Raw genomic sequence first — 58,050 nt, 5'->3', positions numbered from 1 at the left:
TGTAAAGGCGCGGGCCTCTGTTCCGGCTGCGCATCAGGTCGTCGTGGGATAGGTTGCAACGGGGGTTGTTGGGGTCTTGGTTGTGGGAGTCCCCGCGGTCTCGGAGGAGGAAGACCCGGCGGCCTCTGTGGCGGGCATTGCGGTCTTGGAGCCGGAGGGCCCTGAGGACGTGGAGGGGGACCCCATGGCCTGAAAGGCGGAGGACCTTGCGGTGCTGGACCCCATGGAAGGGGCTGAAGAGGTGGCTGCCCTTGCGGCTGTGGAGGCTGAAGAGGTGGCTGCTATTGCGGATGCAGAGGTTGTTGCCCTGGGAGGATTGGCGGCTCCTGCGGTTGGAGGGGAGGTTGCTCCAGCGGCCCTTCTCCTCCATCATCTCCCAGAGGCCCCAGTGGCCCTTCCGGGATCTCATCTGGTGGGCCTTGAGGTTGATCAGGCGGTGGCATCATTGGCTCCTGCTGATCATCAGCCGGTAAAAGCGGTTGTTCATCCTGAGGGGGTACCTGGTCCGCTGCTGGACGTAATCCAGGTAAGATCCTCTGGAGGGCTGCCACCCCTCGGCCAATCGAAACTCTTGTGCTCTCTCCAGCTTCTTGCGAAGGCCCCTCTCCTGGGCCTCCTACCACCAATACTGACAGCAAGTGAACTGCATGTGCTAAACTCTCCTCCATGCTGCTGATTCTTTCTTCCAATCGTTGTACATGTCTTGGGGCTGAGGTATCGACATCCTCCTCAGGTAATTCCTGGAGCTGTTCAGCTGTTTGTGTAGTTTCTATATATTCTGGATAGGAAGCGGTTGCTCGGGGCCACGGTCGAATCTCTCCCATTCCGGTGGCCCCGGTACCTTCTCCTTCCTCCGATATGCCCACCAGAATTCCTTTCGTTAGTCCCGTTATTGCCGAAATTCCAGCATCCACCGATAAGGTTCGGCTTTGTAATTGCTGCCAACTTTGATCACTCGACTCGCGTTGCCCCGTCCACGGGGTGACTTCCGCGTAGTCCCAACTCATCAGATCGCGGCGGGAAGTTTCCCACACCTGGGTACTTTCAGAACCTCTTAAGTCCCATTCTATTTGGTCGGATTCTCTATTCCAGTAATATCACAGCTGACTACTGGATTTCTCTAGAGACGCGCCGACAACTCTCTTCCCATCCATTTGCGATCTGGAAAACACCGTACTCGCTCTTCTCTCCCTCGTTTCTCTCAGCCTCGAACCCCACTGCCTCAGCGTAGGTAGCGATATAATGGGTTCCGCCACCGCCCTTGGTCGAGCTCCTGCTCTGTCCAGCACGAGGGTATACACCGTTGTACGGCTTGACTCCGTTCCCCCCCAAACGGGTTGATATGTGGGTTCCAGTCCTTCCGAGTTAGGAGCATAAGGATCAAACAAAGGGTCCCTGTTGGATGCGGCCTTGGTATCAGTCTCCTCCGGCTTAGGCATTGGAACAGGTGTGATTCGTAACAAAATGTCAGACAGTGGCTTACTAAAAGTTGCAATCCAGACTATCTCTTGCAATTAGACATGAGTCCATTGGTTCCAAAAGATTTACTGAATATAAACAACCATTATAGTCCACTATCCAAGATGCAATATCTTGGCTGGTACACAAGTATTGTTACGAATGACAGGCAAACGTTAAGGTACAGAATAGCATACCCCTGCAGGCCCCATCCTCCCCCCACAGTTCTCAAAACAAACGGCTTGAGGCTGAGAAAGTGAAAGTTTCCCAAGGCTGGAAAGGTTGTAGTCATAACATTCCTCTTCTGTAAGATAACTGTTACTGAACTGCTTGCCACCTGCAAAAGAAGCACTTAAAATACTGACAAGATTAAAATGGAGTCTCTTTGGTTTGAACACACATGAAACATAGTCAGAACCTGACATACAGCCCGGAAAATCCACAACAACCATCTGAAGGACCGCTTAGTGATCCGGGAAAGTCAACATGGTTTTTTCCCCAACAAATCTTGTCAGACCAACCTGGTTTCCTTCTTTGATTGAGTGACGAGCTTACTGGATCGTGGGAACTCTGTCGACGTGATTTACCTGGATTTCAGTAAAGCTTTTGATAAGGTTCCCCATGACATTCTAATGGGTAAACTGGAAGACAGTGGACTAGACTATAGGACAGTTCAGTGGATAGGGAACTTGTTAGAGGATCGCACCCAAAGAGTGGTGGTCAATGGCATTTGATCAGATTGGAGGGAGGTGTCCAGTGGGGTGCCACAGAGCTCAATTTTGGGCCTGGTACTTTTCAATATTTTTATTAATGATCTGGATGAAGGGGTAAACGGGCAACTCATTAAATTTGTTGATGATATCAAATTGGAAGGAGTAGCAAACACCCAAGAAGATAGAGTTCAAATTCAACAAGACCTGAATACTCTGGAGAAGTGGGTGGTTGTTAACAAGATGCAAATCAACATAGATAAGTGCATGGTATTACATCTGGGCCACAAAATGTGAAGCATAAATGCAGGCTGGGGGATACACTTCTGGGTAGTAGTGTATGCGAAAGAGATCTTGGAGTATGAGTGGACTGTAAACTAAATATGAGAAGTCAGTGTGATGCGGCGGCAAAAAAGGCAAACTCAGTCTTGGGTTGTATCAAAAGGGCCATTGCACTGAAATCACAGGAAGTCATAGTCCCTCTCTATACTGCCTTGGTCAGGCCGCACCTTCAAGAAGAGGCTGGATGAATATTTGTCAGGGATGCTTTAGGCTCATCCTGCATTGGGCAGGGGGTTGGACTAGATTTGTATGGCCCCTTCCAACTCTGTGATTCTGTGATACTCTACCTTTATCTAAAAAGGAGGATGCAGAGTCACTTATATCATTCCCTTCCACTTTTAGTTTCACAACAACCCTGTGAGGTAGGTCAGGCTGAGTGTATGTGGCTGGCCCAAGGCCACCCAGTGGAAAAGCAGAGATTTCTGGGTCTCCAAGATCCTGATCTGAAACTCTAACCACTACACCACACCAGCTATTGTGGTGTTGCAGTTGTTGACCACCAGCAAGCCACTGGGCCTAGATGTGCCATACAAATTGTGTGGTACCCGAGCAGTTGCAGCCTGGCCTGGCCTAGATGAGTCTTCCTTCAAAGGCCAAAAGGTCCTTGTCCCTTCCTCCTGCCTTTCACTGACAAAAACCAAGGCTTGAAGGTTGACAGTACTTTTGCAGTTGCCTAATGGCAGCTACTGAGGGCATTTGTGTCTTAATGCTATAGGTGCTGCTTCTATCATTTTGCAGGGTTTAAAAAAAACATTTTTTTCACATTTTTCTGTAAACCTAGGGCTTTTCTCAGGTTTGCTGAAAGATGTCTTGTCGGTCCATGGCCCGTCTCTGGATTTCAGTATCCACAGATGAGGTCATATTGAGAATTAGATATATTGATGATGATAACAAGCAATTATAGATTTTTTGAAATACCTGTTTGGTGGAGGGGAGTAAATAATGGCTATGGGGGTCTAAAGCAAGGGGTTCAATCTCCACTTAAAAGAATTAGATGATGTAGGTGATGGAAAAAACTTTCACCATAGATCTTGAAGAACTGCTGCCAGTTAGAGGAGATAGCACTGACCTTGATAGGCCAATGCCTGACTCAGCAGAAGGCAGCTTGGTGTGTTCATGTGACCCTCGCATCTGATGCTTTGGTAGCACAGAAAAGCAGCTTCTTGTGAAGGTCAGATAATTAGAGCTGGGCTGGATCAATTTAGATTAGCTCTGACTGTGTTCAGCCGTCCTTTTCCCCTACTCACTGTATAGTACAGTCAGAACAAGGCAAGAGTGCATATAGGACAAATAAACTGCCAATTGGCAGGTAGGTATTCGTTCCATGTTTATTTGTACACTCTCAAATGCGGATTTAGGGGTAAAAGAGTGATGAAACTGGATTAGCCATTATTTCCCAAGAAGAGTAATTTGGTTTTATGGAGATGTGAAGTATAGGAAGATGCTTAGATACAATGTATTTCAACCACATTTTTAAAGTAGCCATAAACACACCTGTATGTTTGTGGCAAATAGATGGGCAGTCTTATATTTCCCTAATTCAGATATTCTTGGGGCTTCATTTCTGATTGTGCCAGCTAAGGCTTTTTCCTGGAATTTCTTTTAGCACCGAGGTTCGCCCTCACATTGGTTGGAGAAATAATCTCTCTTCCTCACCACTGGAAAACCATAATCTATTAGGGACACATGTGAGACTGAGGACGAGGATTTCTTCGATCGGAGGTTAAGAATTCCAGACACATTCCAGCACTGCTCCTGTGTTCCTCGTTTTAGAAATCATTTCTGCCGTAAGGAGCGACCATGCTTCTGTTTTGCCACAAATGTATGTGCTGGGAAAGCCAATTGTAACACTGCATGAAGTATTTCCTCATGTCAGCCCTAAATATACTATAAATCAGTTTAACTAGATGGTCTAGTTCAGAAGGTGGCCAATTAATGTCGTAGCCAAAAATTCATGCAAGATTACCCCTTCCATGAAAAGAAGCAGCAAATTAATGGCCTTCATATTGCCGGGACTGAATTCTGTGGTCCTGAATCTCCGTATTGTTCATGACTCTATAAAAATTCTATCCCATCTTCCCAGTCATTTGTCACAGGGACTAAGTCTGTGTTTTTATGCGCCAGCACCAATTCCCGGATGTTTTCAGAGGATGTTAATGAACAGAGTCTCCAATTTTCCAGTAAATAGCCAGATAAGGCCTTACGCATCTTACAGCATTTATGAGATTGTCTTCTGAGCCTCTCAAGCTGAAGAAAGCGTCTTTGTTTGGGAAAGAGCCAGTTTTGGAGTGCTGCTTTTACAAGGCTACTGCATACCAGGCAAAGCGGCAGAACAATATTCAGACTGCTGGCTGAAATTATGCCTTTCAGCCGGTGGACACTGGCCCTCTTGTTTTCGAAAGGAGGGCTTTCTAGAAGCGAACCTCTCAGCTGGTGAGCAAAGAGGAAGTCGGAGCTTGGGCAAGCCGTCTGTCAGTCTAAAAAAAGAGAGGCCTCTCCTACAGCTGTTCCTTTCTGAATAGCATTTTCTATTCTGTACATCTACCCAGATAGGAGATATACACTTCCTTTGCAAACAAGCCCATTGACCTCAGTTTTTTCAGTTCCAGTGCTATGCAGCTCAAGGAAAGGCCCTGGCCTTTTGGCTTTTCCTCAATAGAGCAAAACTTCCTGCCTGCTGTACTCCAGGCAAGACTATCAAGGTTTGGTCTTTAAGATGCTACTGGACCCAGACCTTACTCTTCGACTGCAGGCCAACACAGCTACCCACCTGGACCTGGCAAAGTTACCCATGATGACTGATAGTTTCTGTTCTGAACGTGGAACAGGCTGAGGAATGAGCTAAGTCCTTACTTGGGGTTGTACTAGATGATCCTGGAGGTCCCTTCCAACCCTATGATTCTATGATTCACACCGGGAGGCTGGGCTTCTTTAAGGGGGTGCAGTACATGCTGTTGCTCTAGGGTTGCCAGCCTCTAGGTAGTGGCTGGAGATCTCCCGGAATTACAACTGGTCTCCAGGCCACAGAGATCAGTTCACCTGGAGAAAATGGCTACTTTGGGGGGGGGTGTAGCCTCTACGGAATTATGCCATGCCAAGGTCCTTTTGCTCCCCAAACCCCACTTTCTCCAGGTTTCACCCCTCAGATCTCCAGCTTGGAGCTGGCAACCCTATGTTGCTCCCAGCCTGACTTTTCCATGAAGGGCTTTTTTTTCCTGTGGTCAGTCTAGAAGCTGGTATAGACCAATCACAGCATGTAGGTAACTTGCTCTTGTTGATCGAGATTCACTCAGCTTATTTGGAGAATCCGAATGACATTTCAGCCACTGCAACCCAGCATACTCTATTTTTCTATCTTTTACTAGACCTGATTTGTGGCAACTTTTGTCAGCCCACATGGATGTCTGGAAGAGCATTGAAGCAAAATGTTATTAAGGCTTCTGAGGGCTCCTGTCCTTTTAAATGTTCCTCAAGCTTTAAAGCAGGCTCCATTATAACATAAGTAATTTACTCGCAGGTCACTTCTGCAGATTTCCTGAATGGCTCCTTAATCAGTTCTCATTCCTGGTAGAATGAATCATCTTTCATTTCTGCTTTTCTATTTACCATGGAATGACCATTCCAATATTTTCTTTTTAACAATCATAATGAAATTTGGCAGGGGGGAGAAGAATAATAGTGGCCAACCAATTTGGTTGCAAAGGGAGAAACAATAATTAATACTTCTTCACCTTGTCTTCTGCTTCCATTCAGGAATGCTATGCATTTTGCAATATAACTTAATGAGACAGACATTTTTCTGTAACTGCTTCTGGCACATTATGGTTGTGATTGTGTGAGCTTATCTATCAACGATGGATGGATGGGATTTTGGTGGGACAGCCTAAAGTTGTTGGATTTTATTGACTGGTTTAATTACTCTGCACCATATTGTGCATTTTTACAGAAAATCGGTAGAAATATTTTAAAGTCTCTTCTAGCTGTGTCATTCCTTGAAATATACTATACTAGCAAGAAAGCCTGTTGTGAGAAAAAATACAATGGGATCTAGGAAACTGGGGCTGGGGGTGGGGCTGTCAGTCGGGGCGGGGGGGGGGGTCATGGGTTGGAAGGCAGAGGGGGCATGGAAGGGCTGGCAGGCAGGGTGGTATGGAAGGGCTGGCTGGCAGAGGGAGCATAGAAGGGCTGGCAGGCAGGGTGGCATGGAAGGGCTGGCAGGCAGATGGGGCATAGAAGGGCTGGCAGGCAGAGGGGGCATGGAGGGGCTGGCAGAGGGGGCATGGGAGGGCTGGCGGGCAGAGGGGACATGGAAGGGTTGGCAGGCAGATGGGGCATAGAAGGGGTGGCAGAGGGGGCATGGAAGGGCTGGCAGGCAGAGGGGGCATGGAGGGGCTGGCAGGCAGAGGGGGCATGGGAGGGCTGGCGGGCAGAGGGGACATGGATCGGCAGGCGGATGAAACATAGAAGGGGTGGCAGAGGGGGCATGGAAGGGCTGGCAGGCAGAGGGGGCATGGAGGGGCTGGCAGGCAGAGGGGGCATGGGAGGGCTGGCGGGCAGAGGGGACATGGATCGGCAGGCGGATGAAACATAGAAGGGGTGGCAGAGGGGGCATGGAAGGGCTGCAGGCAGAGGGGGCATGGGAGGGCTGCAGGCAGAGAAGGCATGGGAGGGCTGGCAGGCAGAGGGGCTGGGGAAGGCTGGCATGAGGGCTCACCTTCCTTCCACTTTCCCTAGCTCAAAAGGGGCTTCGGAGGACAGAGGGCAGCTTTCCTTCCCTCTCGGTCCCCAGCTCGAGCAGGGCTTGGAAGGGTAGCGGGCGGCTCACCCTTCCCTCTCTGTCCCCAGCTCAAGCGGGGCTTGGAAGGGCAGCGGGGGGCTCTCCCTTCCCTCTCCATCCCCGCTCGAGCGGGGCTTGGGAGGATTGGCAGGTAGAGGGGCAAGGGGGGGGGGTCTGGGGAGGGCTGAAATGCAAGGGGCGACGCGCCTGTAGCCCTCTCAGCCCCACTGGAGTCGGCAGGGCTCAGAGGGCAGCGGGCGGTTCGCCCCCCACCCCCGGTCCCCACGGAGAGCAGCGTGCCCAGTTCCAGTGGGGCTCAGAGAGCAGCGGGCGCTTTGCCGTCCCTCCCGTCCCCCGGCTCCACAGAGGCGCCCGGCTCCAGCGGGGCCCAGAGGGTAGCAGGCGCTTTGGCCCCTGCCCCCGCCCCACCGGCGCTTGCAGGCACGCCGCTCTCCTCCTCCTCCGCCCGCTGGGCGGAGCCTGGGCAATGGGCCGAGGGACGAAGCGCCCACCACCCTGAGAGTCCCCCCAGAGCTGAGCCGCGTTGCTCCTGTCGCCCCAGCTCCGCGGAGAGCGGTGTGGACTGACTCTGGCAGGGCTGACGGGCCAGCAGGCGCTTCGCCTCAGCCCCGTCGCCCCGGCTCTGCGAAAGCGGCGCAGCTTGCCTGGGGGGGGTGGGGGTGGGCAGAGGGCGGTGGGCACTTCGCCTCCCCCCGGGGCTTTCAGGCGCGCCCTCCTTCCCGTGCCGCTTGCTGCTGCTGCCCGCTGCCAACCTCTTCCTCCTCCAACCTGGCTAAACCACGTGTCATTCCACGGGGCCTATTTATTCTGGTGTACCTTGCACATGCGCGCCAGCATAAATGTGCGTCGTCAGAAAGACGCTAAGGGAATTTTATATTATATTATTAGAAACAAAGCCCTTTGTGCAAATAAATACAATGGGCTCTAGAAAACTGGGTCTGGAGAGGGCTGGTGGGCGGGGGGGGGGGTCTGGGGAGGGATGGCAGGTGGAGAGGCGAGGGGGATTTGAGGAGGGCTGAGAGGCAGGAGGGGTCTGGGGAGGATTGGCAGGTAGAGGGGCGAAAGGGGGTCTAGGGAGGGTTCAGAGGCAAGAGGGGTCTGGGGTGGATTGGCAAGTGGAGGGGCTAGAGGGGGTCTAGGGAGGGCTCAGAGGCAGGTCTGGGGAGGATTGGCAGGTGGAGGAGCAGAGAGCAGTGCGGCCTGGCTCCGGCGCTTTGCCCCTGCCCTGTCGCCCCGGCTCTGCCAAAGCAGCACGTCTTGCCTGGGGGGGGGGGGGTCAGAGGGCGGCGGGCACTTTGTCCCCGCCCTTCCCGCGCCGCTGCTGCCGCCCACTGCCGCTGCTGCTGCCCTCCTCCTCCTCAGCTACGAAGCCCAGCGGCAGCAGGCCAGGCCAACTCGCCCGGTCCTCCACCACTAGCGTTGCCCTCCGGAGGCATCATTCCTTATCCTGGTACGCCCGCAGATGCGCACCAGCATAAATGTGCGTCATCAGGAAGATGCTAAGGGAATTATATATTATATTATATTATTTCAGTTCATGCCCTCTGACAAAGTTTCAGACTTTCTAGATCATATAAGTAATTGCTGTGTCCTCATCAAAGACACTCTTATTTTTATACATTTTTTAAAAAAAATTCTTTGTGCATTACATTCTTAAGCATGCTTTGCTCACAAATGGAAATGCTCGCGCTTTTCATAGCAAAGCAAGTGCAAGGCATCCTATGAAAACTGACCGGTATTTGGCTTTTGAGCCTACGGCAACATCAGCTTTTGCAAATCGTCTTGCAAAAGTTGCTGTTGCCACAGGCTTTCTCTGTCTCTTCAGGCAGCGAGGGGAAGGAACAAAAGGAAAAGGGGTGGGGGAGAGGAACTTCAGTTCCCAGAAAGACTTGCGAAAATGATCCTTTATCCTGCACGTGTAAAATGTCACTTGTAGCAAGGCTCTCAGATACCATTATTGACAGAGACAGTTGGGAATTTGCCTTTGCCATGCTTTTATTACATTTTGAGCCCCTGGTTAAATTAGTTCAGCTAGAAACACTGCACTGCCTTTTAAAGCTAGTGATTTATACTATTTTAGTTAGGATAAGGATGTACATGTAGTATGTTAAACCGTGGTTTAATTTCTTACAAGTAAGCCTTGAGAAATACAGCAAAACCTTATCACTGGTATAGACTTCTACCTACGTACATGGCGCCCTCTAGTGCTTCTTTTATAAGCTTCACTTTATCTTCAGAAATTGTTGGTAGTTGTGTTGGTTCATTTAGCAAAAAACAGTAAGAAAAAATATCTTCCTTAGGAGAAACTAAATTACCACAAAGTAGCAAGGAAGCTCTCCATTTGTCAGTATTCTTTGGGATGTTAAGCAAAATAAGAGGACCACTTCAGAGCAGGTGTGGTGCAGTGGTTAAAATGTTGGACAGGGATTTGGGGCTCCAAGGTTTGAATCTCCCCTGTGCCACAGAAGCTTACTGGATGACCATCCTCAGCTTAACCTACCTCACAGGGTTGCTGTTGTGATTATTTATTTGATTCAAAGCATTTTTATGCCTCCCTTTCACCCAAACAGGGCTCCAAAAAGCAGCAAACATCAAACATTAAAATACATTTCAACATTAAAAACATTTAAAATAATGTACAATAATTCAATAAAAATCATATAAACATACATAACACCAAAAACCAGGGAGGAGGCCAACAACAGTATGCCAAAGAGAACAAAAATGTCTTCATCCACTGGTGGAAGACAATGATAAAGGGAGATAGACAAATCTCCCTGGGAGGAAAATCCAAAGTTTTATTGCTCCAGCAGAGAAGGATCTTTTCAGGTTGCCCCCACATCTAACCTCAGATGGCAGGGACACCCAAAACAGGACCTCGAAGGATGGCTGGAGTAGACAGGTAGGTTAAAAAGGAAAACAGTAGATTGGGTTTCCATTTGGGAGAAAGACAGAGAATAAATGAAATACATAAAATAAATATCTTCAAGTACATATTTTGCTTTAATATTGCTTAGAATGTATAAACCTAAGATGGTTTACACTATGTAATCTGCCTTGCGTCTCAGTCAGAAAAGTGGCCTATAAAATAAATAACTTTAATAAATAATGCAAATAATTATTATTAAAGAAATATATGCAAACAATCAAAGATTCGAATAAGCATGAAATATCATTGGTTGTTGTGGGTTTTCCGGGCTGTATTGCTGTGGTCTTGGCATTGTAGTTCCTGACGTTTCGCCAGCAGCTGTGGCTGGCATCTTCAGAGGTGTAGCACCAAAACACTCTATACACGACAATAGCCCTGCAGAGAAGATTAGCACATCAAGCACCAATCCATATGCAAAAGAACCTCCTCAGGATACAGTGAAGCCTCCCTCCATTAGCATTCCACACCCTGGGAAACTCTTACAGGATGACTCAGCTCAACCCCACCCCTCCTGAGTAGATATAAATGACCTGCCAACATCTTTTCCACACTGTGACCCTGAGAGATCTCTGTCTTTTGGTGCTACACCTCTGAAGATGCCAGCCACAGCTGCTGGCGAAACGTCAGGAACTACAATGCCAAGACCACGGCAATACAGCCCGGAAAACCCACAACAACCATCGTTCTCCGGCCGTGAAAGCCTTCGACAATACATGAAATATCATTGTTTCTATGGTTGTTGTGGGTTTTCCGGGCTGTATTGCCGTGGTCTTGGCATTGTAGTTCCTGACGTTTCGCCAGCAGCTGTGGCTGGCATCTTCAGAGGTGTAGCACCAAAAGCAATACAGCCCGGAAAACCCACAACAACCATCGTTCTCCGGCCGTGAAAGCCTTCGACAATACATCATTGTTTCTTTTTCTTAGTATTTTCTTTGCAGCAACATTATAGGAGTTAAACTCAAAAAGACACAAACAAGATGTGTCTCGTCTTCCTGTAGCTTTTTTAGAGTTGAAAGAGGGTTGAACTGGTTGTTGCTGGTCGCTGTGTACAATCCTCTTACTTTGGGCTCTAGTATATGGATTTTGTGGTGTTTTGTATCCTTAAACATAAAAGAGAAACCATGTTCGAGATGACTCACAGCTTATCCCCATGCATGCGCAGTACACGGGAATAAGTTGGCTGGCAACACGGAGGCCCAGGAAGCCTGGCTCGCCTGCTCCCCACCCCCATGATTGTGGGGGGGGGGCGGATCCTGGAGAGGGTGGGGTTGGAGAGAGGAGGGACCTCAGCAGCGTATTATGTCATAGAGCCCACCCTCCAAAACAGCTATTTTTCTCCAGGAGAACTGATCTCTATGGCCTGGAGATCAGCTGTAATTCCAGGAGATTTCCAGCTACTCCCTGGAGGCTGGCAACCCTAGTGGGTGTGTGGCAACAAACAAGCCTTGCTCGCCTGCCCTCCTCCTCAAAGCCATGATCGTGGGGGGCAGGGGTGTGTGATGGCAGGCAAGCCTTGCTTGCCTACCTTGCCCCCCCAAAGCATAGAGTTGCCAGTCTCCAGGCGGTGGCTGGAGATCTCCCAGAATTATAACTCATTTCCAGGCGACAGAGCTCAGTTCCCCTGGAAAAAATGGCTGCCTTGGATGGTAGGCTCACTGGCTTTATACCCACCTGAGCTCCCTCCTCTCTCCCAACCCCACCCTACCAGTGAAGCTGCAAGGGGGGCACGTGGGGCAAGGGGGCGCACGACGGCGGGCATGCCTTGCTCACCTCCCCCTCAAACCATGATGGGGGGTGTGTGGAGGCAGGCATGCCACCCTGCCCTCCTCCCCCTGCCTCAGATCGAGGAGCTGGGGAGGGGGAACTGGCCAGCCCGGCCCCCCTGTCCTTTCTAGAACCTGCTGTATTTTTTGCTACAACAGGCTTTGTTGCTAGTTGTCTCAATAATCTGTCTGGCAAGAGTTGACAGGATAGAGCATGCATGCCTGCATGTACAGCATAAGGAGACGACCATCTGTGGGGAGGGCAGGGTATAAATCAAATCAAATAAATAAATAAAATAATAAATAATACTGTCAGATCCTTTTCCTCTGTGTTAAAAAACAATTGTCAGCCTCTAGCCTAATATTTTATACTTAACATTTTCTGTCAGATTAGATACTGAAATTGGCCATAGTGGAATATTATTGAAAATGTTCTTCTTGCTAATTGGAACTAAAAGGAGTTTTTTCTTTCTTTATACCTAGTTCTCTTGTGCCTGAGGTACAAGAGACTGGCACATCTGAGGTCAGGAAGGATAGTTGGTAGCTCTGTGTATTTGATGAGATTGTCCTTGCAGGATAACAGTGGTTCTCCAACTTTTCCAAATGTGATCTACTTTTACGTTTTCTTTTCAGGACCAACTTACAAAGAAACTCTATACTATTCACCCTTTCTCCAACATCACATGCAAATATCTTACATCAACCAACACTGAATACATTTATATAATTCCTGGCTACTACACACATTTATGCAGAGGCAAATCTAAATTTGCCATCAAGCCACTTCAACCAGCTCATCATTCATGTTCCATCTTCTCCTTCTTCGCCTTCTGACTCATTTGGGGGGCGGGGGCTGACCTTAGTCTGAGAATCACTGCCCTGTATCTTGGGTGACTAGGCAAACGTCCTTTGAATCATACAGGTACTTTATGAGTCCTGCTGTCATAACCCGCATAAGCTAGTTGGTTTAGCCAGTAGGGCAGAATCAGTGTCCAGCACTGAGCCAGTCGAGGAGAAGGCGGCTTGCAGGGGTGGTTGATAAAACTTTATGTGCTCTTATCACCTTGAATAAGATATTGTATATGAACAATAGTGAGTAAAACTGGTGTGTGTGTGTGTGTGTGTTATGTTTAGTTTGATATCATTACTGGAATCATATTATTATTGCAGGGCTGTAACTCCCAAGCTGAAGACAGAAGCCTGGGTTCCAGTGTGTTCCATAATCAAGAGGACTGTGGCAAAGGAGGTTGGTACTCGGTGGGACTCAAAAAATTGGACTGCTTACCTTGAAGTGGTTTTAAAGACAACCAGTTACTTGCCTGAACTTAAATGTTATTGGCTGCAAGTTTCTGTTCTTTGTTGAAACTATGAGTTTGGTTAAAAAAATAGTTGTATTCTGATTGTTGAAAGGTTTGGTGATAAGATATTTTCTTAACTTACATTTGTGTTGCAAGTTTGGTTCCTAAATTAACACCATAGAGCCCAAATAAACAAAAAGAGGTTCTACTGTCAATGGTGTATTTTTGCCTCATGCTCCCACCAAAGGGCATGAACAGACTATTTTCCACAGTAATGTAATTTATCAGCAATTATTTTAATGTATTCATGGTTTTGTTAAAACAAACTTAAAAGATTAATGAGATGAGCAGAATATTGATGACCAATTAGGTAAAGTAGATTTTTATAAAAGGAAATATATTTCTTTTTAAAAAAACCTTAAAATATCAGGAATTTTGTATGAAACACACTATTGATTGATGTTTAGATTTAAGCATTTCAGAATTCCACTTAACTTAAATCTAAGAATATTAGAGAACTTCCTAACTTGTGAGGAGGGCAGAAATCCTAGTAAAATTTCTAACTTTCTCATGATTGCAATAGCATTTACAACGTTTTAATAAACATCTTTCGTTGTTTCAGCTATTCACACTTTGGAAAATTTTTGTCTTAACATGGGACTAAATGTATTTGACTGCAGGCTTATAATTTCTTTCAGTTTCTTTTGTACTTGGGTTTAAGCCCCTGATGGAAAATCTGAATTTCTGTCTGGGATTATTCCTGTCGTTTCAGCTTCTCTTTTCTTTGGAAATGCCCCAGTTTTTCTATCCTTTCTCTTTTTCTATTCCTTTGTTTTAAACATATTGAACTGATAGCTATCCAAATTATCTTCTTTATTAAAACTGGAAAAGCTTCTCTTCAAACTTCCCAATGATCTGCTGTGGTCATTGTTTGGGGTAAAGTAAGAACAGAAACTGCAGGATGAATCATAGCTGTCAAAAGCTTTTAAAAAACATTGCATGGTTTCTTTGAGTGTGTTACTCCTTTTCTTCTTTCTTCTAGTCTTAATATTTGTTCTTTTTTCCATTAAAGGCAATTATTTTCTCAGAACCATTTTTCCTCTGAGTCAGCTTTTCTTCTGTTTCTGTTTTTGGAATATTTCGAAACTGATTGTGTTTGCTTCTTTGTTACCAAAATATGAACTTCTCACACATTTAGGAATTTTCTTCTTTTCTGTGGACTGTATATTTTATTGTTGTCATTATTGTTGCATTTATTTCTGATCATAGATTCTTGCTTTTTATTGTACTTTCTGGAAATCTAAGCCATCTTGACTACAGATCTTCATAAAATAGATCTTGTCCTTCTTTTAAAAAAAGTTTTCTTTCTTTTTGTTAGTTGTGCATGAAGTTCTGAAGCAAACTGGAGTAAAAATTGCTTAAATACTGTGATCCTTATAACTCTCCATCCTGATAAAAAAACCTAGCAAAATACAAAAATGGGGGAAAAAAGAGGACAAAGCATAGGCGGGAGGCACAAAGTCCCAGGCAAAAATATTGGGCTCTCAGAAAGATAATGGATGAGATGAAGGTCAGATGTCTGTTTGCCTTTAAAAAGGCAGTTACGGACAATGCAGATCTGACTTGGATTGGGACCACATGGGCTAAGTACCGGGTGATTAGCACTTCACGCCCCCTTGTTGCTAGCACTTTAAAGGGAAAAAATGGTCATTTAAATACCTGTTATTTTTTTTCTTGAAACAGCACAGGTGCAGGGTAATTAAGCAGTCTGTGATTTTAATCATGTCCCTTCTGGTCCTCAGAAAAATATGTCTCCCCTCAAAGTCAACTTGGAGGCTCCAGATGGTACAGAATGGTGCGGCTCAGGAACTAGGCAGAGCATGAACACCACTCCCATTCTGCAGTTGCTCCATTGGTTGCCCATCAGTTACCGACCTTAATTCAAGTTTTGACTACCACATATGAAGCCCTTGGCCCTTCATATCTGCAGGACTGCCCCTCTCCCTATGCTTTGCCATGGCAGCTTCGTTCATCTGAACAGGGCCTTCTGCAGATACCACCCTGAAGCTGGGCAAAATCAACAGCTGCCCAAACGTGCTTTCTCTGTGGTAGCCCCTACTTTATGGATGACCTGCCAGAGCAGGCCAAGAAAGCTCCCACTCTCCTGGCTTTCTGAAAACTGTGCAAAACTGAATTATTCAGGAGGGCTATTTTACTCTGGAATAGGACTGTGCTATAAGAATTGGCTCAGAGGGATGCATTGGATAGGGACAAGGTCTGTAGACTGTTCTGCTGGGTTCTCTGTCTGTTAATGTAGATCTGCTCCTACTGGGTTAAAGATTCATGTGTTTAATTACTTATGCTTTGTTTCAGCAATGTTCATCTCTGTGTTTCTGATTTACTCCCATTTCAAATTTCTGCAACCCCATACCCGATTTTATTTGTTCATTTAATGTTATAGCTGTTGATCATATTGTATTTTTTCACTGAACATCCTAGCAGTTGTTCTTACAGACTTGAATTGTACAATCTGTCTTGGGTCTCAGTGAAAAGGTTGGACTATAAATAAATTGAATAAATAACTAAACAATGTGAAAAATTATTCATGTGAATGAGTAATAATCAGTCCCAATTTGGTATGTGATAGTATTTTCCCTAATTTTACATACTGACTTACCTGCATTTGAGGAATTACTCTTATGCACTCACTCAAAATCTGTGACATTGGCTCATTAGATGCTGGAAAAGCCTGGGGCATATATGATCCCAGTGGTATCTCTGCTAAAAGAAGTGACTACGAATAAACCCTTTTCTATAAGGACAAATTAATTCTAATCCTAATTCTAATCTAAACAATTCTAATCTAAACAATAGAGAAGGAGAGGGAGAGGAACGGTTTGAAGTGTCACATAAGATTACGATGAAAGCAAATTTCTTTCCATTATAACCAGACATTTATCAGATGCTTTTTTAAAAATCACATGAAATGACTGATTGAATATTAATGGAGTGGATGAAAATATTTACTGATAATCTGGGGGGACCTGTGAGAAATCACAGGAGAATCGAACATTTTTGAAATCCTACCCCACCCATCAAAATATCCCCCTCTACAATTCTATAAGCTCCCCCTAGTGCCTTGAACAGGCTAATTTCCTCTCCTACCCCCCTCCTCAGCTTTTCTTTGACTCTAAGCTACTGTCAATATTCTGTGCCCCTGGAGCATATTCAGTGTTCATTCAGGCTACTTTGGGTATTTTTTCTCTCTTTTGCTCATTTATAGTCGTATTTTTGAGCATATGAGCATAACAGAGACCCCTATATGGTTGGTCTAATTTTTATAGCTTTTGTGCATGGGCCCAGCCTTACTGACATTCAATATAATGAATAAATATTGGCCCTGATCAAAGAAATGTTACGTACTACTCTGAGGGCCACTCTAAACCTTACTTCTTTTATGAGTTCCCGTGCTCTGCACAGTCACACAGCAACTCCAGGGAATGGCTTCTATTAAAAAAGGAGAGCGCACATGCGCTTGAAAATTACCACACATGCACACAATATCTCTACGTGGAGCAGCAGAAACGGGAAAACTCCCCCCCCCTCCCCAACACACACTGCTCTTGCACAGGAAGAAAGCTTGCGAGGAAGGCAGGAGCTCTCCCTGCCCCAGCAGCAGCTTCCTGAGCCCGTTTGCAGGACCCGAAGCCATGGGCTTAAATTACAGGCACACCCCGGTTGGTGGTGGTTGTTGTTGTTGTTTTGAAGTTTAAGAACTCCTGCTAGGCAAGGATCCTTGGCAAAAATGTACAAGGAAATTCTTGAACTTCTGAAACAGCAGTGATTGCTAATGTTTACACCTCCAAGGACAAGTACATGGTGGGTTGATATCTTGGATGGATGGATGGATGGATGGGCAACAAAATGGGCAGAGGACCAGGAATGCTAGCAGAAAAAGGTGACTCAGTTAAGACACTGTGAAGTCTTTTAGACTTCTCCTGCCAGCCGGGATACTTATATTTGTGTGATTCTATTTAAATGTTAATAGAAGTAATTAATAACTTTTATTTTTGCAACCTCCTCTTCCCACAAACATAATAAAACAAAAATGCTTTAACTATCATTTCCTGAGAACAAGAAAGAGTTTTACCTGATGTCTTAGAGTCTCTCCACACAAGCCATCTTACATGGGGGTAGCAATTAAGGTAAGCCATCTTCATAAGAATCAGCCTCTCTTGTCCAGTCAAGGTACCCAGTGAAGGCAAAGGAGTCTTTCTCTAAGTGCAAACTGGGGGAGGGAGGTGTACAGTTACATAAGCCAGGTAACAAGCAAAGTTCAAACCTTCATAGAGCCTCTCTACACAGGGATGCTCAAGTGACTTACTTTCTGCGTGGTCTTATATGCAAGTGTACTCTTGTCTCCCTAGCAATGCATGTTTATCCACAATGGGAGAACAAGTTAAGAGATTTCACTTGAGCATCCTTGTGAAAGATGTCTTGTGCAGAAAGACTCTGAGTCTGTTACCTAAGGGAGAAAAAAGTAAAAGTTTGCATAATTTAACTAGACAATCACAAGAAAATAGGATTGTCAATTCTGAGTTGAGAAATTCCTTGAGAATTTGGGGACAGGGCCTAGGGAGGCAGAGACCTCAGTAGGGTATAATGCCATAGAGACAAAGCAGCCATTTTCTTGAGGGGATCTGATCTCTTGTTGTTTGGAGAGATCTCCAGGTCTCACCTGTAGGCTGGTAACCCTACAAGAAATACTTTACATATTTTTAAAAACATCTTTTCTTTAAACATTAAAAGTAGAAACTTAAACACGTCTATGAAGATAAAACAAAATAACTGCAACTGGCTTCTTAAATTACACCTTGTTTTGATTTTATTAGAAGCTCACACATTAGAAGGAATTCCAGATCCCTTTTGGATTTGACCAAGTCTCTTTTAGAATTTTCAACGTGAATATTTTATCTGAATTCTGGATTCAAAATCTTTCAATGCATCTTTTATATTTCCATTCTACTTTTTCATCAAAGATCTGCTAACTAGGATCACAATCCAGCCACATTAGCAGTGCAGTCCTAAAGCTAAACCCTTCTAAACTATTCAACTATTAAGAATCGCACTGTTAATCAGTTAAGCACATTGGTGAAATCAATAAAACTGCTAAGTGCTTAACTATGGCTGGATTGTGCCATGTAATTTTATGTTTTACTTCAGAGAACCAACCATTAATTCACGACTGATGATGACTCCTTTATGCGTGACAATTTACTGTGCTCTAAAGAACAGATTAACCTTTTTCATTTAATATCTCTCTTCTCCCCTGCCCCATGAAAATGATGTAGAAATTGTACTGATGTCAATTATGATGTTATGGAAGTAATATGGCTGTTTTCTCTCCTAGTCCATTTTATTCTTAGTTGCTCTTAATCTAGTCTAGTTTAAGCTATGCTATTTTCCTCTTTTACTTTCTCAAATATATCCAAATCCTTTTTCAGACTTCCCCCTCTCCCACCTTGGGGCCAGTTCACTAAAGATAAGAAGTGTACCCCCTGCTTCTTCTGTGAATCCATTCCATTGCACGCGTGTGCATGCACCCATCTTGTTTTCATCACCACCTTCCCTCCAGCCTATGGGCTTTCTTCTTTCTACCTAATCTGTTTCTCAAATATGACTTCTCTTTAGTTCTGACTCCGCTCCTCTTATCTGCAGACTTAGTCTTTCCTTGCTGGCACAGCCTTTGCAGGATCTGACTGCTACAGACAAGTTAGAATCCTAATCTCCCAGCCCCAGAAAACAAGGACTCTGCTACACATATCTTTCTGTTTAGGTTGCAAACTAGAACCCAACAAACCCTTTGAGTAAAACCCTTTGAGCTCCAGATGCTGCCAACTTCTTTTGGTAAAAGACTGTGCCACCCTTTGAGGAATGCCAAATTCTGTATAAGGCAGACTGAAAAAGAAGCTAAAACTCAATGTTATGATTCTGGTGCATTAATCTTGTTAATGTACAATAGGAAGTGGATGAGAGCTATTTTTAAACCTAATGTATGTGCTCATCCATGTGGCTTTACAGGAAGTTCAAACCGTGTTCTGTGTTTTGCCACAGCTGCAGATATTTTAGTCCTATCAGGTAGTCACAACAGCTGTTTTTAAAAAGCGACCCTGCAATTGTTTTTGCATTTCTGGGGTCTGTAATCTAGATACTGCTAAATTTTAAAAGCTGCTTTCTTCCGCTATTCCACATGTGCCGTGTTCACAAGCAGTGCAGAAACCACTGTTACAGCTTTTCTGATTCAAAGGAAATTATTTCACTGGCAAGAAGCTAAAATATTGTTGTATGCCATCAAGTCACAACCAAGTTACGTTGACTGCAGCAAAGGGCTTTCAAGGCAAGTGAAGAGCAGAGGTGGTTTGCCATTCCCTTCCCCTGCAGAGTCTTCCTCGATGGTTCTCCCTTCCAAGTACCTATCCTGGTTAGCTTCCAAAATCTGACAGGGTGCGGCTATACTGTGCCATTCCACCACCCAAAATACCATTTTAATGTCCTGGTGATCAGTTTTCAGCCACCGTCCTTTGCCTCTCCCTAGAGAGAAGGTCAAAGGGCTGGGCAGGTTTCCTTTAAGGGTTGATGAGACAACCCTGTTGGAAGAAATGACTGCCAGAAAACTGCCTTGGGGTGAGGAAAAACACTCCTTTGTCACCTGCAGTTAAATCATGAAAAAATGTACTTTGGCAATCCTGCCTGGATTGTGGGTCTCTTCGAATAAGGAACTGGGAACCAACTTCAGCTTCCTGTCTCATGGATGCTAAGCTTGTGATAGCGCCTGAGCAGTTTTAAGCTTGACTCAAACTCATATTATTCAAACAATGATATTATTCAATGATATTCGTCTATCGAATTTGTGGTTTGTCTGGTTCAGATAATCCACTGAAAATCTTACCTGAGGATGGGTCGAAACAACTCATTAACATGAACTCCCCCAATAAGGCACCAGGAGGGAGCAAAAGTACTTTAGGGGAGGAAATGCTTTGGTATAAGGGCCGCATTTCTTTTTAAAAAATCAAATGAGGCAGATATCCATTACAATCACACCTGAGCAGTTTCAAAACAATATTAGTCAGCCAGTAAATGACCCAATGTGAGGTGTGTCTGGTAGAAAATTGGAACAACGTGGTTTTGTTACTTCAAAAGAAAAGTAAATGTTTTTAAAAGACTACAGAAGTGGGAGAGGTTTGGGGGGGGGGGAAGACTCCTGCGGTGTTCTTTGGACTCCCTCCCCATTCCTCCGAGGGGGCAATCAAGGAAAGAGCTGAGGGGGGAAGAGACCCACAGAGGGCTGGAAATGCGCGGGAAAACGCCCCCCCCCCGCAGCGCCTGCAGCAGGCGGCGAGAGAAGCGGCGGCGGCGCCGCCCCTGCCAGACCCCGCTGGAAACCCCGTGCTAAGAGGGGCGGTTTTTTCCCGCGCTTCGGGCGTTTGCCGGCCGGCCGTTGAATTCCTGTCAGAGGCGGCCGGCTGATCAAAGCGCCCTTTCGCTCGCCTCCTCGCCTCGCCACAGGCCGCTTTGCTCCCTGAGGGAGCGCGGGGAGCCCTTAAAGGGATGCGGAGGAAGGGATGGGACGTTCTCGAAGCAAATTCCAGAGGGGCAGCAGCAGCCACATTGAGCTCTCCCACACACCAGTTTAGGACACCTAAGATTGATTTTAATGGCAGAATATGACAGAATAGCATCTTTAAGGAGCAAGATACATTTCTGTTTTTTAATTGGGGAGGGGGATAAAGGTCCAAAAAAACAAAACCCATGAGTGGTCACAAACAGGTCAACCTGCAAGTGGGCAAGAAGTTGAACCAGACTTCTGTGCCTGGTCAAAAATCAAGGGAATTGGTGAAAATGTGCTGGCCACCACTTACGAAGCAGGAGGAAAGAAATTTGACTGCCAAATGAATTAATTTGTGAAACCAGATCTAAATCTACTGCCATATGCAGCCTGCATGGTATGTGGTTCTGTTGTCATACCCAAAATACATAAAAACATGGTATGAAAATAGATTGATCTGTAATGTGTTAAGCCGACACTTGGCTTACTCTGTGAGGTTGTGAGCAAGCAAAATACTGCCAATGAAGTCTCTATGTGTTGGAAAAATCTATGAGAAAATAAATTTCTGAAACTTGCACAGTACTAATTGCATTGCCTCTGGCACATTTTAACCATGTACTTCATAAAGATTAGCAATGCCTACCTGAGCCCATTTGTGGGGAGGGTGGGCTATAAATAAAATTAAAAACAAACACAACCTTGATGGGGCCATGCAGCTGTGCAATTTTTCCCATGATCTTTGTTTTTAGTTTATTAATTTTATTCCAGATTGTCTTTCTCACAAATGGTGTGACTTCAACAGTAATGGAAATTGTCCATTATTTAAATTTCTTTTGGGTTCTGTAGTTAACGAGATAGAATCATAGTTGGAAGGGACCTACGGGGTCATCTAGTCCAACCCCCTGCACAATGCAGGAAATTCACAACTAGCCACTCGACTGCCCCAGTGACCCCTGCTCCATGCCCAGAAGATGGCAAAACACCTCCAGGATCCCTGGCCAAACTGGGCTGGAGAAAATTGTTGCCTGACCCCAAAGTGGCGATTGGCATTACCCTGGGCATATAAGAAGGGGCCATGAGAACTAAGCACCGGTGTAACCTTTCCTGCTCTCTCTCTCTCATGATTTGCTTAGGTTCACAAAATCAACATGGCTGGAACTTTCTAAAGATTCCATTTCACGCATGTGCACCTGTTCCTCGAAGTTATTCTGATCTCCATTTCCTCCATGTCTTCTTCCAGCTTCTGGCTACAGAGCTCTCTTCCTCTGGAACCGTTTTTTTGTCCAGAAAAGTCCTTGAAAAAAGGTTGCAGATGAAGGTCAAATCCAACCTTTCTATACAACCACCAAAACATATACAATGCTCCCAGGGTATCTTGAAGACATAAGAAATGATGATAATCCACGTGAGGGTTCCTGTTCCAACATGGATAGCCATTAGTGTGATAGATGGCAGGTCCTTGATGTTTTTTCCTTGGTCATATCATGGAGGTCAGGCACAACAGGAGACGGCTCCTTACAAATTGCCATCATATCACACAGGGTGACGGCAGTGTAGCTCCAAGGCAGTTGCATGGCAAACCGGATGAAGAATGCCACGTCACCATAAGACGGAACAGGCCCACAGCCTCTGAAAGGGCAAATCCCAGGACAGCATAAGAAACCCATCTCTAAAGCTGCTGCTTTAGAGATGGGTTCCTGGCATAAAACAGGGTTGACATACCTGTAACTTATGTTCATCGAGTTCTTCTGTGCTGACCCATGTGTGGAGGCACAGAAGAACGAAGATGAACCAATGGTTAAACTGCCAAACACAGGGCCAGTTCCAGCTCCTGAACCGGCTTCTCCCACTGTGGCCACACCAGCACCAATGAATTTAGCTGCATTATCAGCTTTGCCCATGATCTTAAACTGGACTGTAATGTGTGCACTTGCTACATGCACAACATTTACACCCATATCAAAGAGCATAATATCACATGCTAGCAGACTGGATTAATAAATGAACACCAATTGCCCTAAGCACTGAACAAGGGTATGCATGGAGAAAACCAACCTCCAGATGAACCTACAGACTTGTTTGAAAGGCAACCAGCGAGCATCTTGCCGTCAAGAATACATTCTCTTATTCCAAAGACTTCACCCACTGAAGTGTAATGACCCTGCTCCTCAGCTGAAAGATAAGGTTACGACATAACTTGAATATTTAATACCGCTCAGCAATCACTTTCAAAGCTAACTACCACCAGTGAATGCTTGGCCTAACATGTAACTGATGTATATATAAAACACAAGTATCTGTATGTTTCTTTGTAGCTGTGTTGAAAAAAGCCTAAAATACCATCCCTGTATCTAACTGTAAAATGGTTGCCCATTATGCCAATTATGAAAGCAGCACATCAAGGCCAACCACAGCCAAGGATGGGGTTCATTATATCTATTTAAGAATGCAGAAAAATATGAGTATGTGTATTAACCAAAAGGTGTGCGGGAGCGCAAAATAAGTCTGATTCAGACCAAATGTACTCTAGGAACACAGGATGTTCAGAACAGCTAATGAGGAGGAAAGGAAGGGGTAGACTGCTGCAGGTTTGGAGCTTCTGCCAGCATGTGTCTTGGTGGGTCTTGTGCTGTATATTATCAACTTTTACCACCATTGGACTCTCTCTTCCTTGTGTTCCTATAAGAGCTACTGAGGAATGTATTACCCTTAGTAATCAAATAACTAGTGACCGCTTCCCATCTGTGGAACTTCCTTCAGTCTGATGTTTTATACGTTTAACATAACATCAGAACACACCTACTGGATCAGATCAATGGTCCATCTAGTTTAGCATCTTGTCTCACACCGTGGCCAACCAGTGACTTTGGAGGGCCAACAGGGCCTAGAGGCTGAGGACTTACCCTGCAGTTGTCTCCTGGCACTGGTATTCAGAGGTTCACTGCCTCTGAATGTGGAGGGACCCTTTAGTCACCATGGCTAGTAGCCACTGATCAAACCTACCCTCCATGAATCTGTGTAATCCTCTTTTAAAGCTATCTAATTTCTCAGAAAGGGAAGGCTGTTCACTAAGTGCTAATTTTTCGTCTGCTGCTTTTCTGTTTTGTTGGAGTCGCTGTCTCTGCCAAATGTTTAGTCCATCACCTCTGAAAGGACATTCATTCCCCTTAGATTGAGGTACAACTTGTTTGACTTCCTTCTCTGGGCTAGCTATTTCCTGATTGATAAGAATGCAGTAATCGTTGTGTTTGAAGTGAAGCTGAGTAGGACCTAGGGTTGCCAGGCCCCCACAACCTCATGGCGGGGGGATTGGGGCCTGGCACTCACCTTCGGGGGGGGGTGCAGTGCTCCCACAAGCATGATGACATCACTTCTGGGAAGTGATGTCATCACGCAACAGCCCCCCCCGGAGCACGCCCACACTTTGCAGGGGCCTGGATCAGGGCCACTGCGGAGGGCAGAAGCACTCCTGCCCTACGCAGCAGCCCCAAACGGGCTCGTTTCAGGCCCATTTTGAGCCACTGTGGAGCGCTCCTGCCCTCTGCAGTGCCGAAAACAGCCTCGTTTGGGCACGGATCGGGCTTGTTTTGAGCCGCTGCGATCTGCAGCAGCCCCGATCCGGACCAAATTGGCCTGATCCAGGCGGCTGGTGCACACGGGAGCACGCAGCACCACAGGGGAACACGCACAGAAGTAATTTCAGAGGTGATGGACTAAACATTTGGCAGAGACAGTGACTCCAACAAAACAGAAAAGCAGCAGACGAGAAATTAGCACTTAGTGTACCTGCCGACCAGGTAAGTGGGAATGGGGTGTGAGGGGTGGGGACGGGGAATCCCCCGCCCCCACCGGGGGTATGATATCCCTAGTAGGACCAAAAAAATTTAAAAGCACGAGCAACGCCAAAATCTTCTCGGCTTCCAGCTATTTCCCAATGCATACTGAGAGCTATGTTTTTGGCTCATTTTGCCTTCTCCTCTCTCTTCCTTTTATCCCTCTTAGCCAAAAGCATCCCTAAATCCTGTTTTCTGCCATCATTAAATCTTTAAAGACAGTTAGTTAAACTGATAAAAACAGATACTTGATCTTAGCCTTGTTACCTGTGTGATAAAATGGATGGCAAACATCGGAGCAACTATTTCGATGAACTTATGGGGAAATATATGGACTAAGGACATAAAATTTACAGATTGCCAGTTATTGAGAGAGAATTGGTATAAAATGTTCTTTAGATGGTACACTACCCTTAAAGACACTGTAAGAATGAGTAAGGACATTGGTGAAAATGTCACAGCACGGACACAAAATTTACCATATGTGGTGGACCTGCAAGAAAACGCAAAAATATTGGGTAAAGATACATGACGAAATGCAGAAGATTCTTAAACTCAGATTTGAGTCAAATCCAAAAAATACGCTATTAAACATCCTCCCAACTGATGTTAGGAAAGAACATTTTTTCTGTTACATTTTTTTCTGTTAATGTTAGGAAAGAACATCTTTTCTGTTACATGGTGACAGCAGCAAGAATATTATATGCAGCAAAATGGAAAACAGATATTTATCCTGATGTGGAGGGATAAGATTTATGAATATGCATCAGTAGCTAAATTAACTACTTATCTGCATAACAGACCAATAGCCAAATTTTGGGGGAAATGGAGGGATCTGACTATTTAGGAAAAAATTTATATTAACAGTAGAAAGACAAGATAAAATATAGAGAATTTAGGGAAGATAGAAGCTGGTATTATAGTTTGTATAAGTAAAATTAACTAAGGAGAGAGATGGAGAGTTGTTACACAATTATGTTTAGTTATAGCAAATTTTGAATGTATTCTTCTACTAGTTCAATGTAATTTTAAATGTAGTGCTTGTATAAGTCTTAAACTAATTCCAAATGTACTTACTCATATAAGATTGTATTAAGTCTCAACTCAATTTCCAATGTAGTGTTTTATAATCTTCTACTATGCACTTTCTACTTTTTTTTACCTCTTTTCTTTTTAAATAATTTTTTTTTTCGTTTTTAAAAAAAGGATGGTTCGTTGATACCAAATTGGACGGTATTCTGCCCCTTCTGACTGCTCGGCTTGTTCCGCTGGCGTTTGACGTGGCTGAGGGGTGAAAGTCGGGCTGCGTGTGGCGAGGCGGCTTGGCTCACTCAGGTTTGGCTTCCCCTCGTCATCTCAGGAAAAGCTCTTCCCAGCTGGTCTCCTGGCCCTGGAGCTCCCAGCTGTCACCACATCTTTTGGCAGCGAATTCCACAATTTAATCAATTAATTGCATGCCTTTGCATTCTAGTATTTAGGGAGAGCCATGAAGGGCTCATTCTGAAGTTAATTCTCTTTCAAAAGAGTACACCAAATTCTGCAGAAATGCAGCAGTTAGATAGCGAAACATTTACAGGAAATTTACTACATTTTCAGAAGATCACAGGCATGAAAATTTCTTTGTGTGCAAGTTAATTCGCTAATGAATTTGGCTATGCCAACTCACTTACTAGCAATCAGTTCATCCAGCTTATTTCATTGCAATATTTTCATGCACATGTGATGTTTTAGGCTGCTGTATTTCTGAAAATTGCAAAAATTTCCTCTCCCTTATATACACCCCCATCAGCACATTGTACAAAGTACCACTTTATTCAAAATGCTCTGGTTTTGGTGATTTAAGATCTTTAACGACTCTAAGAAATACCATTCTAATCCATATGTTTAATATACACTAATATTGAACATATACTTCCATATACAGGTGTCACAGACCCTTGATTGACTCAAAGCTTGAGCTGACCTTCTACTATGAGGTAAAAGTCTCCTCCCAAAGCATATGAAGCTGTTTACTGGGCTGGGAAGCCTTTAGTAGCATGGTTGAGGTTTAGCTTCAACTTTCTTTCTTGTCCCACCCTTAAGGAACATATAAGTTGTGCAGTTACCCAGCCAAGTCTAAATAGAGGGGAGATTGGGGTTTGTGCTTCCCTTAGAAACTGGCACACAAGGCTTATGGAGATCCAAAAGGAAACCTAAGGTTTATTTACAAGTAGGGTGAATCAGTAGGCATGTGGGCAGGTGCTTAAAACTGAAGTAGTGAGAAGTTCAAAACACTTGGTATGTTTCTTAAGTTGCTGGCTTGGATGAGAGATGTTGGTGGTATCAGACTTAAAGTTGTTAAAAAGTGAATTCTTTCTGTGGCTGGCACTCCTTCACAAGTTAGGTGCTCCAAGTTTAATATACACAGCACAACTTCCTCTTTTCTGCAGACCTCAGGGTACTCTACTGAGTCAAAACCCTTTTTAGATCCTGGGCAGGAGTTATAGTTATTCCCTAGCTATAACCCTTTGGCCAACAGGAAGACTCCTTTTCCACCCACTTCCATGACTCACTACAATTTCCAGAGCACTTGTGTCTACACAGAAGTTCGTGCTGTCTTTCCCACTTTAGTCCAAGGACTAAAAGTGCTTCAGGAACATGTTTTTTCCTTTAAGGGTACACTTTCCCCTTCCTTCCTCACACAGAGGACTGTCTGGCTGACCCTCTCTGGTAAGAAGCCAGGCTCCAACTCGCCTCACTCAGTTTCTTCCGACTCTCGATCCCTCCCTCTGGTAGCACCGTCACCTCAACAGTCCAACACCAACATTAGCCACAGAAGGGCGGACATGTTAATCATCCTCCCCTCTTTACTGCTGTTTCAATGTCTGGCAATCCCAGCATTTTAAGCTGAGTCCGTCACATGTCCCACCCTTAGAGACCATTGCACTAGGAGTGGTTCCACAAGCTTCTCTGGTGCTATGTGGTGAGCCTTGTGTGAAACAAAAGTAATTACAGATTAAACAGCATTAACACATAATTCAAAAATGTCATGCATTATAACAAAATTTAGTTTGGTTTATCATAACCTTAGACGTTCAAGTCATGTTTCTTATGGGTGGGTCTATGCCACGCTTGTATGGCTTGCACCTTACTTCAATCTGGTTAGATGGTTCCACCTCACAGTATGTGTCCTAAGTATCTAACTTTTTGCATTGCCATTTGACATTTTGAGGCTTTGACTGTAAGTCCAGCCTCTTTTAGTCTCTCCAATACTTCAGCTATATGCTGAAGATGTTCATCCCAGGTCTGGCTAAAAATAGCCACATCATCAATATATGCCAAAGCAAAGTTGTTTATCCCTGTTAGTAATTTGTCTATCAGCCATTGGAACGTGGCTGGTGCATTTCTCAGATTAAAAGCTAACCCTGTAAATTCAAAGAGGCCCTCTCTGGTGGTAAGGGCTGTTTTTTGTTGGTCTTGAGGGCTCATAGTCACCTGCCAATATCCCTTTGTCAGATCTAGGGTGGAGTTAAATTGGGTGGCCCCAATTGTCTCTACCAATTCATCCACCCTTGCCATTGGATAAACATCTGGCACAGCAACTTGATTCAGTCTTCAGTAGTCCACACAAAACCAGATGGTTTTATCTGGTTTTGGCACCAAAATTACAGGTGCAACCCAAGGACTTTCTGAGGGTGTTATTAACTCAAGGGTGAGCATTTCCTTGACCTCCTTCTCTATAAGAGCATTAGGTCCCGTCACCCCGTGTGGAGGTAGGAACAAGACCAGGTAAAGAGGGTCTTGGAAAGGTTTGAAACCATCTTCTCAGATGTCCCGGGGAAAACTCAATTAGCCCAACATAAAACAGACACCGGACAGGCAAGGCCTATTGCCCTACCGCCACACACATATCAATGGAAAGATAATTTAATCACGAATGTAATGCAGTAACTTTTATGAAGGAGTTTTTTTTAAGAATAGTTATAAAGAAGAAAATTGAAACACACAGAAAAAATGAGTTATACAACAATTCTTACCATGTCAGTTAATACTTAGTTGGGTAACCTTTTGCTTTAATTACGGCCTTACAACGCCTTCCCATGGAGTGAACCCAGTTTTTTTAGTTCTGCAGCTGTTATAATGTGAAACCGCAATTGAGTTATTGCTTCTATTAATTGCGTTTTATTGCTGGGTTGCTTCTCACTAACCAGTTTCTTTAGTCAGCTCCATAGATTTTCGATGGGGTTAAGGTCTGGGCTATTCCCAGGCCATTCCAACAGTGGAATATGATTCTCTTGAAACAGCAGCAACATGACATGGAGCTGAATCTTGTTGAAATATAAATGCTTCATTATCTTAGAAAACATGTGTGGAAGGCTTCAGTTTGGGCTCAAGTATCTCATTTATGTATTTTTGGGCATTTATATTACCATTTATCATGCAAATTCTGCCTACACCTTTTGATGTCATACAACCCCATATCATAACACTAACTGGGTGTTTCACGGTAGGTGTAATGCAATCAGGATGCAAATCTTCTCCGATTCTTCTTCTCACGTATTTTATGCCATCACTACCAAACAGGGAGATTTTGGTCTCATCACTCCAAATAACTGTCCCATTGTTTACCGCTGTCCAGTTAACATGGGTTTTAGCCCAGTTTAATCTTTTCAACCTTTGTTTGAGAGATAACAATAGTTTTATTTGTGGAATTCTAGCATTAAGACCAAATTCCTCCAGTCTGCACCGAACAGTCCTTGCTCTCAACTTCACATTGAATTGCGCCATTTCATTCTGTATGATTTTCGTTCTATATGATTTTCTTCTGTCACCTAGGCTCAGTCTCTCAATTCTTCCATCATCCCTTGCTTGTGTGCACCTTTTCCTGCCTTTACCAGTCTGGTTTTGTGGTGACTGTGTTGCCTTATACCTCTTCAAAAATTTAGAAATGCCACCTTTGGTTAAGTTGCCACCAATTTTTTTCTAATTTCTTCATAACTGTAGCCTTGTTCACTTAATAGTACTATTTTACATCACTTTCTGGGTGACCAGTCAACTCTTTGCGCCATTTCTTTAATTTTATTACGTTTTACAAGCTCACTAAATGAAAGAACACAAAACCAACCAACCACCTTGATAGCAATCACATAACACACTGACAAATGACCTCCTCACAGCTCCAATACATGACATCAGTAGCTGAATCCTACTGTGACCTGATTGGCTCATTGCCAAAACAAGATGACACCCGATTGGCTCTCTAAAGACTCATGTTCATTGGCTCCATTCAAATGAAGGAAAGCTACTTCATATCAACCTAAGCAAGTTGTGCTTCCTTTTCATGGTTATTTGGCTATAACATTTGATAGAATACAGATAATTGAACAAACTTTGTTGCATTACTTTCTTGGTTAAATTATCTTTCCATTGATATATAATTGTATGGTATTACTCCCAAAAAAAGTAGTGTTATGAGCCAACAAATCTCAAAAATGCACTTTTTCCAAAAAGTTTCCACAATTTTGGCCATTAGTATAATAAAACTACCCTCATTTATTGATTTGGTATCAAATATGTCATATCTGTTTTTAAAATTTAAATACTGGTTAGAAGAACCCCTTAAAAATAAAATATTTTCTTGAAAGCTTAAATAGTAAATACAGATTGTCACCCTCAGTTTTTCAGACTGAAAATCTTTAATTTAAAATTTACATCACACGGGGGAAACACTCACATTTTGTTACAACTAAAATCGTCAGAAGTGTGCTGTAGGAGTTTGTTTTATTTAACACTGTCATGGCTTTTTCAAAACACAGTTGCACAAAAATCAATTACTTCCAAATTTTGTCTGTTTTTTCAGAATTTGAAAAGGAACTGAACATACTATATACATATTGCCATATAAAGAGGATTCAAACAGGACGAAAAAACCTCTACCAAATATAAAACCCACCCTTGTTTTCCATTAAAGGACCCTACAAGCAAAAAAGATATTCAAAAGTTATCAAGAAGCTCTGGGTTTATTTTTGTTTAAAAGGGAAGAAAAGCTCTATTTTGATTGTATGCTAAGCTGACAACTAAAAACATTGGCAATACATTTAGTTGGTTATAATAGTTTTAATACACAATGATTCTTAGTTGTAAAACTACTGGATGTGCCATGTATAACCATTCTGTTAAGCTTGTTTAATTTTACTCCACTAAATCTTGACACCTTTCAGTCTTTCGAATGGCTGAATCTAAACTTTACTAAAAGTAGTAACTGAAGTGAATTTATGAAATGAGCCATTTAAAAACCCATCCATTCAGCAATTTTGTATTGCTGCTGGAATTTGGATATATACTTTGCTCACAAATCCTTCCCTGCCAATTTCAATAGAGGAACTGGATCAGAAGACAAATTCCTTTGTGTGTGGAAATCTGCATACTTCCACCATCACAAATGTGGGTAATATCGCTGCACAATTCTGTCACGTGCATCAGAGCATACTAAAGGCACAAGACTGGACCATTCTAAAGTATATGATTTATCATTATAAGCCGGTGACTTTGTTTATTCTTTTCTTCTTGTAATGGGAAGGTTGTATTATTTGCTGAGACTAATAAAAAATTAAAAATTTAAATCAGAAGGCATGGGGGAAGACTTTGAGAAATCAGAGTTAATACAAAGCAACTGCATTGAATACAGATTCTCCATGACAACACATTGTGCACTTTGAAATTTTTAAATTCATTATTCATACACAGGTGTAGTAACAAGATTGGGGTAAAGCTTTACCAAACTTTTTACGTTAAGATATTTATTCAAAACTGCTAAACTGCCATATGCACTTCATTCTGTTTGAACATCTTTAAAATTATCTGTGCTATATCACTCTATGGATGATAATTCAGAAAAAAATTACTAGGTTTTGTTGCTCTTCTTGAATGCAGTGCCATCGAAACTAAATTAAGAGTCTGATGTCACATACAAAGTGTGCCAATGTGTGTAATGTAATGCATTATTTATATTCACAGGCAAGTGCAGCACGGGTCAACTCCACCATCTATGTAAAAATACCCCTTTTATCTATACCCGAATTAGTGACAGATTCTTTTAGGCAGGACAGATAATAAAAAAATAGTCTCTCTGGAATACAACTGTGTATTATTTGGGTAAAATATCTATTTAACAATACAGGTTAGTTTGTCATGACAGAGGACTGAAGGAGCGCTGCATGCCAAGTTTTCTATTTGTTTCTAAAAAGCAGTCTATGAGCCCCACGAAGGCCAGTTCATGGCTATCAGAGAAAGGACTCGTCTTGAATCCCTAGACATCTACGGTGAAAACATTGCTGAAGTTTTCCACATTTGAACAAAATTTCTTGCTGAAGGGAGTCCTTCAAAAACTTTTCTTCAGTAAGACACATACTCTCAGGGAAACTTTGTATGGCCTGTGGCCCCAACTAGACCCATGGACAATGGTCAGCTAGTCCACCATTCTCCATAACCCTTTGTTAAGGTAAGAAACGGCCCTGCACAACCAGCTCTTCCCAGCTGGCTTCAGGAGTGCAGGGAAATGGCCAGAAGCCCAACGTTTCCTGCCATCCCCCTTATCCGGAGACAAGCAGCTTGGCTTCTCTTCCCAGTGCTCTGCTACAAGCTTAGGATACTGGTGAAGCCTGTTGCCAAGCACTGCTGGAGGGGAAACAGAAAGAAAAGTTTCCAAATTAAAACAAATAATGAAAGCCTGAGAATTTGAGGATTCTAATTATTACCTCTAGAAGTAAAGTTCTGATGTTTGTACCAGAAATACAGGTCCTGGCTGCCCAGGAGAAATATAATGGATATAACAAAACATATGGCAAATAAATTGGAAGTAGTTATTTCCAGGTTATCTTTTTTTTTTTTAAGCACAAGCATTTGAGAACAAAGCAAGACTCCATCATAAAAATGATTGTATGCATTCCTTAAAGATGTGCAGGGAATTAAGTGTGTGTACTACCTACGCGAAAAAAGACACAAAATTCTGAACAAGCAGGAAAGATGGGACTTCAGCCTGTCTATGCATTCTTCAGACGTCCCTTTAAAATGAACCCCTTCAATAATATTGAAGTTCTTGCTTTCACACAGTTCCCATTTCATGTCTGATAGAGGCCGTTCTATAAAAAAGCTGGTTATCACATTGCAATATATTTGTCTTTTAAGAGTACAATCCTAAAACTCTGAATTAAAAAGTGTAGAATCTGTCTGAGTTAACTGTGGCTAGAACTAACAGCATGCCCATGTCAAAACTCAGTAGGAAAAACCTGGGAAAAATGGGGATGGAGGTGGGGTCAGTGATTAAGGGGATAAAAACAGTGTTCTATGCACATGATCAATAATGGGCTATTGTGTCTTAGTTGGAATGATAAAAAGGGCAAAATAGTAAAAACACACTTCCTATAAAAAAGTTAACACATTAATATTTTCTGTAGGGATACCTATGATACATGGAGACACACAAGCCTGCATACCACTATTGCATATCCTGCAACATAATGTATCTGGTCCTATTTTGTTTTCTACAACTTAATCCTCCTCCTCATCTCCCTCGTCTTCAGCGGCACGTTTCCTCTTCTCCCCTCGGACACTTTCTGCTGTGAAAAAAAGTTCACATTTGTTCAATCCACTGGTAAACACCGGGATTCCAACACATTAAACACATTCCTATTTTTGTCATTTCTGAATATATCATAGGAATACACCAAGCAAAACAAGTTAGCTTCCGGTAAATAAAATGGGACATTCTACAATATCTGCACAGACAGAGAGATTTTAAAAATAAGACCTCTTTTGTGTTAAATATCTAATACAGACACAGAGCTGGCAGGGAAACGTGGGAGGCAATCACTGAAACCCCACCATAGCCCTAAACACTTCCCTCCCGTAATTTTCTAAGCTCCAGAGTACCTCAGCAAGCAGATTTCTCCTCCCTTTTTCTTTTTACTGACACTTAGTCCCTTCATATCCAGTTGTTTTTGAAGCCCCCACCCTGGGTCTTTCTTCATCTCATTAATTTAGAAAGTCATTTTTCTGCACACCTGGCAAGCCACCCGAGGGCAGAGACACGCTGACCGTGTCTGTGGATGGGTGACCTACTGTACAGTTTTCATCATCCGATGGGCCAGTACATTTAGCATGAGATACGATAACACGCCACATCCTACACTGGCATTTAATCAGGTCAAATGCGTTTCTTTTCACTCCAAGGACGCCTAGGAGAACTCTGAGAATTGTTCAGTATGGATTCCCGAACAGTCAAAAGGCGTACAATTCCAGAATCACCCGATGGGACCAAGACAAATGAGACCCACCAGATGTGGAACGGCCTGACCAATCTTCCTGTTTTTTGTAGTCCAAGGAAGCAAGCAAGCAAGCAACAGGTTAATGGAACCCCTGGAGGGCTGCCGCATATGGCCTGTGGGCTGTGTTGTGCTTAGTGGGCCACGTTGTGTGCGACTGCTTCAAGTTAATATACGTCCACTTTTGCTACGCATTTCTATTGTCTCCAACAGATCAGAAAGTTCCCAGCTGAATGCCCAAACATCTTAAACATGATTCTGAGGAACTGAGTGAAGGAACCCATCTCTCCTGTTCTGCACTCTTGTGGATAAATTAGAGAATGCAAGTTACATTTTAGAGCATTATATAAAAATCGTTCTTGACTTGCAACAAAGACCCTACTGTCCTAGACCTAATGACTTCATAAAACTTGACAAAATTGAATTCACTGATAAGTTTAAGCAAATACAGTATTTTTAATGGAACCCTGCACTGCGGATTTACTGTAGTTTTGGTTAAGGTTTGGAACGTAAAGAATCAAAAATGCAAATGAATTGGCAATGAAACTTACCTTCCTCTTCTTCAGTCTCTCTCTCCTCAACATAATCATCATCATCCTCTTCATCCTTGTGGGAAAGGGCGGGGGGAGGAGGAGGAGGTAAATTTTTAGAAGTTCAGTCTTATTCAAAGCTGCCGCTTAACCAGACCTCACAAAACAGAGGCTCAGTTCAGACGTTACAGCGAACCATGGTTTAATTAAAGCTATTGTGAGTGTATGTCAAACCAGAATCTGAAACTGTTTGAAGTAGGTTTGTTAACCAAATAGCTGGGAAGGGGGGGGGGATTGGGAATATCCAGGTCAGCTGGACCAGACCTGGGCTCAACATCTGGCCCTTGGCTTTTAGCCAGAGATTCACAGGCGTGGTTCCTGTGTGAGCCAAGCCAGCAGAACCAGCGTCCACCTAGGATGACCCTGTTGTTTATCACCTGACTCAAAGGAGCACCGAGAACCTACTCGGTTGGTCTGTCATTAAGTTGTATTTGTTGTACACTTCATTTTGTAAGTAAATTTGAGTCCCCTGGTAGGGAGTAAAGGAGTGCAAAAATATTTAAATGAATATTGCAGACATCCGGGCTTAATCCTGGCCTGCTCCCAGATGCTGCCCCGGTAGCAATGCAGGTTGGGAAAAGCTTCGAGGAAGAGTTCTTGCACTGTTGTCGGCAGCATGGTTCATTGGGATCTCGGTCCTATATATTGTTATCCCTCACCTGAGGCTACATTTTTTGGTTGTAAAAATATGAGAGAGAAGACAGCACAGTCTCTATTTCCATATGGAAAGGAGAAGCGGATTTCTGTTTACTATCACCATCTAAGATCCTGCAATAGCATAAGATTTTTTAAGGCTTGTCTCCAGATATTTATTTTTTTTAAAGAGTATTTCTGTGCTGCCTCTTCAGAGTCCGGCTACGTAAGGCTTAAAATGAATACATCTTGAAAAGTAGCTGAAAATGTCACGACAAAGGCTGTAAGACTGAAAGGGTAGCTTGTACAGTTCTTTTTGACTAGTAATGAATACAGTACAAACTGTTCCACAGTAAGGGACAGTGGAATTAAATTCGTAATTCTAAAACTGAGACTTTAAAAAAAATCTAAACCCCATACGGCAAGTTAGCAAAGCTAAACCTATAGGATTGGAGTAAGAGAACATTGTTTACCTGAATCTCTTCTTTCATCAAATATGAAAGGCCCACTTCCTCCTCCTCCTCCTCCTCCTCTTCACCTTCACCCTCCCCCAAGTCTGAACCATCGTCTTCTTCCTCCTCATTCTCTTCATATTCTCCTGGGGGACCAGCTTTATCTTCATCTTCTTCATCCTCATCTTCGTCTCCATCTGAAGGGAAGAGAATGCTACTAAATGTATGCTGTAAATGTATTTCTCCCCGCCCCTATTCTAGAAATATAAGCTTCTACAAGTTTGGGGGTTTTTTTTGAAGAAACAAAAACACGTATCTGATCCTTCCTCTATTACTGCTAAATACATGTGGAAGGCTGAATATTTTTTCAAAAACCCTCCCTGCCTGCAAGAGGGCTGCATTCAAGGGGAAAGGATTCCAACTCCGTTTTCTCCCTGGAGTTCTAAGAACAGGTGAAGCCACCTTCTACTACCGCATTTGATCTCAGCCAAAAGATCCTAAATCAGACCCACGGTTCATCCAAGTCAGTCTTGTCTACTCAGACTGGCAGCTGTTCTCCAGGGTCTCAGCCAGAGAAAGGTTTTTCACACCACCTGCTACCTGGTTCTTTTAACTGGAGATGCCGAGGGTTGAACTTGGGACGTTCTGCATGCCAAGCAGATGCTCTACCACTGAGCTGTATCCCTTCCTTGACAACAGCAGTTCATAAGACACACATTTCCTAACCACACAGACTGTTCTGAGGACATTTAAATGGTACGTTTTCTCCAGGGGTAAAAGGAATAATACTGGAAACAAAGCACAATATCTGGACGGTTTGTTTAACTGTATATACATAAGAAGCATTTGTAAGGTGTTTTTTTTTTTTTGCAACATGAAATCTAGTTTTACCGTTATCTGCAATTTTTGTCTTTAAGCAAATTAATTCCATCCTCTATCAAATCTAAAAACAGGGAATTCTAACCCATGCCATTCAGCTGCTGTCTCAAGGCCATCTCAAGCTTTAATACTGAACTTAAAAATGGCTTAATACTTCAGCCCCAGTCAGCTGAAACATTTCCACCAATCATTACCTTCATCATCTTCATCTTCCGAGTCGGGGGCTTCGTTATCATCCTGATCAAATCCGTCTAAGTATGTGATTTGCTGAAGCAGCTCAAAGACGCTTTCTCTATAATCTTCCAGGTTTGTGACTTCACAGTTAAACAAATCAAGACTCTTCAAGTTCTTCAGATTTTGCTGTTAAGAACATTTTTTTTAAATCTTCCAGGCTAACAGGCAATAATTAGTGAAACTCTTAACTGCTTCTTTATTAAGTTGCTGGCTCTATATCGACATTAGATAGCAAAGAATGCTTCGCACAGTACAGACAGAAGAAAGCAGATAGATTTTCTACCACCTTTTTTGTTGAGTACCAAGTATCAGAAACTTCAAGGGAGCAAATATGTTCAGACTCAAGACAGGGATTGAGAAATGGATAACACCTTTCACAATATACTGGGGTGGAGAGGCCCATCAAGTCATAGCTGACTTTTGGCGACCCCTAGTGGGGTTTTCAAGGCAAGAATCTAACAGAGGTGGTTTGCCATTGCTTGCCTCTGCAACCCTGGTCTTCGTTGGAAGTCTCCCATCCAATTACTAACCAAGGCCAACCCTGCTTAGCTTCTGAGATCTGACAAGATCGGGCTTGTCTGGGCTATCCAGCCAGGGGCAGCCAATATACTACTACAGTGTAAAAGCAAGATTAGAGCCACATAGCTTCTTAAAGACCAACAAGATACTTTGTCTGATGAAGGGAGCTTGGACTCTCCAAAACTCACACCCTAGAAATCTAGTTGGTCTCTAAGGTTCTACTGGACTTAAATCTTGCTCTTCAACTGCACACTTACCTTTCGTGGAAGGGAACTCAACGACAAAGCTGGACTAAAATGCTAGGAAACTTTAAGTTTGATATCACCCATTTTATGCAAATCATGGTAATCATACACTAACACACAAACCAGCTACAGCTACCCTGGTCATGATTTCCCCACCTCATCTATAATACCACACACCAAATCAACTTTAAGCAATACCAACTTCCTGTGTAAACCTCAAACGCTGTTATATCTAATACTTGGTAAACTTACCAATCCACTTACAACCAGTGTACTTACCAGTCCATTATAGAGTATATACCTTCTATTACAAATTTATTATCCACATCCCCATTCTACCAACGTTAATTCTAAGTCCACTTTTTATTCCCTGTTATACTTACAAGAGCTTCCACCGTGCTGAGATCTTTGATTTTGTTGCCACTCAGATTTAAATAGGTGAGATTTGGACATCTCTCTGCCAGGACCTCCAGACCTCCTGAAATGAGGTTGTCGCTCAGTTCCAGCTACAATACACAAAGGTTGTGTAGTCAACCCTTGACACTTTCACAAGCCCATGTTTTGGTAAACTGGTAAATACGCTACAATTCTGTTTGGATTTCTAGCACCTGTTTGACTCTTGAACCTTAAGGAATTAGCTGTGTTAGTCTGTAGTTGCAAAATAGTAAAGAGTCCAATAGCATCTTTAAGACTAACCAACGTTATTGTAGCACAAGCTTTCGAGAACCACAGCACTCTTCGTCAGATGCATCGTCAGACAAAGAGAGCTGTGGTTCTCAAAAGCCTATGCTACAATAAAGTTGGTTAGTCTTAAAGGTGCTACTGGACTCTGACTATTAAGCAAATGTGACCACACTATAATTTCTCTACAGCCAAACAATGGTTGGTAGTAGTTCAAATGGTTATTACTTGCCTAGTGACCCAAGTTAATGCTCAGCCTACAAAAAGACAAATATTTTCCAACAACTTAATTGTAACAAGATCTGGTTAGCCCTGGTGTCACGCAAGCAGTCTCTTTTTAAGCTTTACCTTCCAGTATACAACTGTGACAATGATCAAAAGGGTTTACATTTAACAGTTAAAATGAAAACCAGGGCTTTTTTTTCAGCTGGAACACGGCGGAACGGAGTTCTGGCACCTCTTGAAAATGGTCACATGGCCGGTGGCCCCGCCCCCTGATCTGCAGACAGAGGGGAGATGAGATTGCCCTCCGCCCCGCAATCTAAACTCCCCTCTGCCTGGAGATCAGGGGGCGGGGCCACCGCCCATGTGACCATTTTCACCGAGGGCGATTTAAACTTTAAAAAACTCCCCCCCGCTTGTTCCAGCTGACCCGAAGTGGCGTCATTGTGCGGTCCTGAGTTCCACCAATGAGTTCCACCACCTCTTTCCCCAGAAAAAAAGCCCCGGTGTAAACTATAACCTGCTTAAAGTTATGTGTAAATATGTTTCAAGGATAACATCTAGAAAGAAAAGCCCAGTCATGAAGGCATGTGATTTTGGCTGCTGTCGCAAGGGTTAAGGCTTGTAGGGCAGCATCGCTAATCGACGCCCAGAGAATGGGCTGCACTCACATACAGGTCGGTGGAAGTGGGTGGCAAGACCTAACCCGTCTTCGGTAGCCCCACACGACTCACCTTTCGGAGCTTAGCCAAGGTGGGGAGCTTGGCCAGGGACGTCAGCTCGACATTGGCCATGCTGAGAAACTCTAATTCTTTAAAGGTGTCATTCAGACCTTCGATTTCACCATTGCTAGACTGACAATTGTCAAGGACCAGCTCAGCCACCTAGAAAAAGACACAATGCAGTAGTCTTTGCATGGAGTAATAGACAGCTTTTCATTTTGTGGGTAGATCCCAGAAAGGAAACCTCATGCAAAGTATTAGCTGGGTCTTCGGTGATGGTGAAATACAGCCACAGTTGCCTGTCAAACGGATCTGCACGCTTTCCATGGCCAGAAATTAAGAGGGGGGGTGAATGAACATTTGCTCAGTACCTTGGGAATGTATCATATGGCACTCAAGCCTGTAACTAATTAGCATATTTTAATTGTTTTCAAACCTAACTCGCATGCAGTTTTTATGAGCCCAGCAAACTCTAAACCAGTATCCTTGCTCCAAAATTGCCTTCCTAGCAAAAACCTAATTCTATATTTTGAAAATAAAGCTGTTCTAAAATCATAGAAGCCTCAAGAGTACAAATACAATTACGGGGATATTCTTCCTTTTGTTTGTTAATACAATTTACAACATACTACCATAAAGATGGCTAGAAGCATGCGTCTTAAATTATCTTTAGTTTGAATGATGATTATCAAATTTCAAATGCATTTTGCAAGCGATGTTTGACCCGTTGTGATGCAAGATGACTCAAAAACACAGACAAGCCTGAAGCATTTCTACAGGAGGCAAGAACCGCCAGACTAGGTCAAACCTAGTTCCTCTGTGAGCCGAGTACTATGAAGTGGCAAACGTTTACATTCCCAGCACAAGACCTGTGCTATGTGACTGGATATTCTGAGCACTTGAAGAAGCTCCAGGTTTCTATCAATCTTACGGGAGAAAGTGTGAAGCAAAACTCAAATGGCTGACTTGTTCAAAAAACTTGAATATTTCAGAAATCCCCCCAATTAGTACTTTGCATAAATTGCACTCCTGACGCGTCATCACACCAACTAGCTATTGGGGGGGCGGGGGGACCTGAGTTCAAATCCCGACTCAGCTATGACATTCAGTAAGAGACTTTGGGGGAAATCACTGGCTTGGATCTAGTGACCCTCAGACTTAAGGACTGCAGATCTTTCTGGCACCCCCTCCCCCTAGTTGTCTTTTCCAACCCAAGGGAAGTTCATTCTCAGGGTCACAAGGTCCACCTGGAAACATAGTCCGTGCGGTTACTAGGATGTGGGAGACCCAGGTTCAAATCTAGACTGGACAGGTGTTCTGCTGCTAAGCCACAGCTCGTCTTCAAATAACTACACTTGTATTCATTTGGTGTAGTGCAGAATTCCCACGAAACCAGATTGTACCGTGTTCGCAGTCCAGCCATAATCTCTACACAGGAGTACTTCCCATCAATTTCAATGGGACTTGCTTGAAGGTCACACTCTAAGGAGGGTTCTGAATGTTGTCCCTTGTATTACCACAGTGTCTTGTTATGAATCATTCCTCCAAGACATACTAAACTGTTTAGTAGTGAATGTCACATTTATTTTTTTTGCTAAGTACTGGGGAAGAAAGCCTAGAGTTTAAAACAAACTTTTCATAAACCGAAACCCAAAACTTTGGTGAGTAAAAACTGAGTTACTCCTCTGCTAACTTTCACAACTGCACCTGGCTGTGTATGGCTGTCCGTTTGACTGGGGTTTTTTTGCACTGCTGTTGCCACACAGGCTGCGAACCCTTCAGGTGAAACTTTCAGGTACGGGACAACCAAAGGAGGGCCAGATGCAAATCCCCACAAAGGAGCAATCGCAGTGGACAGCCGTGCTCTCACTGACCCCAGTGCAGGCCGTCTGCTGGGGGCTCCAGCAGTGGGGAAGCAGAAGGCCTAGTTACCTCTCTCCTCCCTGTCCAGGTAGCGCGGCAGGCAAGGGAACCACCACCACCACCACCAAAGTTTCACTAAGGCACCCCCCCACTTGAAATCCACCCCCCCAAACCAAAACGCAGCTGGACTCCTAGCTCTCAGAATACGAATGTACACAGCAGCCTCAATCTTTTTATAAAAATGCTTGAACCAACAGTTTATTTTAAGTAAATAAACTTTGGCAACATAAAGGGGTCACCTACTCCTTGCAACTAAAAAGAAATACCCATATCCATCCAGGTCCAGAGGAGTTAGCCGTGTTAGTCTGCAGTAGCGAAACAGTAAAGAGTCCTGTAGCACCTTTAAGACTAACCAACTTTATTGTTGCATAAGCTTCTGAGAACCACGGCTCTCTTCGTCAGACTAAGTTGGTTAGTCTTAAAGGTGCTACTGGACTCTTTACTCTCCATCCAGATGCAACAAAGAGTTCTTGGGCATAAGAGCGCATGTTCTCGGGAACTGCAAGGCACGGCTAGAACTCGATTGCTCATCCGCGCAGCGCAAGGCAAAAGGCACGCTTGCTGGTCGCCGCTCCGGTGCTGTCGTTGGGCCCCACCATCTTCTGCCGCCCGCGCTTCCTGCCCCTCTCTGGCTGCCGAGCCAGCGCAGGCAGGCAGGGAGGGAGCTACCTGCCCGGCTCTCCGTGGCGGGCCGTTGGTCCCAGCAGGCAGCTGCTCCTCGACCTGAACTCGTGCCAGGAGCCTCGGCTCGGCGGGTGGAGGCGCCAGACCGGAGCTCCCCCGCCCAGCCGCGGGGACTCAAGCCCGCAATCGCCTTATCTTCTTTGGCCATTAGCGAGAGAGCAGAGGCGAAGGGGGGCCCACGTGCTCCTCGGGCACCGCTGAAGACGCCCGGGAGGGGCAGGGCAGGGCAGGGCAGGGCGCGGGAAGAGGCCGGCTCGGCCAAAAGGAGGCCGCGTCTCGGGCAGGCTACGACGTCGCCTTTCAGCAGCCCGGGCAGGGGTTCTGGGGGGGGGGGCGGGGTTGCTAATCTTTGCGCCCCTTTTGCAAAGCGGTGGAGAATCTGATCTGCGCAGGCGGGCCGGGGGGGGGCAGTCCAAGATGGATTCGGCACGCGCTCCGGCTTGTTTACCAGCCGCGGAGGCAGCGAGTTAAAAATAAGGCGCAGGTTCCGTGGCAGCCCCGGGCCGGCCGCGGGAGTTCACGGCGCCCCTCGCCAGGGCCGCGCGCGCGCGCGAAGAGCCGGACCCCGGGGGGGGGGCGGGCAAGGCTTCCTCGCGAGTAGGCGAACAAAAGCCCCCCCCCCGGGAGCGGAGAGAGAGGAGAGCTGCCCGGGCCGGGGGGGGCGCGTGACCCAGATGGGCCCGCAGCGCCATCCAGGCGGCCGGCCCGCCCGAAGGGGCCACGGGGGAGGCGGGGAAAGTTTGGCGCGCAGGCCGGCGCCGCTCGGCGCGCATCGGGGCTGCCCGCAATTCCGCTGCGTTGCGGGGCGGGGAGAGTTCGGCGAGGCGCCGCGGCGTGACCCACTTGCGGGCCGGCAGCGGAAGAGTTAAGGCCGGCGGCTCTCCAGTCTCGGCGGGCGAATTTCGCGAGCGCCACAAACCCCCGGCCGGGCAGAGGCGGCGGGCGGGCGGGCGGGCGGGCGGGCGGCGGCGAGCGCGGGCCGATGGCGGCGGCGGCGGCGGGCGGGAGGCAGGTGGCGAGGCGGCGGCCGTGCCGGGCGCGACTGCGGCGGCGGCGGCCCGCGCCCCTCCGCCGGGCAGGGCCAGGGGCCGGCCGGGGCGAGGGAGGCGGCAGGGACGGCGCCCGCCGAGGCCGGCTCACCTTCTCGGGCGCGCGGTTCCGCAGCTCCAGGTTGATGCGCTTCTTCATCTCCATCGCCGCCGCCCTGCGAGGCGGGGAGGAAGGGCGGCCCGGCCGGGGCGGCTGGAGGAGGGCCGAGGAGGGGCTGGCGACGCCGGGGCGCTGCGCTCCTCCGCCTGCCTGCCTGCCTGGCCCGGCTCTGGCGAAACGCGCCGCTCCGCTCCCCTCAATGGCCGCTCGCACACTGAGCCTCCATGACTCGGCGCACGGGGCCCCCGGGCAGACGCCCCGCCTCCTGCCTCCGCCCGCCCGCCTGGCCGGCCGCCTAGCCGCCCTCTGGCGCCCCAGGCGAGGCGGAGGCCGCGGCCCAGGCACGGGCGGAGGCCCCTTTTGTGTGCGCCCGGAGCGGGCGCGCTAAGGGCGGCCGCGGCACCCGCAGCGGCGTCGCTCCTCGGCCCCGCCGCCTCCCTCGCTCGGCCCTCGCCCTCCCTCCAAATGGCGGCCCCGGCCGAAGGGCGCGGGGAAAATGGCAGCCGCCGCCGCGCGGAGCCTCGGCCGGGGAAGGGGCGCGCCGGCTCCGAGGCCGCGCCGGCCGCTCCGCTTCCCGAGCGCGAGGCCCCCGTTTGTCGCTCGCTCCTGCCGGCTGGCAGACCTGGCCCAGCAGAGGCCGGAGCCGCGAAGCCGCCAGCCGCGCCTGCGGAGGGAAGCCGGCCGCTCTCCGCGTGGCGGAAAGGAGAGCCTTCGCAGCGCCGAGCCCCGAAGCCGCTTCGCCCCCCTAGAAGAGGGGCTGCTTATCGCCCTTCCGGAGACGATCTCGCAATTAAAAACGATTCAGTAAGGTCATTAGTGACATACGACCAACAGCTCAATTACACGGCGTTGCAAAATTAAAGAGCAACGCGATAAAAATAGTTAACAGAACATGCAACAAAGATCAATTCTCCTAGTACCTCTCTAGTAAATCTTAGATTGATTTAAAATCCCATCATAATCAGTCTGCTGGGGAATGCATTGAATTTTCAGTAAGCACACAGATATATTTCTCCCCTAATTCTCCACGAGTTTTCCTTTGTCAAAACCCCAATCTCTCCCCTGGGGGTCATCGTTTCTATTAATTGGCACGTGCTATCTACAGGGACATCTAAGATCCTTCACACATTGACACCAATATAAAAATACAATTGGTTTTAGATTTAGCCAATTTCTCAGATTTTCAATATTCTACCAAGTGGTGCCATGGTGCGGATGCAAGATAAACTTCCTAAATCTTTAGATGGTGACAGTTAAATGACCAGATTATGACGTCCATTCTAGCAATTAAAAAATTATTATTCGCTACTGTTCACTACTTTTAATTGGTTGTCAAAGATAAAAGGAACATCTGTGTTATTATACAACCTGTTAACAAACTACATTAAAGTAAATGCACAGTTCACGAGAATACATATGTATAGAGTATATGGTGATCTAATCTGTATTCCGGCTACACCCGGATCTTACACTTGAAAAAGGTTATTGTAGAGCTTGAAGCGCTGCAGAAAAGAGCAATCAAAATGGTCAGGGCTACAGCAACTGCCCGTTGAGGATCGGATTTTATTTTTTATTTACATTACCCGTAGTCTGCCTTTCTCGTTGGGACTCGCAGCGGATTACACAAAATATAACAATACAATGAACAGGATGAGATACGCAATAGACAATGCAATAGCGTTTTATGTAGAAATCTGGAAGGAACCAAAGATCAGAAACGGTGATGCAGAGCATAAGTATTAACATGACATATTCAATGCAAACATTACATAGTAGGAATCCACTTAGAGCAACAGGTAACATGAACTATATACAGTGGCACAGTCTACAGTTCCTAACCCTTTACCCCAATCTTTCTGAATCATTTTGTTAAAAGTATAACTCTATTTTCTGTGCAACAAGCCCTTAAAACACATAGGGCTATATGTTAGAAAAGAGGTGAGACAAGATAAGAGGAGACATGATAGAGGTATGGTATGGAGAGGGGACAGGGTGAAGCTTTTCTCCTCATAATTCTAGCACCCATAAAGTCATCCACTGATGCTGAGAAGTGGGAGATTCAGGCCAGACAATTTAATTTATTGAATTTCTAACCCACCCTCCTCGTGAGCAGGCTCAAGGTGGGTAACAACATTGTTAAAATGCAATAACAAATACCACATAAAATGAATACAATAATAATAACACTTGATTTATATACCGCCCTTCAGGACAACACCCACTCAGAGCAGTTTATAAAGCGTGTTACTATTATCCTCGCAACAATCCCCCTGTGAGGTGGGTGGGGCTGAGAGAGCTCTGAGAGAGCTGTGACTGACCCAAGGTCACCCAGCTGGCTTCAAGTGGAGGAGTGGGGAATCAAACCCAGCTCTCCAGATTAGAGTCCCATGCCAAACTGGCTCTCTTTAATTTGCACTAAGTACAAATTTGTACTAAGTTACAATTAATTTGTACTAAGTACAAAACACAATTTAAAACCATAAACCATCACACAGCAGCAAGGTAGTAAAAATATAAACCTCAATAATCAGGAAGGGTAGAACAGGCAGGTTATAGATGTATCAGATAAATAGCATACCAAGGCCACAGCAGAGAGCCTTGCCTGGTGGCCTGGCCAGACCTCAACCACTGCCATAGGCCTGGTGGAACATTGCCGTCTTACAGGTCTAGTGGAACTAGTAAGTCCTGCAGGACCTTGGTCTCGACGGAGAGACAGTTCCCCCAGGCTGGTACCAGGGCCAAATAGGCCCTAGTTGAGGCTAGGCAAACATCCTTGGGGCCAGGTACCACCAAAAGATGTTGATCAGCTGAATGAAGAGCAGGAAGTACTTCACACAATGCATAGTTAACTTCACTGCTGCGGGATGTGATGGCTGTCAATTTGCAAGGGGAGTGGACACGTGGAGGACAGGGTGCAATGTATTGCATGTAATGTATTTGGATATTATTTTCTGCTTCCTTGTGTAGGGTTTTTTAAATTGTGGCTGTGAGTTTAAGTGTAGGCCTTATCAGGAAAGGTGGGAGGCTGGGTGGGTGACTAAGGGGTGCTGTGACTGGATGGTAGCTGTACCTGAGAGGACAGAGTAAACGCCAGTTTTTTAGCAGTGCTGTGGGAAGGCTTTTTGCGGTCACCGTTTGTATATCTTAGAGAGAGGTCATTCTAGTTTCAGACAACCTGTGTGAGGCCTGCACTGCCTGTGTGTTTCTGAGAGAGAGCGTTTATCCTGCCAAGTTCAAGGGAACGGTGTGTCCCTGAGAGAGTCTGTGTGTTCCTCAATAGAACAGGTTTTGGATAAATCGGGGAAGCTGCACGGCAGCCGGAGAGCCACGCAGGCAAACTGTGTGGAAAGGCCTGAGTGAATCTAGATCTTGGTGGGTGTGAAGAGAGTTTACTCTCTTAGTGATGATCTGTGCAGAAAGTTTGTGAAAATACGTTTAAGAAGATACAATCGCATTTGAAACTGCCATGCTTAAGAGCTATTCTGAAACCAATATCCAACTCTGGAACTGTCTCACACATAACCTATAAATAAATTCTGCTTCTGTTTAAGAAAAAAAAGATCCTTTTTTACCTCACAACCACCCTCCTGTGCTGGCCATTCTGTCAAATTACTGTCTCTAACAAAGCCTTCTAGTAGTACCAGTTAAGCAGGAAGAGATCTAAGGTGGAGGCCTTCGGCAGCAGCGAAAACCTTTTGGGGAGGCAGCAATATCTAGGTGACAAACACAGAGAAGGAAAGTATTATGAAGGTACAAGCCTGGGTAAAGTAGAAAACGCCTGAAACTTTGTGTGAGTGGATATAGAAGGAGTGTTTATTAGGACCAGGCCCTTCCTCTAAGTTATAAGTTCAAGCTAAAGTAGGAAAGAGCTGAACTAAATATCCAAAGGCAAAAGTTTTAAAAGGTTTCTGGTTAAAACAAGCCAATTGTTACAGGGCGGTTCAAAACTACATATTTGATTTTCTTGGGCTCAGATGTTGTAGTCTGATGTTCAACTGATGTTTTTGTGTGTGTGTGTGTGTGTGCATCCATCGTATGCTATGCTCTTTAAGGGAAACATTTTTCATGCGCTCTCTGGAACCACAAAAAGCCTCATTCTTAGGGGAATGCATAACAAACTACAAGAGAGGTGCAGATCAATGGCTAGTAGCCATGATGGACATTTGCGCCCTGCAGTAGCAAAGTCCTCTTGATATCAGTTGCTGGGGAGCACGGGCAGGCGGGTGCTGCCACGGTCACCCTGCTTGGGGTTGGTTGGCGACCGTGGGAACAGAGCTCTGGGTGGGCCTTTGATCCAGCCGGGCTCTTCTTATATTCTTGTGGCTCTGCAGTATAATAGGCACCACTGAGTAATAACAGTCTAACAAAAACAGAAGAGCAAGATGAATATTGCGATTATCTGACCCAGCAAATTGTGACACTTTCAGAGTTTCTAAATTAGCGTTCTTTAATAGATGTATTTTGTTGACTGGGAGAATGACCTCTTTTTTCATAGTACTCAAGGTGGTTTACAGAAAGCAGGAATACATAAACTGAAATGACTCTGAAATTAAAACCATAAAACTATAATATTGAAACACAAAATGCAGCAGGTAGTTTACCATAAAAAGATGATCAAAAGAATTTAAAGCCATGGATAATGTATTGTTACACGTGGCACACTTCCACACCCACAAGGAAATTCCAGGGGCAGCACTACCTTGCTTCCTTTTGGGGGTGGGAGGAAAGCATGGGAGACAAGTAACAACAACAACAACATTTGATTTATATGCCACCCTTCAGGACAACTTAATGTACACTCAGAGCAATTTACAATGTATGCAGTTATTATCCCCACAACAACAATCGCCCTGTGAGGTGGATGGGGCTGAGAGAGCTGTGACTGACCTAAGGTCACCCAGCTGGCTTCAAGTGGAGGAGAATCAAACCCAGTTATCCAGATTAGAGTCCCATCACTCTTAACTACTGTACCAAACTGGTAGGAGAGAGGTAGAGGCGGGGACACAACAGGAGACCCCCAAAGAGAACATAAGAACCTGAGACGAACCCAGCTGTGTCAGAAAAATGGCCCATCTAGTCGGGTACCCTGTTTCACATATGCCTCATTACGTGAGTCTGATTGGGGAAAAAGCCAGCCTGACTCGTGTCATAAAAGTGGCTGAGGGCTCACGTCTGAAAACACTTTTCTGCCCTCATTCTGAATAATGGTCAGGGGAGGTCTTGAGTGTCCAGCTCCCTGGACATGTGGCCACTAGTAGTGGGACCCTCAGATGCCCAACAGCCATTTTTAATCACTAAAAAGGGCACAGGGTGGAAGGAAGGGAAAACTGAAGTCTCTCCGCCATGCCAGGCTGCAGAGCAGTATGGGGGCAGAAAGTACTTCTGATGGTGACTCCTTGGTCGCACGTTCAACACAAGTTGGGTTGAGGTTTTTCCCAACCCTCGTCAGACATCTCATGTAAAGAGAATCTGTTGTCACTGATGGGCCTCCATCCTTCATGAATCTGACCCCCTTTTAAAGCCATCCGTGCTCCTGTCCAGTGGCTATGGTTACATCCAGAGGCAATGAATTCCACAATTTAATTGCCCCTTGAATGAAGAACTATTTCCTTTTGCTCATCCTGAACATATTGCCCACCAGCTTCACTGAGTGCCTCCGAGTGCCAGCATAACGGGAGGTGTTAAGGTCTGTTCGCTTTAAACACGTTAAAGAGAGGTTCTGCACACACACACCCCAGACCCACTCACAGCAGTGTCTGTCTGCCTTTTTCTTGGTTCCCAACTCAAAGCTGGCTGTTTCTTCATACAAACACACAGCGAGGTGGCCAGATGTGTATAAACAAATTGGAATGGGTGCAACCAGGACAGTCAGGGGCCTGGAGACCAAGCCCTGTGAGGAAAGACTGGGGGGCCTGGGACTGAGAAGAGGAGGTTGAGGAGAGACATGGTTGCTCTCTTGAAGTATTTAAAAGGCTGTCACTTGGAGGAGGGAAGGGAGCTGTCGCTGCAGGCAACAGGATAGGACTCGAAACAATGGAGGGAAGGTACCGGCTGGACGTTATGAAAAACCTTTTCATGTTAAGAGTATTCCAGCAATGGACTCAGCTGCCAAGGGCTGTGGTGGGTTCCCCCTCGCTGGCTGTCTTCAAGGAGCGGCGGACGAATCCTTGTCGGGGATGCTTTAGGCTGTTCCTGCATTGGGCAGGGGGCTGAACTAGATGGTCTGTAAGACCCCTTCCAACTCTGCTTCTATGATTCCCCCACGTTCTCATGGATACTGAACACGTCTGTCAAGGGTCTGTCTCCTGGATCTGGATTGCCACAGCTCTGAATCACTAGAGAGGGTAGATTAAAAACTAGCTGATAATTGGCTACATCCATTTTCTGCAGGGGCGTTTGCTTTTAATAGTGGTCAGATAACGACCTCTTTGAGAAGCCAAGGGAAGGTCCCCTGGGTTACTGATTGATTTATAATAGATACACTCAGTATTTGTTGATATGATCCTTATGTGATTTTAGCAACCAGGATGGACAAGGATCCAGGGCACAAGTAGCAACCTTCACAGATCTCAGGATCCTGTCACCCCTCCCTGAAATTGGGTCAAAATGGTCTATAAATAGACCAAGGAGTGTATTAGGCGTTTGTCCTGGTGGACTTTTTAATAATTGGTATCCAAATTGGAGTGAATTCGTGATAGTTCATCAGCAAAAAACTTTTCAAAATTACCACATCTAGTTGTTCTGTTACCATATGTGTTCCCTTTCTAATGTATTCTTAGATGTGGATTATCTAACTTGGGTTTGGGACACTCACCCAGAAACACAACCAATTTGAGGAAATTAAGCTCTGTGTCAGCCTGGCCAGCTTGGAAAACTGACACACTTGCCATTTACAGGGAGCAGAACTTGCGCGATTTAGGGATTTTTTTACCTGGATATAGATGCAGAGGAGTTAGCCGTGTTAGTCTGTAGTAGCAAAATCAAAGAGAGTGCAGTAGCACCTTTAGGACTAACCAACTTTATTGTAGCGTAAGCTTTCGAGAATCACAGTTCTCTTCGTCAGATGCATGGAGGGCCAAAAGAAACTGGTCAGATATAGAGGAGGAGAGGGGAGGGTGGAGTAGATGCAAACAGTAGCTTCTGATATGGAGATCAGTTTGCTTCTGTTAAGGAATTCAGTTACTTCTGATAATGAGATAACCATTCATAGTCTCTATTCAATCCCAGCCTGACTGAGTCAAATTTACATATGAATTCCAATTCAGCAGCTTCCCGTTGGATTCTGTCTTTGAAAGGTTTCTGTTGAACTACAGTGACCTTTAAGTCCTTGATGGAATGTCCTGGTAGATTGAAGTGTTCTCCCACTGGTTTCTGGATGTTGCCATTCTTAATGTCAGAAAATGAAAGACCTCTCCTATCATTAACAGACTTGCTCAGATCCTGCAAACTGGAGGACGTAGCTTCTTTTATTGAGTCAGGCCATCTCATCTTGGTCTTCCTCTTTTCCTACTGCCTTCCACTTTTTCTAGCATTATTGACTTTTCCAGAGAATCTTGTCTTCTCATGATGTGATCAAAGTACGATGGTTTTGTCATTTTTGCTTCTAGGGAGAAATCAGACTTGATTTGAACTAGTACACACTTACTTGTCTTTTTGGCTGTCCATGATATCCACAAAACTCTCCTCCAGCACCACATTTCAAATGAATCAGTTTTCTTCTTGTCAGCTTTCTTCACTGTCCGACTTTCACATCCATACATAACAGTGGGGAATACCATAGTTTGGATTATCTTGATCTTGGTCCCCAGAGAGGCATCTTTATCTTCAAGGATCTTCTCTAGCTCCCTCACAGCTGCTCTTCCAAGTCTAAATCTTCTTCTGATTTCTTCATTGCAGTCTCCCTGTTGGTTGATGATTGAGCCAAGGAATAGAAAATCTTTAAAATTTCAATTTCCTCATTGTCAGCTTTAAAATTGTGCCATTCCTCGGTAGTCATTACTTTTGTCTTCTTGATGTTCAGCTGTAATCCTGCTTTGGTGCTTTCTCCTTTAACCTTCACCAGTAGTCCTTTCAAGTCTTCACTGTTTTCCACCAATTTTCCCTTTTTCTAAATCTCATCCAGTTTTAATTATGTTCTGCATAGAGATTGGACAGACAGGGAGATAATATGCATCCTTGTCTGACACCATTATATTCCTTTATACTAGAGTTCTAATCCCTTTATTAAAACGCCCTCCTGAACTTTTGTGGTTTGCACATTCTGCGGAATGATAGAGGGGGGGGCATCCTGACCTCTTCAGGTAGGCCTTTCCATAAAATGGGAGTCACCACAGAAAATGTGGTTGCTTGGTTCCCTCTATCACAGCCATGCCGTCATGCCCTTTCGAGGTCTTCTGGGTGTGATGGCCAGGCCTGGTTGCTGGGAATGACCGTGTCGTCATGGCCCATGTGTCTCTGCCGTGGTGGGAAGGATTTCCCTGGTCCCTGGCTTATGCGGTATCTCCTTAGGGAATGCCCCAGTGGTGCCAATGTTATCAGTTGTATTTCTTTTTACTATAACTATGTTGTATGAAACTGGATGCTCTTCTTCAAGACCCCGTAGGAGACACTGTTGAAGTATCAAAGGAGGTTCTCTTACAAAGCTCCTGACCACCTATATAAGAAAAATCCAGTTCTGGGTGATGTTTATATTTAGTGGCATTATCTCGTCTTCTGGAAAGCGAAATGATCTTGTTATTTATAGGCCAAGGTGTTTTGGTAGGACTGGTTCCTCAAGGAAAAGTACCCCAATGGTCTTGCTGACCCTAGCCATGCATGTCTATCAGCTCCTTGTCTATCAAAACAATTTCACAAGTGCGTGTATTTCCATGGACTAAAATCCATCTAATTCCAAAACGGATTCCATCTGCATCTGGACACTTTAGGTTCTTTGAGGAAGGACGACCTTATTGTCAGTGTGATAACAACTTTGGACAAGTTCCCTATTCTTGTATTCTTGGCATATTGCAAAAAAAAAAAGTGTTACAGGGTCCCTGTTGAACAAGAGAACTTCCTCAAGATGCGTTTTTAAAAAAATTGAAACATTGCAGAAAGAATGTGGTGTTTGCATTTCCTTGACTCCAAGTAACTTGTATTTTTAGAAGGGCCCATGGGAAGATTTAAAATCTCACTGTGACAGCAGAAAGGGGGGAAAGGTGCCTTTCCTTACTGGGAAACCCCTTCAAACCCAAAGTTCCCTGGAAAGCACCCTCGTAACAGGCTGCCACTGCTCAGGGAACTCCTGAGAACATCTAGACTGACCTCTTAGAAGCTGCCCTTCTACCACAGTACTAGACCGATACAGATGTAACAGGGACGAAACGCTGGGAAGTACCTTATAGCAATTATGTAACTTCTGGGAAGATTAGCCACAAGGAAGAGATTAAGAGAAATATTCCAGAGAAATATATTGTACTACCAAAGCAAAAGAATGTCTTTAGAAAGAGAAGGGTTATTATCGAAAAGGGAGCTGGGAGGCGGTTGGGTTCAAAAGAGGTAGGGAAGTGGCAAAACATGACTATAGAGAAGAGCACAGCAATATTCAAGTCCAGTAGTACCTTAAAAATCAACAAGATTTCCAAGGTAAAAACTTTCAAGAGTCAAAGCTTTCTTCATTAGGAAAGAGCACACAATCTCACAGCACAAAAACATTCAAATAAAAGCAATAAAGTTGCTCCAACTCAGCTAAATACACGTTACCTAGGTTGTAGTAGGATTCTTAGAGCATGTGCAGAGGTTGTTACAGTACCAAGATGATAGAGGAGTTTTTAACTACTACCCGTTGTTATTGGGGTCTCCAGATTTCATGCTGTTCTAAAATGGGGAGAAAGAAATACCCAGAACTCCCAGATATTTATGGGCGATGGAATCTGACCTAAGCCCCCTTGGTAAGATTGACCAGTAGATATGGGCAATCTGATGTAAAATGTCATATCTGATGTCACAGGCGACTGTTGCCAACCAGAAAATTATTAAAGGATAGTTTCACCCTAATAATGGCTCTGAACTTCCATGACAAACAGCGAAATCCTGCTCAGAGTTACTCCACTCTAAACTCATTGATTTCAATGGCCTTCTACAGCAGTAACTCTCTGTAGGATGCACCTATAAGGCTAACAAAATCAGTGGTAGGGGATGAGCTTTCGTGAGCCACAGCTCACCAAAGCTGTGGCTCATGAACGCTCGCACCCTACCACAAATTTTTGTTAGTCTTACAACTGTTACTAGACTCTCGCTCTTTTATGCTGAAGAAGTGAGCTGTGGCTCACGAAAGCTCATCCCCTACCACAAATTTTGTGAGTCTTGTAGGGGCTCCTGGACTTTTGCTCTTTTCTACTGAAGAAGTGAGCCGTGGCTCATGATTCATGAATGCTCATCCCCTACCACAAATTTTGTGAGTCTTGTAGGGGCTCCTGGACTTTTGCTCTTTTCTACTGAAGAAGTGAGCCGTGGCTCATGATTCATAAACGCTCATACCCTACCACTAATTTTGTTAGTCTTATAGGTGCTACTGGTCTCTTGCTCTTTTTCACTGTTACAGACAGACTAACATGGCTATCCATCTCGTTCTGTCTGCTTAGGATTTCACTGAAAATGGGGGTCTGGCCCAAACCGGTCCATCATTTGTCCAAAAGAGGTTAGGTTGGGCATGGTGGCCCAATGCAGAGGTAAAAAAGAGTAATCCTAATGTACACCCCGGAGTCCAAGTTTCCAGCCCCTCTAGGTGGCTCTCTTGAGCCATACTGAATTTAAGATCCAGAGGAGTTAGCTGTGTTAGTCTGTAGTAGCGAAATCAAAAAGAGTCCAGTAGCACCTTTAAGACTAACCAATTTTATTGTAGCATAAGCTTTCGAGAATCATAGTTCATCTTCGTTCTTCTGTGCCTCCACACATGGGGACTGCGCAGGCGCAGGCCAGCCGCCGGAGAATTTTCTAGAGCTTCTATGGCTCCGAAGGGGCCGTTTGTCGCGCGCCTCAGCGACCGTCTTCCCGCCCAAACGGTCACGTGCTCCTCCAGCGACCAACGGCCCCTTCCCTCAGTTCTCTTCTTGCCGCCGCTTGGAGAGAACGTGAGCTTGTGCTCTGTGCTTTGTGCTTCGTGCCTTTCTTCTGACTGATTGATCTTGGCTTTTTGACTTCGGACTTCTGACCTCGACTATTCTTCGGATCTCGCTTTGGACTTTGACGTGGACTCGGTAATACGACTCGGACTGTTTTGACCTTTCTCTCGCGTGCCCCTTAAGATGGCCTCCACGGCTCTCTTTAAGCACTGCCTTCAGTGCCACACCAAAATGGCCAAAACCGATGGCCATGAGCTGTGCCTATTTTGTTTGGGGGAGACCCACAATGTGTCGGCCTGTAGGATCTGCCAGGGTTTCACCAACAAGGCCCGGCAGGATCGCAAGGCCCGACTGAACTCCTCACTGTGGCAGACGGTCATGTCTGAGGGCACTCCGTTACCTCCGCCCAAGGCCGGCCCTAGCCCCTCTGCCGGACGGCAATCGAGAGCTGGCTCAGTGGCTTCCACGAGGTCGGGGTCAAAACCGCGTCCCCCGAGTGCCTCGGCGTCGAGAGCGGCCTCTCCAGTGCAGGGTTCGGCGCAGCCGCCCCGGAGCGCGTCATCCACCAGGTCGGATCCGAGACCAGCTTCGGAACCGAGGATCCTGGTACCGAGTCCCCGGTCGGAACCAACGACTGGTTCGATCCCGATCAAGGCGAAGAGGTCGAAGCAGAGGTCCCCTTCCAAGGCGAGGAGCGCGTCGGTTCCGAGGTCTTCTTCGGAACCGGCCAAGAAGAAGAAGAAGACCAAGCATCATCGGTCGCCGTGTCCCGCTCCTCCAGGGGAAGTCATCGTGCTTCCTCATACTCCTTCCCCTCATCTGGGCTCTCCTGAACCGGAGGAAGTCTCCGTACCGGTGCCGGATCCGATGGCCTTTGAGACGGTGCAGGCAGAGTTCTCGTCTGGGCCGGAGCCGAGCCCGCGGTCCCATCGGAGCCGACCATCACCTGCCCGTCGGTCGCCGAGGTCGGAACCGAGCCCGTCGCCTCTTCGCAGCCGTCCATCTCCTGCCCGGCCATCTTCACCTGCTGCCGGTCGTGAGCGGCGTCGGTCCAGGGACAGTGTCCGATCCGCCCGGTCCACTGCGTCCCGACATCGACAGGCCTCCTACCTTCCCTCACCGTACCATTGCCACTGGGAAGGGGCACCTGCCGGTTTCTCCATGTCGGAACCGAGGCCCCCTCCAGTCCAGGTTGAGGAATCCCAGCTCGGTTCCGATGAGGGGGAAGTGGAGAGCCTCGGCGACTACCAATCGGAGTCCTGGTCCGAGCCATCGCCGGCTGACGATCTGGTGCCAGCTACGGGTTCACCGTACGAGGACCTCCGCATCTACTCCGACAGATGGCGAGGATGGCTCAGGCCCTCGAGATGGACATCTCTTCAGCAGTGCCCCAGACCAAGGACAAGCTCCTCAAGCGGATCTACGGGGATAATCCGGCGTCTATTGGCTTCCCCATGCTTGAGGGTATAGAGGAGATAGTGGAGCGGGTGTGGAAGGTGCCCTGTGACCAGCCGCCGACGTCTAAACGGATCGAGCAGCTTTATAAGATTAAGCAGGGCACCTGGCAGGCGTTGGTGAAGCACCCTCCACCTTCCTCTCTGGTCACGGAGGAGTTCAACCCCCGGCGGTCGGGTCATTCCTCTGTGCCGGCCGATAAAGAGAGTAGGAAGCTTGACGCTCTTGGCAGGCGCCAGTACACTGTGGCTTCGTTGGGCCTGAGGATCGCCAACTATCAAACCATTATGGCTGGCTACCAGCTCTACCTGTGGGAGAAGTTGGCATCCTATACTCGAGACCTCCCACCTGAGCAGAAGGCTGTGGTATCCCTGCTGCAGACGGAGGCTGTCAGGCTGTCCAAGCAGCAAATGAATGCAGGGAGCCACGCTGCCGATACTGCTGCTAGAGGAATGGCTTCAGCGGTGGTTCTCCGGCGCCACTCCTGGTTGCGATCTACTGCCCTTTCCCAGGAGGTGCGGTCCAGGGTGGAGAGCATGCCTTTTGAGGGGGACTCGCTGTTTTCTAAAGCTACCGACGAGACCCTGAAAAAGAAAAAAGAAGACAGGCAGACGGCGAGGTCCTTGGGGCTGGCTCCTGCGGACAAGCCCACCTCCAGGCCACGGTACGCTCCCCGGTCCGGCCCTTACCACTTCCAGGGCAGGTACCAGCAGCAGCGGCCGGGCTACCACCAGCATCCTGCCTACCAGCACCGGCCCTACCCTCCTGCGCAGCAGCAGAGGAGACGTAGGCCCTTCAAGCCTCGCCCGTCGCAGCCGCCGGCCCAGCAGAGAGATCAGCAGGGCGCCGGGAGGCAGTACTGACGGGTCACGCCAGCCGTATCCCCGAATTTCTCGGACAGACTGAGTCCACTCCTTTCTGAGTGGGAGTCAATAACATCTGACTCATGGGTCTTAACAATTGTTGAAATGGGATACGGGCTGGAGTTCGTTGAGCTGCCTAGGTGCAGTTCACCCCTGACAGCTGTCAATAATACTATGGCCGAGCTGGATGCGGAGATTGTGTCGCTCTTGGCCAAGGGTGCTGTGGAAGAATTGCCCTATGAGGACTCTGTAAGGGGGTTCTTCTCTAGGTTCTTCCTGGTCCCCAAGAAGGATGGGGGCTTACGTCCCATTTTAGATCTGAGGGGCCTTAATGCCTTCCCCAAGGTGACCAAGTTCAAGATGGTTACATTGGCGGCTGTGATCGCCTTGCTGAAACACGGGGATTGGTTTGCGGTCCTTGACTTGAAGGATGCATATTTTCACGTGGGAATACGGGAGGAGCACAGGAAATACCTGAGCTTCGTTCACCGGCAAAGGGTTTTCCGGTATAAGGTGCTCCCCTTTGGGCTGTCCACTGCCCCACGAGTGTTCACGAAATGTGTGGCCCCTGTGGTTTCCTTCCTGCGGGAAGAAGGCTGTACCATCTTTCCGTACCTCAATGACTGGCTCATCGTGGCTGAATCGGAGTCTAGGCTGGTGCAGGACATTGGCTTGGTACTTAGCACTTGCCAACGCCTGGGGCTCCTGGTGAACTTTGAGAAATCCAAACTGGTGCCCAACTGCAAAGTGTCCTACATTGGTGCACTATTAGACTCTGTGGAGGGTAAGGCTCTGCTCCCCTTGGAGAGGGCTCGGTCCCTAAGGGGTCTGGTGTCCATGTTTAAAAGGAACCGTTTCCAGTCCGTGCGCACTATCCAGTGCTTACTAGGGCATATGGCAGCGGCCACCTCTGTGGTGCCCTTTGCTAGGCTGCGTATGCGCCCTCTCCAGAACTGGTTTGTGCGGAGGTACGATGCTCTGCTGCACCCTCCGTCCCTCAAATTCTCTATCCCGAGGGTCATCCTCTCCTCCTTGGACTGGTGGCTGTCTGATGACAACTTGTTTAAAGGGACTCCCTTTGGGTATCAGCACCATGACGTCACGGTTACCACTGATGCCTCTCTGTTGGGATGGGGGGCTTACTGTGGTGATGTGTCTGTGCAAGATGTCTGGTCTGAGAGGGAAAAGACCCTCCATATTAATGTGCTTGAACTAAGAGCCATTCGTTTCGCACTTGTGTCCCTTACAGCACTGCTGAAAGATCGCCAGGTGTTGGTGCAGACGGACAACACAACAGCAATGTACTACGTAAATCAGCAGGGGGGTACAGTATCCATGGCCCTGTGCCGGGAAGCCACGCTCACTTGGCAGTGGGCTATCAAGAACGGCGTGTCGCTCCGTGCTATACACGTGGCTGGGTCAGACAATGCCCGGGCAGATGCCCTCAGCAGGGTCCCTTTGCTGGACCACGAGTGGGAACTGAACGTAGAGTGCGTTGGGCCGATCTTTCAGATGTGGGGTCATCCAGTGATAGACGTGTTCGCCACTGTGGCAACCACCAAGGCCCACACATTCTGTTCCAGGGCAGGGAGCGACCCCCTCTCTATTGGGGATGCCTTCCAGTTTACGTGGACGCAGGGCTTGCACTACATGTTTCCTCC

General features: G+C 45.8%; 1 protein-coding gene across 2 annotated transcripts; it reads right to left on the bottom strand.

Moving 5' to 3' along the window:
- Positions 1 to 30,391: 30,391 nt before the first annotated feature.
- ANP32E (acidic nuclear phosphoprotein 32 family member E) lies at positions 30,392 to 43,419 on the bottom strand. Of its 2 annotated transcripts, none has more exons than XM_054998875.1 (7): positions 42,964 to 43,419; positions 39,229 to 39,378; positions 37,975 to 38,097; positions 36,788 to 36,953; positions 35,736 to 35,911; positions 34,591 to 34,645; positions 30,392 to 33,331 (listed from the first exon to the last, which is right to left on the bottom strand). In XM_054998875.1, the coding sequence occupies exons 1-7, from the start codon at positions 43,015 to 43,017 to the stop codon at positions 33,267 to 33,269; spliced, it is 789 nt and encodes a 262-aa protein (XP_054854850.1). In that variant the 5' UTR covers positions 43,018 to 43,419; the 3' UTR covers positions 30,392 to 33,266. The 2 variants fall into 2 exon arrangements, with proteins under 2 accessions (XP_054854850.1, XP_054854843.1); XM_054998868.1 differs by having other exon boundaries at positions 30,392 to 33,334; positions 42,964 to 43,408.
- Between the last annotated feature and the right edge of the window lie 14,631 nt (positions 43,420 to 58,050).

This window comes from Eublepharis macularius, chromosome 1 (assembly GCF_028583425.1).
Source record: "Eublepharis macularius isolate TG4126 chromosome 1, MPM_Emac_v1.0, whole genome shotgun sequence".
Classification (NCBI taxonomy): domain Eukaryota; kingdom Metazoa; phylum Chordata; class Lepidosauria; order Squamata; family Eublepharidae; genus Eublepharis; species Eublepharis macularius.
The sequence above is the reverse complement of the archived record's forward strand: the minus strand, read 5'-3'. Positions and strand labels throughout refer to the sequence as shown.

Coding starts and splice junctions, on each gene's coding strand:
- ANP32E (XM_054998868.1), bottom strand. CDS start 43,017: ATGGAGATGAAGAAGCGCATCAACCTGGAGCTGCGGAACCGCGCGCCC. Junction 38,098..39,228: donor CCTTGGCTAAGCTCCGAAAG/GTGAGTCGTGTG, acceptor TGTGTATTGTAG/CTGGAACTGAGCGACAACCT. Junction 35,912..36,787: donor GGAAGATGAAGATGATGAAG/GTAATGATTGGT, acceptor TCTTCCCTTCAG/ATGGAGACGAAGATGAGGAT.